Here is a 72089-nt window from a genome sequence, read left to right on the forward strand (position 1 = left end):
AAGCTGTACAATTTATCTTCTTGATAGGAAGTGACTAGTATTTTCTTTATTCACCAGGAGAAATTTGTGACTCATGAGCAAAGGAGAATTGTAGGATGCTTTGGTGTCTGAAGACTACAGACAGAAAATTTAGATCTTTCCTTTTATTTAATCAAACAACTGGATTGAATATTCCTATCAATCAACTGCATGGGTATGACCGTGCACTGGGTTTGACTGGAAAGTCCCTCTTCAGTATCCTGTTTATTGGAGTCCTACTCATCCTCCTGGGTCCATTCACATCTCACCCAACCCAGAGAGACCTCCCTGATTACCCTAGCCCACACTCATCTCATCCTTCTTAGCAGTGGCTACAGCGCTTTTCTGTAGGACATAATTCAACACCACTTACATACTGCTTAATGTATCACACACTAACTGCTTCATGAGTCTTGTTTCTCTAACCAGATAATAAGTTATTCAAAGGCAGGAATCATGTTTTCCCTGCTGCTTGATACTGGGCACAAGTATTCAAAACTTGTGTGTTGAGTAACAGATTAAAATGGGAAAAACAGTCACCCACCCACCTGAATCCAGCCCAGCAGCATTCAGCTCAGAACAGAGTTAAGCTTTCCTGCCTGATGAGCCTCTGATGATGCTTCAACATCTAGCTCTCAGCACCAACTCCTCTGCAACAATCCTAGGAACAGAAAAATGCTGAGAACTCCGGTTCAAACCAAATAGCATGGTACTTCTGTGGAGATGAGTAACTCTAGGAGACCTGGGAGGACAGTTACCCCTCCCACTAGCAGTATGGTTTTAACCCAAAAGTATATTTTGAATGATTATCAATATTATCTTCTATCTTTACTTGAGATCTAAGAAAGTCAGTGGAAATTTCTGGAGTTGCAGCCCCCCCTAGATGATGGACTACCATACAGCCACTCAAAATAATAAGACAGAAATAAATGGACTGATGTGGAATGATGTCTAAAAATCTAATTTTACATGGACAATAAAGCAAATTGTACATAAATATTGATTCCATTTTTGGAAAAATGTGTTTTCGAATGCACACATACTGCACCCATATGGGTCATAGATGCATAGAAAATCTACGGATGCATTCATAAAAAATATTGTCAATCATGGTTCTCTCTGGGAGTGGGATTTGGAGCCTGGCAGGGGAGGAAAAACAGAACTTTACCATTTCACTTCAGGCGATTTTGTAGTATTTTTTTAGATTTTGCAGTAAACAAGACTTTGATTACTTATGTCATTTTAGAGTCCTATTTCTTAACTTTCCAAAAAGTCACCTGTTGAGGTCTTCAACAGTGTGACCTTGAGACAGGCTGGGAACTGGGACCTGGGACCCTTTGCTGCACTGCTTGCACCTGGACAAATATTTCCTCGAGTAACAAAATACATAGAAACTATGGGGGGGGGGCTAAAAATAATTGCGTGCATGGGCATTTGGGGCAAATTATGGACAAGACAGAAAATTACCAAAAACTCAACTGCCACTTCTGAAGAGCCAGGAGCAAAAACAGGGTGTCAGGGGCAAAAGCAGGGTACTGCACATGCCCCCGGAACTCAACACCACCAAAGGGGTGGGCAAACCATCTAAGCCCCCCCTCAGCCCAACCCCTGGACACACCCCGACCCTCACCCTATATAAGGAAGCAGCTCACCCCACCCTCAGGGAGAGAGCAAGGGAACCTGTTACTTGTTTTCGCTCCCCCCTACTTCTGCACTGGGGGCCCAGTAAAGCTGTGCCTGAACTTCTTGTCTGGCCTCTTATCAATTCCTAAGAGGAAGGCCTTTCTTGGAGAAGGCCAAGAACCCTGGTCAGTAACAACCTCACCCTTCTCTCACCACTCCGCCATGTTCTCTGGGCTCTGATCACCCACATGGTGGATGTCTCCACTCCATGCTCCTTCAGCCAGTGCTCTTTTCTCTCTCAGGAATGACACCCCTCTCTAATTTCTCTGGTCAGCCCCCATTTGTCCTTCAAGAGCCACCCAAAGTCCCACCTTCTCTGTAATGCTCCGGGATGAATAATTGCTCATATTTCTGTGCCTCATAGCACTTTCCACACATCTCTGCTAGAACATGGATACAACTACATTTTTAAAGATTCATGTTTTTCTCCTCCATGAGAGTGAGCTGCTTCAAGCCAGAATATGACTGTATTTTGTTCATCTTTGGGTCCCTAGCACCTCACACATCACCTGGCACACAGTGAGTGCTTACAGAAGTATTTGATGAAAGCAAAAACTGCAAATCGGAATCCTGTCTAGATAGCCCTGGACACTCCAAATAGCCAAACAATTCTAGATAACAACCTTGTTGCAGGTATTTTCAATAAAATGTTTTTGCTTCTTAAGTCAAAAGACAAAACCCCATTTGTATTCTATGTATTAGCTCCAGACAATGATTTGATGTCACAATCTTCTATAGGTCAGCCCAAGGCAACCCCTTTGATTGAATTAAAGGAATATAATCAGAATACAATCTCTGATATAATGCATCACACAGACAATTCCAGACATACTCCCAGGAGCAGCTTCGTGGATCAGCTTGACGTAAATTAGGGCGTACTTTTCGTTAAGTCCATATGTAATGAATTTTCTTTCCATGTTGATATTCAATAACACCTGATTTGAGTAACCTCCCTCTTCTTGGTTACGTGTCACCTCTGAGAGCTTCATGACCACCAATCTTCACTGTTTATCAGACAGAAAACTAGATTTCAGGAGCCTCACCACTGAGCCTGTGAACCAACATAAAATAGTCTGAAATAAGAATAACTAAAATACACTAGAGTGGGCTTCCCTGGTGGCTCAGTGGCTGAGAATCTGCCTGCCAATGCAGGGGACACGGGTTCGAGCCCTGGTCTGGGAATATCCCACATGCCGCGGAGCAACTAGGCCCGTGAACCACAACTACTGAGCCTGCGCGTCTGGAGCCTGTGCTCCGCAACAAGAGAGCCCGCGACAGTGAGAGGGCCGCGCAACGCAATGAAGAGTGGCCCCCACTTGCCGCAACTAGAGAAAGCCCTCGCACAGAAACGAAGACCCAACACAGCCCTAAATAAATAAATAAATAACTACACTATAGTAAGTGATCTACACACCTGACCATATTCAGTTCCATGGTCAGCAGGCAGGCTTCAGCTAAAGTGTTGTCCTCTTTTCTGTAAAGTTCTGTAACAGTTCCTAAGTTTCTGCAGAGCATGGACATTGCGCTTGCTCTGAGGAATAAACCAATGGTATTTTAACAAATCTTTGAAATAAAGACTGTGCACATAAAACAAAAAACAAAGTGAGACAACAATAACAGCAATAAAATAACAGCTCCAAGAGGTGCAGAATGTTAACCTTATCTTACAAAGGAGAACACAGAGGACCAAAGCAGTTAGGTGACTTGCCTGAAGTCACACAGCTACTAAGTGGCACAGCCCAGTTTAGAGCCAAATCACTTGACTCCATCCCCTTGCCTCTTCCCGTTAAGCCACGTGGCCTCCCCCTAAAAGATGGGATATGTCCAATTTCAAACCAGAGAACCTCCATAGTCATTGAGACACCAAAAAGAAGGCACTATGTTTGTTGCAGCAGCTACAAATTTCTCCCCTTTTTTTTTTTTGTGGTACGTGGGCCTCTCACTGTTGTGGCCTCTCCCGTTGTGGAGCACAGGCTCCGGACGCGCAGGCTCAGTGGCCATGGCTCACGGGCCCAGCCGCTCCGTGGCATGTGGGATCCTCCCGGACCGGGGCACGAACCCGTGTCCCCTGCATCGGCAGGCGGACTCTCAACCACTGCGCCACCAGGGAAGCCCACTTCTCCCCTTTTTATGTCTACAACCGATCCATATTTTTATCTACTCATTAAACACGTAATGAGCACCTACTATTTACCAGACATTGTGGCAAACACTTGGAATGAACTCCAAATGATAAATAATGTGCGTTTCTGTGTCACCAAGGCAAACTTATTGATTATCTGGTGATTAGAGCTCATTGACCAGGAAGGCTATGTTTATCTCAACAGAGCAATTTTTCTATAAAAAGAATAATTGCTATGAAATGTGAATATTAGTAACAGCCAACGTTTACTGAGGGTTTACAATCCTCTAGGCATTGTTCTGAGAACTTTACATGTGTTAACGCATTTAATACAGTAACTTCGTAAGTTTAGAAGCTTTGATGAATCCCATTTTACAAATAAAGAAACTGAGATACAGATAAGTGTGTTATCAAAGTCAGACAGCTAAGAAATGGCAAAGCCAAGATGAAAACCCAGGTAGTCTGAATACAGAACTAAACCACTATTTTATATAATCTCTCAATATAATATATGAAATTAACATATTTAATTTCATATATTAAATCTAGGGTCACCAAGATGAATAAGGCAACATTCCTGTCCTAAAGGAATTAGTGGAAAAAGCAGACAAGTAAGCAGGTAGTACAATACAGAGTGACAGGACTGTGTACAGGGGCCTGGAGGAGCACAGGGAAGGGGTCCCAACATTTGCAATAACCCACATGCTTTCCTCATACAGACATAGACCAGGCGCCCTCTCCTAAGTCCTAGGATTCATTCAGTGCCCAGAGAACCTGGTAAGGAGAAAGATGGGAGAGGAAGTGACAAGAGAAAGGATGACAGAACGAGGAAAAGAAGGAGAAAGGGATTCATAAAGGAAATACATGAAAACATGCCTGCCTAACCATCAGCCTTTCTCCCTGTAAGACGTTTCTGTCCCTTGGAAATGCACAAAAGCTTAGAAGACAACCTGTAAATCTGGCCTTAATTGTTTCCCTACTCTCCAGGGCAGAACAAGAAGATGAAAAGTTCCCCTCTCTTTGGACCCCTCAGGTACCCTGATCAGTGATCAGATGACAATTAGGGACCCCAGGAAAGGAAATGGACAGGGCTCCATTACTCCAATATGTGAGTACACTCCATTAAGCCATTTACCAACTTTTTATAGTAGACGTTCAGATTGTTTTCAGTTTTACTGAAATTCTAAAGAATGTTGGAATGAACTTTTTTTTTTTTTTGGCCGCACCATGCGGCATGCAGAACTTCCCTGACCAGGGATTGAACCCATGCCTCCTGCAGTGGAAGTGCAGAATCTTAACCACTGCACCACCAGGGAAGTCCGGCATGAACATTTTTATAGTTGCACTTTTGTATACTTTTGACTATTTCCTATAAAAGATCCCAGAGTGGAATTACTAATTCTAAGAGTATATTTCCTTTTTAAACTCTTAAGCCATATGGCAAAAACACTTTCCAAAAAGTGGTAATAAATTATATCCCACTGGAAATATTTGGGAGTGATTATTCAATCACACTCTACCGAGCACTGTTATACTTTTTGAAACTTCATTATTTTGTTAGAAAAAACTGTAAGTTATTATTTTAATTGTCCTTTTTAAAATACTGGTGAGGTTGAATTTGTTCGGCAAGTTTATTAATCATCTATATTAATTGAGATTATGCATATAAAACTTGTAAGTCCTCAGAAGAGATTACTTTATCATTATTTTAGAAAAGAGTTGGAAAATTATTTCATGGTTACTGGCTATGTTACTGGCTTTTTAAATTTTTAAGTTCACTTATTTTTTTTCCCATTTCTCTATTGAAGTTTCAGTGGTTTCTTATTAGTGAGTTGCGTGAGCTTTTTATATATTAAGTATATGACCTCTTTGTTTTGGAGAAATGTTCCTGTTTTGAAGGATTGCTGTCCCTAACAGAACAATGCTATCTATAGGCATTATGCTTTACAAATATGGCTCCAGGTTTTGGTTTCATTGATGAAGAAAGAGAAGCTTAAAATTCAGTGTTTTCTCTCTTTTTTTTAAGGTCAAATTTTTTAGTTAATTAAATTTTTGGAAGTAACATTGGTTTATAAAATTATATAAGCATCTTGTGCACAACATTATATTTCTAATTCTGTATACACTATAGCATGCTTACCACCAAAAGTTTAGTTTCCATCCATCATCATATAGTTGGCTCCCTTTACATATTTCACCCTCCCTCCACCCCCAACCCCTCTGGTAACCACTACTCTGTTCTTTGTATCTACATGTTTGTTTTGGTTTGGTTTGTTCATTGACTTTGCTTGGTTTTTTTTTTAATATTCCACATGAGTGAAATCACACAGTATTTGTTTCTCCATCTTATTTCACTTAGCATAATACCCTCAAGGTCCATCCATGTTGTTACAAATGGCAAGATTTCTCTTTTTTTACTGCTGAGTAGTATTTTATTGTGTGTGTGTGTGTGTGTATGTGTGTGTATACATACACATCACATCTTCTTTATCCATTCATGCACTGATAGGCACTTAGATTATTTCTATATCTTGGCTATCGTAAATCATGCTGTGATGATTTGTCCAAACCCATGGTATGTAAAATACCAAGAGTGAACTCTAATGTATTAAACTATGGCCTTTGGGTGATAATGATGTGTCACTGTAGGCTCATGGACTGTAGCAAATGTACCACTCTGGTGAGGAATGTTGGTAATGCGGGAGGCTGGGCACATATGGGTAAATGGGAAATTTTGCACTTTCTCCTCAATTTTGCTGTTAATATAAAACTTCCATAAAAATAGAGTTTATTAATTTTTGAAAATGTTAAAAAAAATAATGTTGTGATGAACATAGGGGTGCATATATCTTTATGAATTCGTGTTTTTGGAAAAGAGAATGACAGTTCTCCAGAAACCAAACTTTCAGTTATGGCATATTGCTAAAACTTATAGAGCATTCAAAATAGCTGTCATGAAGAAACTCAACAAGCTACAAGAAACCTCAGAAAGATGGTACCATGAGCTCAGGGAGAAAATTAATTAACAGAAGGAATACTTTACCAAAGAGATTGAAACTCTGAAAAAGAACCAAACAGAAATTTTAGAGCTAAAGAACTCAATGAGATGAAGAATACATTAGAAAACATTGGAAATACGGTAAAATTTCTATACAGTGACATGTACGAATCTTAGGTGTATCATTTGATGAATTTTGACAAATATATACATCTATGTCATGAACCCACACACAATACTTGAGTTTGTTGTAGGTAGAAGGATTTCCCTTCTTCTGCCCTTATTTATTCTCCATGTTTGCAAAGCACTTTGTAATGTAATCTTTTTTTACACTGTATTCTAGAGCTTTTGCCTACTCCATAAGCATGTTACTCATGTTACTCTGAGGCAAGAACATAATAGGTGCCCAATATGTTTATGGAAAGACTGGGCACCTCGTGGAAAGTGTATTTCACATGGCCAGGTCTAAAACACAATCATATCATTAATACCTATAATGGGGGAAACTTAAGATGCACTGTAATGTTTGTGCAAAGCATGAAAAATCCCCAGTTACACATGGCATTGGAATGCAACTAACTCCCCACTGGAGGCACACAGGAGCCTATTTAAACTTGACGAACTATTTGGAAGCCATTCTCAATGTGATTCTTATCTTCAAACAGAAACTCAGATTACAAGGAGAAACTTTTCCCTCAACCAGCAGTATCAAAAAAATTTTAAGTAGAATATATAGCATTTATCAAATAAAAAAAAGGAAGTCCCACTTCTAGAATACTTATTTTATGTGTCACATCTTTACAAGGAAGTTTATACATAATATCTCATTGATTCTTCATCAAAACTCTGCAAAGTAGGTATCCATTTCACAAGTTGGAAGCTGTCACCTGGTATAGTCAATTTGCCCCAATCCATATACCTTGTAAGAAACAGAGTTAGGATCTGAGTTCAGGTCTAATGAAGTCAAATTTCACAAGACAGATGCAGCTCAGATGAGTTCTAATCGGTCCAATATTAGAAGCAAAGCACCCAAAAAGTTCAAGTTGCAGCCTGCAAAGGCAATATTCTTTGGGGATTACTTAGAAACATCAACTAATTACTAGACCACAGAGATGTTCGACCTGCATACCTGTCTCAATGGAAGTGTGAGCTCAAGCAACAAAACCATTTGTCTACCATCACAGTTGATACTTTTTATGAGGCTGCCCACGTGTAGGGTATCCAAGGAACACATGCAGAGATTCCAAGGTTTACTTTTAAATGGAACTCTGTAAATCGAAAATTTCCTAAAAAGAAATATTGTGGTAATAAGAATGTAGACTCTGGAGTCAGAATTCTAGCTTTGAAAAAAAAAGAAAAAAGAATTCTAGCTTTGCTTCTGATTAACAATACATCCTGATATATACAATGGAATACTATTCAGCTATAAAAAAGAATGAAATAATGCCATTTGCAGCAACATGAATGCAACTAGAGATTATCATACTAAGTGAAGTAAGTCAGAAGGGGAACGATAAATATCATATGATATCACTTATATGTGGAATCTAAAATATGACACAAGTGAACATATCTACAAAACAGAAACAGACTCACAGGCATTGAGAACAGACTTGCGGTTGCCAAGGGGAAAGGAGGGTGGGGGAGGGATGGACTGGGAGTTTGGGACTAGCAGATGCAAACTATTATACGTAGAATGGATAAACAACAAGGTCCTACTGTATAGCACAGCAAATGATATTCAATATCCTGTAATAAACCATAATGGGAAAGAATATTTAAAAAGAATATATGTATATATATAAAGCTGAGTCGCTTTGCTGTATACCAGAAACTAACACAACATTGTAAATCAGCTATAATTCAATAAAATAAAATTTTTTTGAAAAAACAGTATATCCTGGGACAAATTGTTTAACCTCCCTATGGCTTAGTTTCTTTATCTGTAGAAATGGAAATAATAATTGTAGCTACTTCATGTCATTGCTATGAAGATTAAGAGAGTAAATTCATGTCAATGAATGAATGCATGCTTAAAACCATAACCAGCACATGGTAAGCACTTTCAACCAAGCTAAGCTGCTGTTTTTATTATTACTTTTTCTCTAGTACCTGTGGTTCACATGTTCAGAACAGTGCGTTCATTCAGGCTAATTTTTAAAAAAATGCTTGAATTAGTGAAAAATCTATGTTACAATATTTTTTAATCCTTTATGTTACTTTCAAAAAGACATAGGCATTTAAACTAAAGTAACTAAAAAGTATTAACACAGAACGTTTCATAGGGAACCTACTTCAGAAGTGAATGTTAACAGTTTGCTTATAAATGAATTAAGTCCTTTGAAAAGTGTCTTCTATTAAATAGTATAAGTATTTTATCACATTATACTATTTGCTTGAATAACCATCACTTTCCCTACGAAAAGCAATTTCATAGATTAAAAAAGCATTGAAAAGCATCTTCAAGATAACTGATGCCAATCTTACTCTTACCAGGAAACCCAAGCTACCCAGCACTTAATGTCACATGGATTCCATGAAGAAAGCTTATACTCTCATTTCAGTCTAGTCCATCTTTAGAAAGTGATTCCTTAGATTGGGCTAAATTCTTTCTCCTTAAAATGTTCATTCTATGGCACTGCTGCCTGGAATCACACTGAAGGAGTATCATTCATTTTCTTGCTGATAGCATTTGAGAATTTGAAGTCAGCTGTTATATCCTTCCCTGAAATGTTTTCCCTGAAAGAACACCCTCAGTTCTTTGGACTATTTTTTACTGGCATGACTTTGGATGCATCATCTGCCTTGGTTGTTTCCTTCTGGACTTCCTCCTGCTTGACCTTTTTCCACCTATATTGGGATTACCAGGACTGAACATGATACTCTATAATCTGATCAGAGTAATAAGTAAGATATTGCCTTGCTTGTTCTAGACCAAAGATGTGCTCTAGTCATTGACTCTCTTGATTTATATGAAGTTTAGCATCCTCCACCTCTCCACCTGTCTTTTATGTGTGTGTGAAGGAGGGAGCTGTTATTAGTCAGGGTGGAGGGAGAGAGCTGATGGCATAGTTCTAGTGTAAATTCAAAGGCCTGAGAAACAGGCGAGCCATTGGTTTAAGTTCCAGTCTGAATCCGAGTCTGAAGGCAGAAGACTGATGTCCCAGCTCAAAGCCAGCCAAGCAGAGGGGGAGAATTCCTTCTTACTCAGCTTTTTATTCTATTCAGGCCTTTAAAGAATTGGATGCGGCCCACCCTCATTGGGGAAGGTAATCTGCTTTGCTCAGTCTACTGACTTAAATGTTCATCTCAACCAGAAGAAGCTCCTTCACAGACACACCTAGAAATAATGTTTAACTAAATATGTGGTCACCCCATTGCCCAGTTAAGTTGATAAAATGAGCCATCACACTGTGCTGTCTGCTATGTCAGCCATTTCTTTCCCACCTTCTACTTTCAATATTTTCGCCAGCACTTTACATCTATCCCTATTACATTTCTTTCAATATTTCCCCCATGGTTTCAGACTTGGGGAATCTCAGATACTGATTCCTTTATCACCTTATTGGATACCAACCCCAAACTGCCATGTGTAATACTGCTCAATAAATCTTCTAATATAAAATGTTAAACTGGAAACTACCAAGAAAAGCATCATATAGAGTGCCAGGTTCCCATCCATGCATTAATCAGTTCTGAGAGTGGTCATTGATGATCTATTGTCTAGTTTAATTGTAGCATCAGCTACCATCATATTCATAAGATCAGAAAAGTTTGGGATGACATTATGCCTATCATTCCTTCCGTCTGTAGGACTCTATAGTCTTCAGTGAAGTACAGACACATCGGAAAAACTGAAATGCAGACACATTATGTCTATAGCATTTCCCCTGTTAACCTGTTTTGAAAAAGAAGTTAGTCTAGCATGACCAGGTCTCAGTGGACCCATTCTGGCCCCTAAGCTTTACAATCTATCTCTTTCATGAACTGTCTGAGACTTTTGCCTAGGAAGAAACTTTTAAGCCTATAATTACTAAAATTTTCCCTCTTTTTCCATAAATATGTGTCCACTTCCTATTCAAGTCATAAGTGGATTAATTAGTGTATAATTTGACTTTCCACAGTAAAATCATGCAGTATATTAGAACCTTGATCATTGATCAAAGAACATACTGCTTTATGTCTTTGTGTTAGTTAACTTCTCTGTTCACAGCTTCAGACTTGAGACTTCTTGGATACTGAATCAATCATCTAATACATTCGATATCACTCCCAAATTAAAATATATATATATAGGGGAAGAGGTGAAAATGCCTTACTTACCTTAAGGCAATTAACTAAACTAAGTAATCCTGATTCCCTTCTTGTGCAAGGTCTATAGTTAAAGAGTCTTCATCTTGGGTGGACTTCAACACACTTGTCTAGGGTTGTTTAAAATTTGCTCCTCCTGCTGTGTGATTTTTTATCATGATAGACTTAAACATCACTAATAATCCTGTGTGTAAATCTAATTTTTCAGGCTAGTAAGATTTGAAAGATATACTGCATCGGTAAATTAGAAAACTGAGTTTCGCAAACACATAAAATTTCTTCCATCAAGAAGATTCTGAAACTATTAGAAACCAAAAATGAAGCGCATGAAAGAGCTTTAAAATATGGCTATCACCACAGGTTTATGTGCAGAAGCAACTTGCCTTTGGGGACCCTCTGGCCAACTCTTTTGCCTGCAACTCTCTTCTTGCTTTGGACTCAAGACTCCCCAACTTTCCAGCCCTTGCTCAATTAAAGATTCCAGGCACCCTGTGCCATTTCCTTTATTTCCTGGTTGGCTGGTTGCTTGGTTAGTTCTCTGGTTGGTGACATATGCTTTCCTAAATTGGATTCTGGTTAAATGAGCTTTTTTCCTCCAATCTTTGGAGGCCATATTCCACTATGAAGGAAAGCATTTCCCCTCAAGGCTCAGAACTCTCAATAATACTCCTTCCCAGCAAATGAATGTCAGCAATGACTGTCCTACTGGCCCCTGATGAAAGTTCCCATACTTTATTAATCCATCCCACCCTTTAAGCCCTCATTCGACAAATGAATTGACAAAAATCAAGTCAGTTTAAATAAAAATGAGAACTTTGGTAAAACTCAGCCTTACTCTGATCACAGCCCATTGAATCTATCTAGATGTGCTACAATAGAACTGACTGGGTAATGATTTAGAATAACCATGTTGACTAAATGTCAGGACTCTGGAATGAATCCCAGTTCTACTCTCTGCGTCCTTGGCAAGCCATTTCTTCTCTCCAAGCCTCAGCTTTATAATCTGTATAAAAAGATGGTTTGACTAGAAGGTCCCCAAGGTCCTCCTTTAGCTCTCAAGTTCTGTGGATCTGCAGATCTATTGTAAAGTTGCCCATTATTAACCCATAACATTTGTATGTCATAGCCTGACCCAGCTATAAGCAGCATAATCACAACTTTGGAGACAATGAAAGATTGTCAGTACTTAAAGAAATCAAACTTTCCCTTCTTCTCTCCCTACTTTTCCTGTTTATTCTTCAAGTTCCCCAAATTTTAATGTATTATGGTGAAGGAGATGCCCCTTTCCATCCTGAATGGCACTGTGGAGTATTGGAAATGTCATGACAACGCCTGTCCTCAGTTGATCCAGCCCAAATTTGCAGATGCAAGAGCTTCAGATAGTCATCCCAACTTCTGGGTGTTCATCCAAACCAAACCTCGGAGTCCTTGGACTCGGTCCCTTTTTTAAAGCAGGAATAAATTGAGAATTGCATTTTCTCTCTGCCTCAAAAGATCTTGGAAACTTTGGGGTAAAACTAACCCATACATGAAAAGAGCCATGCTTTCACGTATAATATACCCTTGTACAGATGTCCATACATGTCCCAGTGACTACTGGATCTGCATTGTAGGACCCTGCACTCTTCCAAAACATCAGGAGGAGGCCAGTTTTCTAGAATGTGAGGATGTCAATGTAAAAGCAGTGAAAAGGATAAGGTTCCAGGAGACTGCTGACTTGTTTCAGTGATGGCTTTGGCTAGAGTGACCCACTGCATGGTTTTGCCCATTATCTGATCACAAAGAGTCGTCTTTATTTACAGGCTGTGTTTGAATAGCTGAGACAGTTTGGCAGAGTTATGGAGAAGGGATTTAATCGCCACAAATCTTTAAATGCCAACAGCTTAAAATTTTTTTTTCTATATAGCACGTTGTATTTCTGAGATGGTGAAGGGGTAAGTGTCCAAGGAAATGAAAATGAGGAAGGAATAAGCAAGAGAACAGTAGGGAGCTCTGGCCTTGATGAGACTAGAAAGATCTAAAATTCTCAATTCTATTGCACACTGAAAATATCAATTCATTTTGCAAACGTTTCCATTCACTATATTTCAGGGTATGATGTAGTCCAAAGCCTAAACAATATGTTGATTCTGTCTCTATTTACACATTCATTCATTCATTCATTCAGTAAATATACCTATTGACAGTATATTCTGTATAAGTTATTATGTTTGTTTTGGTTTTGTTTGTTTGTTTTTGGCTGCGCCGCGGTGGCATGCAAGATCTTAGTTCCCCGACCAGGGATGGAACCCATGATAAGGCATTATGTTAAGCATTGTGGAGAGTGTAAAGATATATAAGGCATAGCTCTGTCCTTTATGATCTCATTGTCCAGTGGCGAGACAAAAAAGATATGCATATGACTATGATACATCATTCTGCGTTGACTTTTTTAAATTAATTAATTTATTTTTGGCTGTATTGGGTCTTCATTGCTGCTTGCGGGCTTTCTCTAGTTGCAGCAAGCGGGAGCTACTCTTTGTTTCGGTGCACGGGCTTCTCACTGTGGTGGCTTCTGTTGTTGCAGACCACGGGCTCTAGGCGTGCGGGCTTCAGTAGTTGTGGCTTGCAGGCTCTAGAGCTCAGGCTCAGTAGTTGTGGTGCATGGGCTTAGTTGCTCTGTGGCATGGGGGATCTTCCCGGACCAGGGCTCCACAACCCATGTCCCCTGCATTGGCAGGTGGATTTTTAACCACTGCGCCAACAGGGAAGTCCACTCTGCGTTGACTATTAAAGAATTAAAAAGAGGTACTCAAAAGTACACATTAGGACGTAAAGGTATGGAAGCCCAGAAGGAGGTAACAGAATGGGCATAGAGGTGGAGACAAAAAGTAGAAAGCTATTTTAAGGGATGACTGAATCAGTGCGGCTGGATGTTAGAGGGAATGGAGGGGGAAAGTCTTGGAAAGATCTGAGTAGGTTGGGGCAGGTTACAAATGACTTTAAACCTCACATGGCCTTTATTTACTAGAAATGAGCAGTCAGTGATGGTTTGGAGCAGGGAATGGTATATTGCTTTCAGAACACTGATCTCAAAATTGGATCCAGGACTGAGTGAAGTCAAGTGAGCTTGGGGCCATGGTGATCAGTTACAAGCCCTTTCACATGACTCAAAGCAAGATAATAGTGATCACACCTAGGTAGGTAGAAATTAGAAGGCAAAAATAATTAAGAACTACAAAAACACAGGTAGAAGAATTAGACACCCTATATGCAGAATGAGAAAGAAAGAGTTATAGAAATTTCTGGTATAGAAAATTCTGGAACTTTAAACTGGGCCGACAGAAACAATATGGCTCCCCTGAGGAACAAACAGTGTATGAGGGATAATATTAACTCAATTTTAAACATTTAAGGAGTTAAAAAATATTTCTCACTGTGCCTATGAGAAATCTCACGTTTCAAATTTAGATTTGAATTGGGAAGTGGTAAAGTCTAGTGACACCTTCTCATTGTTTGTTTATAAATCCATTCTGAATTCCAAACAAGGAAAATAGAAGCACTTCATGTTTTCTTTGTCTATTCATGAATAGGATTACCCAACACCCATTCACTTCTATTGCCTTATCCACCTTGCTGACAATAATCAAAACAGAGCACAGAATGGGTCCACGAAGCATATTCCACCCTTGCTTCTACAAGTCTGCGGTGATAGCTCGAGAATAACCAACAATTGGAGAAAATGCACCCAGTCTGGAGTGAGAAGTCATTAGCATCAAGCCCAGAAAAGGACTTTCTATTATCAGTGATCATGGGAATAAATGACTCCCCAAGGAAACAGTGTGTTCTCTTAATAGCTCACGCATCATCCAGGTTAGCTTGATCGAGTGGAGCAGAGCTAGCAGCTAGCAGGGATAAAAACTGCTGAGATGATAGCAAAGACAAAGCTTCTATGGAAAAGAAAATGCGAGGTACAAAGGAGATTAAAGGTTAACTTTTTAAATAGAAATAAGGAGGGGGCTTACATCTTGGAATATGTCTGCTTCCGTTCTTATTCCATTCTGATGTCCAATTTCCTAAAAATGAGGCATTGGGGGGCGCGGATTTGGTCAAACCCTGTCTCCACTTCCTAAACTTGTATTGTTGTAGTCTTTGCGGCAGAGTTCTTCACCCATATGTCTGCCAAGGGAAAGGGGTGTTAGAACAAACCCCAGGAGGATGACAGCTCCTCCTCACTTTCTGGCTACCCTTCAGCAAGTAGGGTTCTGTTAAGGGTCAGAAGCATCCATTTCATCTCCCATTTGGAGGTAACTGTAGAAAAGAATCTGAACACGCAGGCAAACTGCAACTCAGCACACAGCTCTGGTTTGGCTTCAGTGAAGTCAGTTGTCCTTTATCCTCTGATTGAACATATTGTGCAGGAGAATATCAAAGCTCTTCACTCAGATTCTTTCAGCCAGCGATGATTCCAAAATAACCATGGGGGCCCCAAAGTTCGAATGGAATCCACATGGCCTTCCAACAGCACTCAGGGAGGTTTTCCTCCAGTTTCGATGGGTGACATACCTAAGCAAGGACCCAAGCCACTTCAAATTAATTACTATTCATGATTATTAACACCATAATCAGAAAGCTGGCTGTTCGTTCCACTCTTTCAACATTGATGAGGACACAGGTGACTAATTACATGAATCACAACTCACACTTGCATCCCAGGTGATGGTGGACAGTGCATTTCCACAGTCATTGCCAGCATATACTCACCAACCAATACTTGAGTTCTCTGTTGATGTTATCTCCATTTACAGAGGAGGAAACTGGGGCTCCAAGAATTTAAATGATTGACCCAAGTAGGAGGCAGAACTAGGATTTAACCCAAATCTTCTGAGTCTATAACCCTTGGATTTTTTCTCACTATCCCACACAGTAATTAGAGGTCATGTGCATTAACTGGGCCATGTACCAAATCTAAAATCCCACATAATCTCTAATTGTCCCAGATACACGCTCAACACTGGGCCAGTTCCATTGGGGGAAAAAAAAATCAGTGAGGCTGTTTTTTTGGTATGATGTGAACAATATGCCTAGTTGAGCCACTGAGGTTTTCCACTTTGAGTAAATGTCTTGGCAGTAAGCCTTTTATTTATTCATCCCATATAAAACCAATATTTTCTAAGTACACTGTTCTAGGCATGATACTCATTACATGAACCACAGCTCACATTTGCATGCCAGTTGATGGTGGACAGGTTTTCTTTTATCTCTGTAACTTAGGTTAAATAATTCATCCAGGTTGTAGGTGTATTGAGAATCGTACTCCACAATGGAAAATGGAAACAGGCTAATCAATAACTGCCCTGAGGACTCTACTTTAAGGCTGCCCTTGAAGGTGGACTGTGGATTTCCAGCACATCTAATTAATGATTCTTCAGCCTACATGGAGCCTTGTGGAAAGAGGAGTAGTTATTGTCTTTAGACATGGCACAAGGACCCATAAACTCTGCCAGGAGCTCAATAGTGAGATTTCACTGAGGACTTGTTGGGTGGAGGAGAGAAGATGGGTGCAGGTGGGAATATGGAACTTTTCCAAGTTAAGAGTTGGAAGATCTGCATTCCGGCCCTGGTTTTGCCCCTTATCAGTAAAGTAACCTTGGACAAGTTACTTAACCTGTCTGAGCCTCAGTTTTCACCTCTATAAAATGGGGATAGTAATGGTACCCATGCAACATAGAGATTACATAAGATAGTCAAAAATTCTTTATAGGGCTTCCCTGGTGGCGCAGTGGTTGAGAGTCCGCCTGCCGATGCAGGGGACACGGGTTTGTGCCCCGGTCCGGGAAGATCCCACATGCCGCAGAGCGGCTGGGCCCGTGAGCCATGGCCGCTGAGCCTGCACATCCGGAGCCTGTGCTCCGCAACGGGAGAGGCCACAACAGTGAGAGGCCCGAGTACCGCAAAAAACAAAAAAAAAAGATAGTCAAAAATTCTTTATATTCTAGGAAGTGCTAAGGGAAAACCGTCTGGATAGGTGTAAATCATGCTCCAGCTTTTACTCCCAGTCTCCCCTTTGCATGTGGACCAGGAGTTTGGTGAGGGCAGGCCCACGTCATTTATAATGGTCTCTCTATCCCTTAGCACAGGGACTGGCACACTGCAAGTGATAAATAGTCTGCATCTTCCCTTCTCTTTCTTCTATTTGCTTGTCACTTTGCCTCCTCCTGATGATACCCAGAACTCACGGTTGCTTTATTAGGAAGAAGCAGGAAGGGCTGCTTGCGAAGGAATCATTATTATTCCCCCCTTTCTCTGCCTTGCCTGTTCTCTAGGCCGGGCAGCGGGCTATCTTGAGCTACTTGGATGAGATCACTGAGTACAGAGCATTGACTACCCACCAGGCAGCCAAATCTCAATCCCCTGGCTTAAGGGTAGTGATTTCAATTCCTTAAATAAGTGAAAAGCCTGACCAAAGGAGAGCAAAAAGTTTAGCCTGGCTGAATTTTGAACTCACTCTAAGCTAGAAAAAGAAGGAGCAGGAAGCCTCAGCACTAACCTGTATCAATAGCCCTAGTGTGAGGAGAGGCTCAAAGAGTCTGGCCTAAAGCTGAAGCTGCCGCAGCGGTGAAACTGCTTCTAATTTTAGAAATATTAAATAACTGATAATGACACGACCTTGTTAAAGAACGAAGTTGGGAAAAAAAAAAAAAGGGACACTGTTAAAAATAGCATACAATCTCCCGGCTGAAGATTCCAGGTAAAATATGGGTTCACATTCACAGTGTAGGCTCAGAATACAGAGACTCCCCACAGAGCTGCCAAATGTGTCAAGTCCAAGGCTCACACATGTTCTGGAAGACATCCATGTTAAGCACCCAGCAGGGTGCCTCTTAGCATCCCTTAAGGTGTGAGAGCATATATAAGCACTGGGAAAAAAAGAGAAAAAGGACAGTGTTCTTGTTCTCAAGGGGCTTAAAGTCTAGCCAGCAGCCTAGTGGTGACTCCAAAACATCATCATTTTAATATGTGAGACCGAACTGCAGCACACAAAACCTAGCTGGGGAAAAGCAGCCTCCCATATTGCCTGGGAAACGTCGCTGCTGGCATTATATCAAACAGAAATCTGAAAGGCAAAACCGAAATAAAGCCAGTGGGCCCCACTTGGGGAGGAATGGTAGATGTGGCAGCCCTCGAAGATGGACAGAACCCCAGACAGCGTCCCCATTCTGCTCATCCCGGCAGATATGCACCTCTATGGCTTGGCTACCTCTCTGATCATTAAATGCTTTTAGCAAAGCTGTCTCCTAGGAGTAACCAGCTTTGAAAGCCAAATTGAAAAAGGTCCATCTGATCATGTAATTGGAGAGAAAGTAGGATCTGTGCCACAATAACACATTAAAGGCATTTGGAGATGAAAGAAAGAGGTGGTCTAATAATTAGCAGGGGCCTGAGACTGGGGAGATGTGTTTCTGGAGACAATGCAGAATTCATTTAACATCAGATGCCACCAAGGTCTTTCCTGATGTGACTCTAAACATGGGAAGAATTTGCTGAGCATACCTTGGCTAAATCGCGTCTGAATTTCTACTAAACTATCTACAAAACTTCCAACTGTACAGTTTAGAAGAATGATTCTCAGCAGGGGGTGGTTTTGCCCCCCAGGGGACATTTGGCAATATCTAGAGACATTCTTTTTATTTTTTTAAAGTGTCCATCAATGGATAAATGGACAGCGAAAAAGTGGTACATGTACACGGTGAAATTTTTTTTAATTGAGGTAACACTGATTTATAATATTATATAAGTTATATGTGTACAACATTCTATTTCTACTTTGTATACCATACAGCATGCTCACTACCAAAAATTTAGTTTCCATCTGTCACCATACAGTTGATCCTCTGCACTCATTTCACCCTCCCACTCACCCCTCCCCCTCTGTTAACCACCGCTGTGTTCTCTGTATCTATGTGTTTGGTTTGGTTTCTTTATTTGTTTTATTTACTTTTGTTTGTTTATTAGTTTTTATATTCCACATATTAGCGAAACTATACAGTATTTGTTATTCTTCATCTGATTTATTTCACTTAGCATTTAATACCCTCAAGGTCCATCCACGTCACAAATGGCAAGTTTTCATCTTTTTTATGGCTGAGTAGTATTCCATTGTATATATATACACCACATCGTCTTTATCAATTCATCCATCAATGGGCACTTAGGTTGGTTCCATACCTTGGTTGTTGTAAACAGTGCTGCAATGAACATAGGGGTACATATATCTTTTTGAATTAGTGTTTTCATATTCTTTGGATAAATACCCAGAAGTGGGATTGCAGGATCATATGGTAATTCTATTCTTAATTTCTTGAGGAACATTCATACTGTTTTCTATAGTGGCTGCACCAATTTACATTTCCAACAACAGTGTATAAGATTTTTCTCCACATCCTGGCCAACACTTATTTCTTGTCTCTTTGATAATAGCCATTCTGACAGGTGTGAGGTAATATCTCATTGTGGTTTTGATTTGCATTTTCCTAATAATTAGTGATGTTGAACATCTTTCCATGTGTCTGTATGTCTTTTTTGGAAAAATATCTATTCAGCTCCTCTGCACATTTTTTAATATGGTTGTTTTCATTTTTGTTGTATGAGTTCTTTATATATTTTGGATATTAACCCCTTATTGGATATATCATTTGCAAATATCTTCTCCCATTTATAGGTTGTCTTTTTGTTTTATTGATGGTTTACTTTGCTGTGCAGAAGCTTTTTAGTTTGATGTAGTCCTATTTGTTTATTGTTGCTTTTGTTTCCCTAGCCTGAGGAGACATATCTAGAAAGATACTGCTAAGACCAATGTCAAATAGCATACCACCTATATTTTCTTCTAGAAGTTTTATGGTTTCAGGTCTTACATTCACATCTTTAATCCATTTTCAGTTAATTTTTGTGTATGGTGTGAGACAACAGTCATTCCATTTTTTTGCATGTGGCTGTCCAGTTTTCCCAACACCAATTATTGAAGAGACTGTCCTTTTTCCACTGTATGTTCTTTGCCCCTTTGTGGTAAATTAATTGTCCATATATGCACAGGTTTATTTCTGGGGTACTGATTTTGTTGTCTAGAGACATTTTTGCTTGTCAGGGCTACATCCAATGGGTAGAGAACACGGATGCTGCTCAACATCCCATAATGCAAGACACAAGAAAAAATTATTTAGCCCAAATGTCAAGTGATGAGGTTGAAAAACCCTGGTTTTGAATCCTGGATGTTTTCTGACCTTTATCCTTTATAGGTTTATTTTATTTTATTTCTTTTATGTTTATATTGATACCTTGAAAGGCAACACCCATTTAAAACAAAAGGAAATGGTTTACCTTATATCATAACAATAATGAAAAAGTCCCAGCAGTTAAGAAGATGTTCCAATAGTGTTTACTCATCTCCACTGGGGTGGGGTGGGTCATGTAGAATGGAGAGCTTGGAGATGGGGAAGGAGATACTGCAACACAGTCAAGAGTCTAATCATTTGAGATTTGAGATTTCATTTTGTTCCTGAATGTGAGGCTACCTAAGGATTTGCCAGACACTTCCAGGGTCTCACAGCCTGAAACAATGTTTTGGAAAAGCCAAATGTAAGGATGTGTGATATCCTGTTTGCTAGGAGTGAGCAGGACCACCCTAGAGCCTGAAAAGATCTTGGTGGACTGGATTATGTGATTCTCTTCTTGCAACCTTCAGCGACTCTCCACTGCACCCAGGACAAAATACTATGCCATTCTCCTCCACCTGGCTCCTACCCATCTCTCCAACCATCTCATCTCCTGGATTTTACCCCAGTCATACTGAACTTTTTGTCTTCCCCAGGATATAACACTCCTATCATGCTTCCTCTCTTGTTTTGTAAACACGGGAACTTTCTTCTACCTGCAAGGTCCTCCACTCTGCTTTTCATCTTACCCCTAGCATTCTCCAAGACTTATCTCAAGTATCAACCACTTTCTCACCCTTTGTCCAACCCCCCAGCTCGAGTCTGGTGCCCCTCTTGTGACCTCCCAGAAGCCCCTGTATTTACTGCCAATATAACACCTGCCCCTCGTCCTGAATTTCAACTAGTTGCCCATTGTCTCTGAGAACTTTTTTAAATAGTTATTTATTTGGCTGCACCGGGTCTTAGTTGCATCATGCAGGCTCTTAGTTGCATCATCGGATCTAGTTCCCTGACCAGGGCTGGAACCCAGGCCTCCTGCACTGGGAGCGTGAAGTCTTAACCACTGGACCACCAGAGAAGTCCCTGTCTCTGAACACTCTGAACAGTTCCCTGTTCAACCCCTCTACTGCCTACCAGACCCAGGGCAGGGCTTGGGTCCCTAACAAGCTTTCAAGGACGATTGGGGAAAAGAATAGAAGAAAAGTAGAGAAGAAAGGTGACAAAAAGAGAGCAAAGAAAAGAAAGAGAAAAGAAACAAAAAAGAATGGAAGGAAGGTAGCAGGGAGGGAGGGAAGGAGGGCAAGGGACAGAAGACAGAAAGAGAATGAAGGAGGGAAGAAAGCAGATTGGGAGGGGAAAAGGAGGAGATGGGAGAGGAGGGAGAGAGGAAGGAGAAAAGAAAGGAAAAGGAAGGGGAGAAGGAAGAGCTGTGCTCTTGTTCCCTGCTCAGAAAAGATCTCTCAGATCTTGCAGATTTAAGATCAAACCCTGCATTAACACTTTTTAAGAATCACATAACTCTTTCACAGCACTCACTACATTTGTAATTTTAGATGTATTTGCATGATTATTTACTACGATTTGCAAGCTCCATGAGGTCAGCATCTGTGTTTTCACACACTATTGTGGTTTCAGTACACAGTGTGTCCATAAAAATTATTTGCTAAACAAATGAAAAGGTGGGCAGACTAACTGAGCAGCACCAGCAGCTAATCTTATTAATAAAAAGGCAGCCTCTTTGTTTTTTAGAAATAGATCTGGGAGTTTGGATTTGGTTATTTTACCTCCACCTAAATTTGTCCATATTAAAGAAATTTCCTCTGGTTCTGGGTAGAACTCTTCTAAAGCATTCAAGACAGTGGCATATACATTCTCACTTTAAAAATTAATCCCAGGAGCAATTTATTACAGGGAAATTTCCTGGACTCCAAGAAGCACCTTGAAGTCAGGAGATGATTAATTTGATATAAACTAAAGTGCTGCAAACATCTGCTCCCTGCTGACATCTGCCTCTCATTAGATTACAGCCCCCACCCCCACCCCCACATCTGGGTGGTGGGAGGAGAGGGGGAGCTGGCTTCTGTGTTGATCTGGTAACTATAATTATATGGTAAGCTCGGTGCTCAAGGCCCTGGTGCCAGCCACCTGGTGGGGGATCAACATAAAACTTGCTCTATTGCCTTATGTTCCAGATCCACCCTGAGCACTCCGTAAGTCCTCCGTCATTCCTTACATAATAGAAATAAAAAGTAGAAATGAGCTTGGCGAGCACATTTTCATCTTGTAGCCCTGGTGAAGCCTGCGTGTGGATGAACCCAAACCCTCGGTTGATTCAAAGAAGCAAATCAATTCCATGAAAAATCTTCTGAATCTATTATTTTGGCATCGGGTTTTGTAAATGCTCTTTAATTGATATCTCTTACTCCATTATCCCTTTCCCACCAGTTCCACCTTCAGTGCAATTGTCCTAAAACCTGTCTCTGACACTGAGCCACCCTATTCAGAAACCTCAGAGGCTCTGCCTCATCCAGAAGCACATACCAACTTCCTAACCTTGACGTCTAAGCCCTCCACTGCTGCAATAACCTAACTTCCATCCCAGGGCTCTACTTCAAACAGCCTTGTCTTTTGTCATCCAGGGTGACTCTTGCTTCCCAATTCTGCTTGTGCTCTTTCACCTTTACACCTTAGCTTATTAATTCCATGTAAAGCCCAGATGCCATATAACACCATCTTAATACAGCGCTGTGTTGAAGCAACATCAACCCAGACCCAAAAATGTAAAATTAATTAAATCTCTGGAAATGTTTCATAAAAACACCAAAAGGGGGGCCTCCCTGGTGGCGCAGTGGTTGAGAGTCCGCCTGCCGATGCAGGGGATACGGGTTCGTGCCCCGGTCTGGGAGGATCCCATATGCCGCGGAGCGGCTGGGCCCGTGAGCCATGGCTGCTGAGCCTGCGCGTCCGGAGCCTGTGCTCCGCAACGGGAGAGGCCACAACAGTGAGAGGCCCGCGTACCACAAAAAAAAAAAAAAAAAAAAAAAAAAAACACCAAAAGGGAGAACATGCTCACAACACACAGAAAAACATCCTAAAACCTGTTTTTCCCCATTCTTTTCCCTTATTTTTTCCCATGCATCAAGGCTGACACAAAGTCTCTCTCCTCCCCAACTCTCAGCTCCTACTCCAAGGTTGCCTTCGAGCCCACATCAGGTTCTTTTGTCTCCTTGCTAGACTAAACTCTTCATATCTATAGCATGTCAGCCTCCCTGGCTTCTTTGAATTTTCCTGTGAAAGCCCCAGAGCTAATCCAACAAGCAAAAATTCTTCCTCATTAGAAGACACGGTAAGTGGAAAAGACTGAAAAAAAATGTTATACACTTTGTCTTATTTCTGTCACACTGACAATGCACACTCTGCCTGGAATGCCCTTTGCCCATTTCTAATCGTTACTACCCCACTCGACCACCACAGCCCAAAACAAAAGATCCTTCCTCCTTGAAGATTGCATGATGTCCCCTGAGAGAACTTTGCATATGATGTCTTGACTTTTAGCTTTTGGTGTAAATATCTTATTTCTACTTTTGAAAATTAGGACTCAAGATCATCTGGCAAACCCCTATTTGCCTTTCAATACTCACCTAAGTATCCCTTCCTTGGAAATGACTTCCTCACTTTCTTCCCATCCTTGGTTTGGCCATCTCTTTGATGCCATAGAAACCAGCAATAACCTGACATATCATAATGAACTTCAGTGGATATCTTCATCCATTCAGGCTGCTATAACACATTACCATGAACTAGCGAGCTTGTAAACAACAGAAATGTATTCTTCACAGTTCTGGAGTCTGAGAAGTCTAAGATCAAGGCTCTGGCAGCTTCAATCTCTGGTGGGAGCCTTCTTCCTGGTTCATAGGTAGTTATCTTCTCGTTGTGTCCTCACATGGTGGAAGGAGCAAGCGAGCTCTCTGGGGTCTCTGTTATAATGGCACTAACCTTGTTCAGGAGGGCTTCACCCTCACAATCTTATCACCTCCCAAAGGCCCCACCTCCAAATACCAACACACTGGGGATTAGGTTTCAACATGTGGATTTGAACGGGTCATAAATATTCAGTCTATAGCAGTGATTTTTTACTTATCTGTATTGTCTCACTCCAAACACATGTATACCTTGGAAACAGAGAAAGCTCTCATGCTTCTTATACCCCTAAACTTATCCAAGTACTTGGCCAAAGGTAGGTTCTCAGAAAATGTGTATCTGGTGACATGTTTGCTAGTTTGTGAGTTCCCCACAATATCTAGTGCTGTGCTTTACTCATAGTAGGGGCTCAAAAAGTATATCTGGAATTGAATTAAGTGTCTCTGGAACATTCAGCTTGATTGAATTTCATTTTTTTGACATAATTTTGTCTGCATGGTAGTCTAATGTTTTCAAAGACAAAAAATGGTGAAGGGAAAACAAAAGATTAAAAAAATAAACTGGTTTGACCAGTTTCTTTCCCTCTGGATACAAAGCCAAGCTTGGAGCTTTGTCTGAGGAAATCACAGTCTCAGGCAAAAGCTAATAGGCTGAGTGTGGGTCCTTCTTCTGTAACCTGCAAAGCTGCAAGACCTTTTATTTCTGTATTAGAATATTCTATTAGGCTCATGTGGCTCCTTTGGTTAATGGTGACAGAAAATGTGACTCCAGGGCCACATAACTGCAAATACTATTGGCCTAGAAGCTGGAACAGATTGATACAATTGGCAAACCCCACTTATGCTGCTCTTTGTAAGAGGGGGGAGAAAGTACAGTGATTAAACTTAATCACTCTTATGCATTGTGCAATTAATCTCCAGCACCCCTGGACTGCTCTCCAGACTCTGTAACTTACACCCAACCCAAAGAGATGGGCCCATTGACTATGCTTCCAGTGTATAATGGAGTCTACACACAAAAATTCATTAATTCTTTTGAAATTCAGTCCTTCTCCTACAGTGGAGTGGGAGCTTGGGGGAAAGAGGATACATTTTCTTTGGCAAAGCTTCTGAGTCAGAAGTTTAGGATAGAGTAAGCCTGAGGAAAACAGATACCATTGGTTGCCTATGCATTCCCTTAGTTCCAGCCCCAGGGATGGGTCATGAACCTATTCCCCTTGACAACAACTGGTTTAGATGATGGCATGGATGTAATTCAAGCCAATGAAGTGTGAAAGAAAATCTGCTGGAGAATTTTAGGAAAAGCTTTCCTTAAAAAAAAAAAAAAGAAAGAAAGATACATAGGAAAACCTGATCTCTCTTTTTCCGCTGGACCTTGTCATGCCTAGCTGTGATATCTACAACTGCAACAGCCACCTTGCAACCAAGAGAGAATTTAGCCTGAGGACAAGGACAAAGATGGCAGAGGCGAAAGAAACAAGGCCCCAAATTCTTGATATTGTGCTGCTGAGTAACCAACACTGGTCCCCGTTATCTCTAAATTTCTTATAATATGAAATAATATATTTCTTTATTGGGTAAGCCATTTGTTTCCATGGATGAACCTAGAGATTATCATACTAAGCAAAGTAAGTCAGAGAAAGACAAATATCATAGGATATCACTTATATGTGGAATTTTTAAAATGATACAAATGAACTTATTTACAAAACAGAAACAGACTTGTAGACATAGAAAACAAACTTGTTTCCAAGTTTGTTTGTAAAGGAATTCATTTCCTTTGCTACTTGAGGCCAAAGTAATCTTAATATATTTGGTTTATTAAATTGACTGAAATTTTTGAAGATTTTTTTTAAAGCATAGCCCTTCTACCTGCTACATCATAACCAACAGGTGAGACCCCATACCTGCTTTGGCCATTCCCCCTCATATCCCTGGTCCCATAGTCCTGCTGTGGGCAGTGTTGCTGGCCTTCATCCTCAGCTGGGTGACCCATTGATTAAATGGTCTACATTGAACTATCAAGTCTATATGGCCCCTGAATTGCATGCCCAAATCACACACCACCCTTTTCTCCTCCCTTACACTTACAGAACTCTCACTTGCTAAGCCAGCCCCCTGACATCTCTTACCAGAAAGAGAATCTAGACCATATGCAGGTAGAGGCAAACTTCATGATCATTACCATGTCCACCTATTCCATTTATTAAGTTCCTGAACACAACTAGCACTTAGTTAAGCTCTTAGTGAATTAAAGGGACAAGTTGCCGGACCTCCAAGTGACTTCAAGCTCCAAAGAGCCATCCTTCAGACAACTACCTAGGTATTCCTATAGAATGCATCCATTTATCTATTTCATTTATTCATCATTTAGTGAACAGTTAATCTATTCCATGCATCCTGCTTGGCCTTGGGGATACAGCAATGAATGAGCCTTTTACTCATTCAACAAATGAGTGTCTACTTTGTGCCAGTCAAACACTAGGAATAAAATTGTGATGGAAAAAATATGTGAAATTTGCCCAAAAGGATCACCTATGGTAGAGATAGACATTTATCATATATTCACCAAAACACTGGGTGAAGGGGAGAAATATGGCAAGAGAGAACATTCTAGGCAAAGGGAACTGCAAGTTCAAAGGCACTGATGCTGAAGGGGGAATGGTGCAATTCAGAATATCAAAGCCACTGTGACTGGAGCACAGTGAGCAAGGGGGAAACTGTTTCAAGGTGTGGCTGGACACAACTGACAACAGTCAAGACATGGAAGCAACCTAAATGTCCACTGACAGAGGAATGGATAAAGAAGATGTGGTGTATATATATACAATGGAATACTACTCAGCCATAAAAAAGAGTTAAATAATGCCATTGGCACCTACATGGATGGACCTAGAGATTATCATACTAAGCAAAGTAAGTCAGAGAAAGACAAATATCATAGGATATCACTTATATGTGGAATTTTAAAAATGATACAAATGAACTTATTTACAAAACAGAAACAGACTTGTAGACATAGAAAACAAACTTGTTTCCAAAGGGGAAAGGTGAGGGGGAGGGATAAATTAGGAGGTTGGGATTAACATATACACACTACTATATATAAAATACATAAACAACAAGGACCTACTGTATAGTACAGGGAACTCTACTCAATACTCTGTAATAACCTATATGGGAAAAGAATCTGAAAAAGGATAGGTACATGTATATATATAACTGAATCACTTTGCTCTACACCTGAAACTAACACAACATTGTAAATCAACTATACTCCAATATAAAATAAAAATTCAATTAAAAAATTAAAACCAAAAAAAGATGTGACTGGAGAGTAAGGAGGTAAGGACTATGTCACAAACTGCTCTTTATACCATATTAAGGAGTTTGGACTTTTTCCTAAAGGTCCTGATGTGACACTGGAAATTTTTAAGCAGGATAGTAAACTGATCAGACTTTTGCTGGAAGGGCCAAGCCTGGAATCATGAAGACTAGTAGAAAAATAAACATAAAGTGAGGAATGACTTAACAAAGGTCATGGCAAGGGGAATGGAGAAGAGAGGATGGGTAAGAGACATCAGGTAGGTGGGATCAGCAGAAGATAACAGCTAAGATGCTACTGGAGGAAGAGGTGAGGAAGAAGGATGAGGAGGCAGAGGTGATTCCCAGGTTTCAGTGGAGTCAATTTGAGTAGGAGCGGAAATTAGAGTGCATTTAGTTAGTGATATATTGTGTCCAAGGTGGAGGATCCAAGGTAGATGTTAAGATATACACGTCTGTGGCATTTTTCACAGAACTAGAACAAAAAATTTCACAATTTGTATGGAAACACAAAAGACCCAGAATAGCCAAAACAATCTTGAGAAAGAAAAAGGAGCTGGAGGAATCAGGCTCCCTGACTTCAGACTATACTACAAAGCTACAGTAATCAAGACAGTATGGTACTGGCACAAAAACAGAAATATAGATCAACGAAACAGGATAGAAAGCCCAAAGATAAACCCATGCACATGTGGTCACCTTATCTTTGATAAAGGAGGCAAGAATATACAATGGAGAAAAGACAACCTCTTCAATAAGTGATACTGGGAAAACTGGACAGCTACATGTAAAAGAATGAAATTAGAACACTTCCTAACACCACACATAAAAATAAACTCAAAGTGGATTCAAGACCTAAATGTAAGGCCGGACATTATAAAACTCTTAGAGGAAAACACAGGAAGAACACTCTTTGACATAAATCACAGCAAGATCCTTTTTGACCCACCTCCTAGAGAAATGGAAATAAAAACAAAAGCAAACAAATGGGACCTAATGAAACTTAAAAGCTTTTGCACAGCAAAGGAAACCATAAACAAGACCAAAAGATAACCCTCAGAATGGGAGAAAATATTTGCAAACGAAGCAACTGACAAAGGATTAATCTCCAAAATATACAAGCAACTCCTGCAGCTCAATATCAAAAACACAAACAACCCAATCCAAAAATGGGCAGAATACCTAAATAGACATAATAGGTATTCAATAGAAACTAAAAAAGGATGTTCAACATCACTAATCATTAGAGAAATGCAAGTCAAAACTGCAGTGAGGTTATCACCTGACACCAGTCAGAATGGCCATCATCAAAAAATCTACAAATAATAAATGCTGGAGAGGGTGTGGAGAAAAGGGAACCCTATTTCACTGTTGGTGGGAATGTAAATTGATACAGCCACTATGGAGAACAGTATGGACGTTCCTCAAAAAACTAAAAATAGAACTACCATATGACCCAGCAATCCCACTCCTGGGCATATACCCTGAGAAAACCATAATTCAAAAAGAGTCATGTACCACAATGTTCATTGCAGCATTATTTACAATAGCCAGGACATGGAAGCAACCTAAGTATCCATCGACAGATGAATGGATAAAGAAGATGTGGCATATATACACAATGGAATATTACTCAGCCATAAAAAGAAATGAAATTGAGTTATTTGTAGTGAGGTGGATGGACCTAGAGTCTGTCATACAGATGAAGTAAGTCAGAAAGAGAAAAACAAATACCGTATGTTAACACATGTATATGGAATCTAAAAAAAAAAAAAAAAAACGGTTTTGATGAACCTAGGGGCAGGACAGGAATAGAGATGCAGACATAGAGAATGGACTTGAGGACATGGGGAGGGGAAAGGGTAAGCTGGGACGAAGTGACAGAGTAGCACTGACATATATATACTACCAAATGTAAAATAGATAGCTAGTGAGAAGCAGCTGCATCACACGGGGAGATCAGCTCGGTGCTTTGTGACCACCTAGAGGGGTGGGATAGGGAGGGTGGGAGGGAGACACAAGAGGGAGGGGATATGGGGATATATGTATACATATAGCTGATTCACTTTGTTATACAGCAGAAACTAAAACAACATAGTAAAACAGTTATATTCCAATAAAGATGTTAAAAAAAAAGATATACACATCTGAAGCTCAAGAGAAAAATCTCGATAGGAAAAAGAAAATTGAGTTCCACAGCAAATAGGTGGTACAAAGAGGTAGAAATGGATATCACCCAGAGAAAGGATATAAAGTGACAAAAGAGGCATCCTCATGAACATCCCTGAGGACAGTCTACATTTATGGGGTCTTGGGCAAGAGTACCAATGGAAGTCCCATGCGTATGGTTAAATACTTGAAAGTGAAACATCAAATTAACAGGCTGTGAAAATGTTTTATCCAGGGCTTCCTTGGTGGCGCAGTGGTTAAGAATCCGCCTGCCAATGCAGGGGACACGGGTTGGAGCCCTGGTCCGGGAAGATCCCACATGCTGCGAAGCAACTACACCCATGCACCACAACTACTGAGCCTGTGCTCTAGAGCCCGTGAGCCACAACTACTGAGCCCGCGTGCTGCAACTACTGAAGACCGTGCGTCTAGACCCCATGCTCTGCAACAAGAGAAGCCACTTCAATGAGAAGCCCACGCACTGCAACGAAGAGCAGCCCCCGCTCCCCGCAACTAGAGAAAGCCCTCGCACAGGAACGAAGACCCAAGGCAGCCAAAAATAAATAAATAAATAAATATATTTTTAAAATAAATAAAATAAGATTATATCTTTGTAATAATACAGTTTTAAATGTGTAAAATAATGGTTTCAGATGATTAAAATTTGGCAAAGTATTAATAAGATGACTGAGTTCAATTATTATTTTAAAGATCTGCATGTTCTGTTGGTAGGCCAACAGTGTGCAAATGAGGGATAAAAAAAATTCATACAAACTTCATGAGTTATTATCAATTTGTTCCCTGAAATTTATTTTCTTGTCTTCATTTCAAAAAAATCACAAATTATGTTGTTATAATCAAGATTCTAATATAATTCATGTTCTTTTCGCAGTAGTGCCAAAATAGAAAACTGAGGCAGTAGCAATTGGAAATGTCCAAAAAATTGTTAAAGTAATGCTTCAATTCAGAAACGAATTGTTAATTTTACATGTTATGTTCAAACATTGTAATATACAGAATATATAAACAATATTCCAGAATATTTAAACTTCATTATCCCTTAGAGTAGTATCTAGATCTATACAGCAATATAAAAATTCAGTGTCATACTTCACACTTATTACACCTAAACCTTCATATATACAAATTTAAGAGAAATATGAGTTAACAGTACAAAATGTTTCCCTGCTTCTATGTGATGCTACTGTAAATTTCACATTAATTCAAGAATATTTCTAGAACTCTGAATCAGAAAGTGAAGAAAAGCAAGAAAATGGACACTTGGTACTTTGTAGAAATGATACTTCATTATATAAGAATGTATTGCATTCATGTTATCTGAGAGGAAAGGTTTGACACATTAATTTGTCTTTCCTCTTATCTAAGCACTTTTGCCACTCAGATCCTCGCCATACTCCAAAGCAGTGCCCATCTCTGGCTTCCTCAGCAGTATAACCCACACACCATTATGGGATTTGAACTTAGAGGTCTTTTGCTTAAAAGTCATGGTTGAAAGATGTAGGGAAGGATTTCCCTGGGGCTTGAACAGTGTTAGTCATGAGAGTAATTGGTTAAGGTTATGACACATGGTACGCCCCTGCTGAGCACTGGATACCAAATGGTAGAGGTGTCCTTGTGTCCTTCAATAAATATATTGGGAGGGTATGATACATGGGACTTTCTAAAGGATGTTGTTCAGGCCAGGGTTCCTTGTTGCTGAGTCTGAAGAGTGGACCTGTCCAAGGAGAATCAATGGCTAAAAAGTGAGTGGAAAGGGCTTCCCTGGTGGCGCAGTGATTGAGAGTCCGCCTGCCGATGCAGGGGACACGGGTTCGTGCCCCGGTCCGGGAAGATCCTATGTGCCACTGAGCGGCTGGGCCCGTGAGCCATGGCCGCTGAGCCTGCGCGTCTGGAGCCTGTGCTCCGCAACGGGAGAGGCCACAACAGTGAGAGGCCTGCGTACAGCAAAAAAATAAAAATAAAAAATAATAGTGGAAAGAGGGAATCCCATGAAGGAGTTTGAGGTGAAAGGGCCAGAGGAATAGGAGGAAAATCAAAAGTGGTATTGCAGAAATCAAGAGAAGAAGGATTTCCAAGGAATCACCAACAGAGGCAAGGGTTGCAAAGAGGTAATAAATAAATAAATAAATAAATAAATGTAGGACTTTACAGAAAAAGGTAAATATCATATGTCACTTATATGTGGAATCTTAAAAAATGATACAAATGAACTTATTTACAAAACAGAATAGACTCACAGACAGAAAACAATCTTATGGTTACCCAAGGAGAAAGAGGGGGAAGGGATAAATTAGAAGTTTGGGACTAACAGATGCAAACTACTGTATACAAAATGGATAAGCAACAAGGACCTACTGTATAGTGCAGGGAACTATATTCAGTATCTTGTAATAACCTGTAATGGAATAGAATCTGAAATTCTGAAATATTTTTTCTGAATACATATTCAGAAAGTATATTTCTGAAAATATTCTGAATATATATTATGAAAGAATATATACAACTGAATCACTTTGTTGTACACCTGAAACTAACACAACACTATAAATCAACTATACCTCAATTTTTTAAAAAGTAGGACTTTGGATAAACAAAATGTGGCATATCCATACAATCAAATATTATTCAGCAATGGAAGGGAATAAAGTACTGATACATGTTTCAACACAGATGAACCTCAAAAAACATGCTAAGTAAAAGAAGTCAATCACAAAAGACCATGTATGTTGTATGATACACTTTATATGTATTGTCCACTATAGACAAATCTATAGAGACAGAAAGTTTAGTAGTTGAAAGGGGCTGGCAGAGTTGGAGGGAATGTGAGTGACTACTAATGGGATTTCTTTTTGAGGTGATGAAAATGTCCTAAATTTAGACTATGACAATGGCTGCATGACTCTGTAAATATACTAAAGGCCACTGAATTATACTTTCAATGTTGAACTTTGTATATATAAGTTATATCTCAACAAAGCTGTTTTTTAAAAAGGGAAAAAAATAGAGATATCTACTACATTTAAGATCACATTATCCTGTGTCCAAGCCACCAAACATTGTCCACCTGTGAAAAATCAAATCTTGGAAGCTGCCAGATGTTTAAGACTAAACAGTCTACCATGGTGATTTGTCCATTGTCTCTGACAAAAAAATAAATCGATCTTCTATTCTTTGGAAAACAAGAGATGAACTAGAGGGACCGCTTCACAATAAAGATCTTTCACACTAAGGTAAACTTGAAAACAGAGAACATTTATGCAAAAATCCATTTACTGTGTCAGTAATTTTCAGCATTTCCCCCGCTGCTTTGTAGATAATTGAGTAAAAGCTTTTCCTTCCCTACATCAAGCATCAGTTTCCAACTGATCCTCTTAGAAACTCAGTTTTGAGATTTCACTTCAAGATCATGACTACAGAATTTATGGGAAATGCATATGTTTTTGGCTAAATGGAACTATTTCCTTTCCTTGAGCCAAACACTTAAAACGATTGGAAGAAAACAGAAGAGCGGAGAAAAAAGTAAAATCTCCCACCAACTGTATCAATAAAGGGTCATAGCTATATTTTTTTGGTAATCTTCCAATTGACTCTATGTCTAGGTATAAATCCCTATCTTTCCCACCCAATCAATTATTCAGCATTTTTGTGAATTCAAGGTACTAAATGCTAATATATTTCTATTGTTCATGTATTTCATGAACAAATTAGTTGCAAAGTCCTTAAGCTGCCTAATGTCCACAGTCTGCCTAATGTGTAGGTTTGAATATACACCCTCTAAGAATTTATTTCTTAAAACCACAAATTGGGGCTTCCCTGGTGGCGCAGTGGTTGAGAATCTGCCTGCTAATGCAGGGGACACGGATTTGAGCCCTGGTCTGGGAGGATCCCGCATGCCGCGGAGCAACTAGGCCCGTGAGCCACAACTACTGAGCCTGCGCGTCTGGAGCCTGTGCTCCGCAACAAGAGGCCGTGATAGTGAGAGGCCCGCGCACCGCGATGAAGAGTGGCCCCCGCTTGCCACGACTAGAGGAAGCCCTCGCACAGAAACGAAGACCCAACACAGCAAAAATAAATTAATTAATTAATAAACTCCTACCCCCAACATCTTCTAAAAAAAAACCACATACCACAAATTGGGGGTATGATGACTACAGACAAGTAATATGGAATGGGAAGATTAATAACTGACGGGGACCTTATCAATCTCACGATAACAATTCCAGATAATAGGACAGTTCACATTTACATTTTTACATTTTACATGATACAATCATACACAATACTTTGGTTTTTATGAAATGAGGAAAGCAGTACCATCTCCATTCTTTAGTTAGGTAAACTAAGGTTGGTCAAACCATTCAGTGACTAGAGGAGATCTCCTTGCTGGATGTTTCCAGAGTACCTATCTTTAACACCCGCTCATATCTGATTACTCAACACCTGTCTTCCTTCTAAGCTTCATGGAAGCAGGGACCTAATTCCGCCTCTGGCGCACAGTGTGTGTTCAATAACCATCACTTGAACTAAACTGATCAAGTTCCCATAGTTATTAAGACACAGAGACTAGATGTCAGACTGTATTACATGTCCTTTTAAAGCCCTAATAGTGTTTTTTTACCTAGTGTTACTGACAGCTCATGGAAGGAAGGAAGGAAGGAAGGAAGGAAAAGATGCAAAGTGAAACAGATCAGGAATATGTTTACTCCTGTACCTCAAACCACCTGTGTGGAGCAGCATTTTGGCATATAGCTCAGGGGTCATATAGCTCAGTGGTCAGATACCTCAGTGGCTATACAGCTTAGTGGGTCAGAGGGCTGTGGAGTCAGATCTTTACGCAAAACTTTGCTCTACTCTCTCTAGCTCTGTATTCTGTAATATATCATTGAACTTTCCCAAGCCTCGGTTTCCTCATTTACAAAATGGAGATAAAAATTTCTAAATCTCTCAGAATTGTTGTGATGATTAAATGAAATCAAATCTGTAAACCATGCAGCACAAGGCCTTAGCATTCAATATCCATCATCATCATCATCATCATCTTGATCATACTATTAATATTATTATGTGTCCCTAACAAGAAAAGCAAAAGCCTCTTGGGCTAAACACAGAATTGTCAACAGCAGAAAAGGCAATTTGCTGATAACTCACGCATGATTTGGAAATGGAAAAGCTTTTACTCAATTTTCTACAATAATAGGTGAGTAAATGTTAGCTCTGTCATGTCTTTTATAGGACATTGAAGCCACGAGGGGCAAGTATGGCATCTCCAGCATTCTGAGAAGTTGATTGACTTGCAAGTTGATGAATCTGGGGAAGGGACTTCCCTGGTGGCGCAGCGCAGTGGATAAGAATCCGCCTGCCAATGTAGAGGACATAGGTTCAAGCCCTGGTCCGGGAAGATCCCACATGCCGCGGAGCAACTAAGCCCGTGCACCACAACTACTGAAGCCCACTTGCCTAGAGCCCATGCTCCTCAACAAGAGAAGCCACTGCAATGAGAAGCCCGTGCACCACAACGAAGAGTAGCCCCCGCTCACCAAACTAGAGAAAGTCCACGCACAGCAGTGAAGACCCAAACGCAGCCAAAAAAAAATTTTTTTTTAAAGAATCTGGGGAGACCTGGAATATTCTCCTCTAATTCTATTTTACCAGCCTTCGGGCATTTAATCTCCTCATCCCACTTCCACTGTTGTGTGCAATATTTTATCCAGACACCTACAACCCTACTTGATCATTTTAGGAAAGGGAATTCTTAAATCTTGTTGCAGCTCAGAGCCCACGAGCCACAACTATTGAAGCCTGCGTGACACAACTACTGAAGCCCGCATGCCTAGAGCCCGTGCTCCACAACAAGAGAAGCCACCACAATGAGAAGCCTGCGCACCGCAGTGAAGAGTAGCCCCCGCTCGCCGCAACTAGAGAAAGCCCACACGCAGCAACAAAGACCCAGTGCAGCCAAAAAATAAATAAACAAAATTTTTTTAAAAAAAGAAAGAAAAACAGAGCATTAGGAGACAGACAGTTGGATGTGAATCCTGATTTAATCATAAATTAGGTGGCTGAGTTTCTGGCAAGCTATTTCATATCTCCATACCTTGGCTTACACATTTATGAAATGGTAATAATAATACCTACCTCAGTAACTTGTGATAAGATCACATAAAAATGCTTTGCAAAATATGACATTCTTCAAAAAATACTTTCATTACCCGGGATGACATCAGAGAAAAAGAAAGAGGATGGAAAATCAATATGAATTTAGGGTCCACTGGAGGATGGGTGCTTTGTAACTTTTAAAATGCTACTTTGTTAATTTCTGGGTTAATGCATTATTCCAGGCTGCTTCTCTATTTCTTTTTGTTCAGGAATGCTTCTTCTGTTCCACCAGAGTAAATGCGATGGTCACTGCTCTGTCTCTCTTCCTCTTCTCCCTTTACACTCTTTCTCTTGTCAAGCTCAGCTCCGCCATTATTTCAACTATCAACTGTAGACAAATGTTTCACAAATCTACCCTGCAGGCTAGGGAGTCATGAGACCATTAAAATCCCTTCATTTTTACCCCAAAATGTAACCTAATCATAGAAGTGACATCCATCATATTAATAGTTCCCACACATACTCAAGTGGAGGAAATTATATAGGCATGGACACCAGGGGGCAGGATTCTTGGGGACCATCTTAGAATTCTGCCTACCGCAAGCATCCATCATTTGCCAAGCAAGTGCTTGGCAAAAGGGATACAAGAGAATGTGACATGTTCTTTACCTTCAAAGAGTTGTAAATTGGATGATAATCATCCCTACCTCCTAGGGCTAGGTGGAAAGGATTATATGGAAAAGATATATGTAAAGTGTTTATCATCGTGCCTGACACATGAAAATTAAGTGTTCAGAAATGTTAGTTGTTATTATCAGATAATTGGAACATAATCTGTTCAGAGATGGGTGGAAGTTCTGGAGAAGGCAGAGGCTGAGAGGAGGAATGCTTGGGTGTTGAGGAGATCAGAAAGGGCTTCCAAGAATAGAAACCAATTGACCTCAACCTTCTCAAAAATCTCATCACACTGGCTGCATTAAGACCATTTTTTAACATATTTGAAAACCAAGTCTCAGTTAAGGAACTCACACAAGGCCATTCAGCTAGTAAGAGATGAAAGCAAATTTCACAGCCAGGTCTTCTGACTGGAACACCAGAGGTTCACTGTGTGTGTGTACATGTATCCAGTAACCAAAATTCCATTTTAGCCGTCATGAGGCATGTGCAGGGACTAGTGGAAAATAAGCTTATGCAGATGCCATGGGTTTCCACCACTGAAACTCAGGGAAAGGGTCTAAAATGAAGCAAAACAAAAAAGCAGGTGCCTTTGACAGTAGAATTACCTAATATCTAATCAGAAGTTTATTTTAGGAAGACTGTCCTGGTCTTCATGGGCAAGATGCTTCATAAGAGAAAAATGAAATACATGATGGGGATAAGCCACAGAAGTTGCACTGGTGCTTTAGATGGGAAGCAACTGCAACTAGAAAGTGAGCAGTGGAGAGCAGAGTGAGGAGAAATGCTGGAATTGGAAATGAGCAGTTAACAGGAGTTGGAAGAAAGGCCTGATGAATCTGAACCCCTCAGCTGTTGGGTGGCCAACATCTCATCTTGGATTGTCACCAGAAGAATATTCTTTCCACAGCTGAGAGAAAGAAGGTTTCTTTTCATTTGAGAAGAAACAACTTTTTGCCCTGACTCTGCAAGGGCCATGCAAGTCCTGAGGAAGGGATTCATTATTTCCAACTGCAATCTTCCACATTCCCAACACAAGCGCCATTCCACACCCAGACACATTCAGACCAACTTCAGAGCAGTTGAGCACATACATGTTCTTAGGCTGCAACTATTCATCACCGTCGACTTTAAGAAAAATAAAGTCTGCTGGGAAAAGAAGGAAAATGAAGCAGGCCAAATAAGGAGTTTAGCAGGCTTGAGATGTGAATTTTCAGAAACTCCCTTTTCCCCCATTAATCCTTCTTTTTTGTCCTTTATCCATTATGTGGGATTAGTTCTTTGTAAATTTGGATTTGTACTGATGAATTAAATTCTTGGCAACCGCTGTTCCTGCCGACTGGGTGCTTCTTTGTGTCCTTTGTAAGATCTATAACTCACTGCACCTGTTGCATCTGAATAGTCCTCTGCAGTCAGGAGAGTGTGTGTGTGTGTGTGTCTGTGTGTGTGTGTGGTGGTGGTGGGGGGGTTCTTTAAAGCATTCTACAACGTTCAGTGTAAAAGGAAGAACTCCAGTAGATGGGAGGGGGTGCTAAACAGTGGACTGAGTTACGAAGGCAACTTGCAGAATCTCTTTCCTTGGCGATGTTTTAAGAAAAGCACCAGAAAAGGCTCTAAGCAGCGCAGTGGGCATTCGGTGCTCATTTGGGGCAACAGGTCATAAAAAATGAATTCTGAAGAGCTTCCAGCCCTTGGGGACTACTGTATGTTTTCACCAGAGACCAAGAAGGGAATCTGATGATCCTCTAAGTCAAGCACAGTTTTCAGATGGGGTCAGTCTAGGTCAGAGGAGTTTAGTAGTAACTTACCCAAGGTAACACAGCCAGTTAGTGACAGGGAACTAGAATCCACACCTCCTGACTCCAGCCCACCCCAAATATACACAATCTCACTTTACATCCTCTTTTGTTCTTTCAGATAAATATTAACCAGCTGGTTTACAAGGCCTTGGTGGAGAAGTTCTCTATTTTCATCGTTTCACATTTCTGAAAAATTACATCAGAACTTATGTCAGAAGGATGTTGTATCTTTTCAATGAAATAGATTTTTTAATGGGAAAAAGAGAAAGTGGCCCAGGATATAGATCTTAGCAGCTGAATAAACAGATCTAGAAAACAAGCATTTTTGCCTTTATATGTTATATATTATTTATAAGGCAATCATTCACTTTATTAAAGATTGGACCATTAATTGCATGATCTCTGAAACAGAAGTCAGCCAAATGGAGTACAAGCATCTTTCTTGGAGATTCTGCTAGGTTTCCTCTCTTATTTTTCCCTATTTCCCACTGCTATCCACTACCACCACCATCATGTGTGAGCCTTTTCCCACACATACTTGAACTTATTCATTGTTTATCTGGGCATCCAGAAACGTGGAATGGGTCTAGTCCTAGGGGTGAGGATATTCTCACATATTCCTGAAACAGGTGGTCATTTATGGGATGTGGTATAGCTGCAAATGGACCAATCTCTATGTCATCAGAACATCAACATAGGGTTGGACACTGACATCCCCAGCAACAACCTTCAGCTGAGAGGCTACGTGTATAAATGTTTCATGGTCCCCACTAGTCTGCTATGTCTTGCTGAAGGGTTACTGTCACCCGGGAAGACTCTGAGATGGTAACTAGAACATATTCCCCTGAAAAACCATTTACCACAAACTATCACACCATTGCAGAAATTAAGCAGGATCTTGAAAGACTGAGGACACAGACAGTCAGCTTTGATTGAGACAAGTAAGGAGGGTCAAGCATCATCTGAAGCTAGAACTCTGAGATCTTTAGGTGAGCAAAGGGCAAGAGAAAGTGTTTGCAAAGACAAACTTCGACCTCTCCACTATTGGACCCAGTGCTGTCTCTGTCTGGATGCTACTCCCACGTGTCATCAGCATCGCCCAGCTTGACTGCATTCATCAATAGTACCCAGAGGAAATGGAGCCCATGTACCATTCCAAGGTTCTGTTTCAGCTTCCACTCACCTGTCTAGATGGGATTCCTTTTTTGTAGACTGGAGAAATAGGTATTTTCCCTGCTCAACACAGAAATTTATGGTAAACTTAACCTCTGACTTCATAGATTGCTCTATCCCAAATCCTGTTGCATCTCCATGACTAACAGTAAATCCAAAGGAGAAGAAAATCATTGAACATTTTATGGCTTCCAATTCATAGGCTGCAATCAAGATGCTAACAACACCAACTTTGATGTTTGATGAGGACTCTCTGTGTGTCAAGCCCTTTTATTATCACTATATATGCTACACACTATATCTATATATATCTATACAAATGTATATATATACTATATATTAGCCACTTATATACATCATATATACCACTCTATGATGCTGCTAGATAATATCAGTATTAAACAGAAATATGTACATACACATAATCAATCAATCCTAGAAGGCTGGTACACTTTACCAATGAGGAAACCAAGGCACAGTAAGGTTGCGTTGACCTGCACAGCTAGTGAGGGGCAAAGCTCGAGGTGGAACTCAGGCAGCCTGACCCCAGGGCCCATGTGGCTCATGGCACATCTGCTGCATCCACATTGGGCTGAGCACTGTGCTGCATGTTAAAGCCTGTGAGCTGAATAAGCCACTGAACGAGGCCACTGTTCTTGAGTTCACAGTCTGATGGCTGGGGCTGATGCACAATTACAGTAAGGCAGGACAGTGCTGGCTGAGCTGAGTTTCGATAATGATGAGCATTGCATCCCTTGGTTGGATACCAGAATAAAGTATTGCACCTCCAGGAGTGTTGTGTACAAAGGCAAGAAGCAGCAGTGACCATCATGGGGTTTCCATCAGGATGAGCCACTGCTGGGGGAGGGGAGCAACACAAAGCCAGAATGGGTGGCAAAGGGTGAAGAGCCTTGAATGCCAGCATACACGGCTTGTACTTTCATCCTGTGAGATATGCAGAGCTAGTGATGGCTTGTAGGCAGGCGACTGAGATGCCAGAATGTGGTGCAGAAATATCACTGTGAGGTGGACTGGAGAGGGAAATTATGTAGGGAGGAGACCAGTTAAGACACTCCTGTAGGATCCCATGCCAGAGAGACCCTGCTAGAAAAGACACATCTTTCCATTTTCTTTTCGTAATAAACATTTAGTTATTTATTTTGGCTGCGTTGGGTCTTAGTTGCGGCATGCAGGATCTTTGTTGCCACATGCAGATCTTTAGCTGTGGCATGCGGGATCTAGTTCCCTGACCAGGGGTCGAACCCTGACCCCCCTGCATTGGGAGGGCGGAGTCTTAACCGCTGGACCACCAGGGAAGTCCCCCACCTCTCCATTTTCTTAAAGCATCTTAAAATCTTCAATGGTCTCCAGTGCCCTTGGGATTAAACGCAAATTCCATGAGATCTTGAATAAACTGGCATGCACCTTCTAAAGTAGGTCCTCAAGTCCCAGCACTCCAGCTCCCCACCCTACATTCCAGCCACATAAAGGGAATCAGTTGCATTTATTTACATTTGCTACTTTTACTTCCTCACATTCTGTGTTTCCTGAAGTTAAGAGCATCCAGAGAGAGAGGTACCGTAATGCCCATCTTACTGATAAAGAAATTGAAGCTCAGAGAACAGCAACTTACTCCAAATCATATTTGTAAGTAGAGGTGGAGACAAGATGGAAATCCAGGAGCTATGAACCACCCAAGAGCATTACAATGGAAGTCACAAAATCTAAGTTTAAGTTTCTTCTGTGCCACTTGCTTCTTTTAGAAAACTACTATATAGCTGATTTACTTCGTTGTACAGCAGAAACTAACACAACATTGTAAAGCAACTATACTCCAATTAAAAAAAGAAAAAAGAAAGAAAGAAAACTACTGAACATCTCTGCACTTCAGAGTCCTCATCTGTAAAATGGGTCTATTAAGTCCCCCATCCCAGGCTGCTGGGAACACACAGGAAGATGGCAAATGTAGAAGTATCCTGCTACTATGAGGAAGTATCTTTCAACACAACCTGCTTTTGCCTGTGCAGGCAGATGAAAAATAAGATTAACTGGACAGATAAAGATCATGACTAATACAAATCTTTTTAGCAAAGGGTGTCAACCTTAACACAGTAGCATAATTTTTTTTAATTAGGGACTTTTAAATTCAATGGAGTCATTTCTCATCTATGTCTTCTAAACCCATTTCCACATCTCTTACAGCCAAATATAAAATATTAGTGGATGAAAAGGATAAGAACTTGAAAGACTTCATTACCAATTAAGTCACCTGTGGGTCAGTTGAGGTCTAAGAAAATGCTTGTTGAAAGTTTCTAGCTTTTCATTTCTTCTCTGAACATAGTTTGACTCAAGAACTTCAAATCGCTCTAAAAGGTACTGTCTTCAACATAAAAGTTCAAAACACAGGAGGTCAGATCCACCACACGTAAGTCAGAAGATTACATCTGAAGCCATGAGGGATTAAAATAGTAGGTCCGTGTCTGGTGGTGGTGGTGATGGTGGTGAAGGGGAGTCTTTCCCAAGGCTTATCTCCTCCAAGAAGCTGTCCTTGATACAGGACGAACTCTCCCATAGGGACTGCCTAAAGCACATGATGTTGCAACCAACACTTTGGTATTCATCGGACTTAATCACTTTATTGCATTCCAGTTGGCCTCCATGGTACTGCATTTGGAAATCATCACGTCTTCATTATCTATGTAAACATGTGTCACTCCCCCTGTGTATGCAGTGCAGAGTTGCCCACATGAGAAGCAGTTCTGTTTCTTTTCTGCACCTGCATTTCGAAGGATCTTCCCTTATGATTTTTATCTGGGGTGTATATTTAAAATCACTGGTATTTTCTCTATCTCAGCAAATTTCTCTGTCCTACATAGGCTATAATTTAATTCAAACCAACTCAAATTGACCCTCAAGTTTGGTGACCATCTATCTACATATTTTGCCTCACAAGACAACAGATAAACAATAAACAATTTTTATTTAAGTGAATTCAATAATTTATTCATTAAATCAGAAAACACTATTGAACACATTCTGTGCTAGGCCCGATGCTAGAACCTGGAAGCAGGTGAGATGGAGTGAAAATGCTCAGTCACAGCCTCCTTGAAGAGTCAGGCAAATAATTAACCCCCCTCAATACAATACAAGAGCTGTAATGCAAGTGTGTGCAGAGCCTTGGAGAAACAGAGCAGAGGGGATGATGGGTTTTGCCTGGAGAAGTATGATGCAGGGCTTCATGAAGAAGCTGTGCTAAAAGGATGAGCAAAAGCTTTCTGAGCTGGCACACAGAAGATGGGCCTTCCAGGCAGGGGAACACTGTAGGAAAAAGGCAGGGAGACATGGAGCAGCTACTGTGAATTGTTCAATGTGACAGGAGTACATCATGCCTGGGTGGGCAGCACTGTTAGACAAGAACCTGATGAGGGGGACTTCCCTGGTGGCACAGTGGTTAAGAATCTGCCTGCCAATGCAGGGGACATGGGTTCGAGCCCTGGTCCGGGAAGATCCCACATGCTGTGGAGCAACTAAGCCTGTGTGCCACAACTACTGAGCCTGCGCTCTAAAGCCCACAAGCTACAACTACTGAGCCCACGTGCCACAACTACTGAAGCCCATGCGCCTAGAGCCTGTGCTCCGCAACAAGAGAAGCCACCGCGATGAGAAGCCTGCACACCGCAACGAAGAGTAGCTCCCACTCGCTGCGACTAGAGAAAGCCCGCGCACAGCAACGAAGACCCAATGCAGCCAAAAATAAATACATAAATAATTTTTTTAAAAAAAAGAACCTGACAAGGGAGGTTGGGCTCAGATTATAAAAGGCCTTGAATGTGTCCTCCCAAAATGTTTGAGTTTGTCCGGTTAGCAACGGAACCATGGAAAGATTTCCTTGAAAATTGATGCTGGTTGGCAGGGTTGATCAAAAAAGGTTCAAGGAGAGAAGCAGTTAATAAAATGCGACAACCAGTTAGATACTTACAAAGATCCAGAAAAGATGTCCGCACTAGAGAGAGGGAAATAGATTCAACAGATATTTGGGGATTAAAATTGCCAGCACTTATGGACAGGATATATACTTCTTTAGTTCACCATACACATTTTGAGTTTACAAAAGTCCGTAAGTTCCTTAAATGCTTGAGTAAAGATCCATAATTCGATAAATAGACCCTCCAAGATGACAAATAAACAACATTAATGTACTAGGGGAAAACAGCTCTTCTGAACTCTGAGTCAGCAGTGCTTGGGATGGCGTTCTGGCCCTGTCCCTTAGGAGCTGGCCAGACGGTAAAGTCCTTTCGTCTCTTCGAGCCTCTCTCGTGTCCCAAAAGGAGAAGCTTACTGGGATGATTTCTCTCCAAGGCCTCCTCTTGCTGTCACACTCAGTGAGTCAAACCCTTGTGATAAGGACCACCAGTCCCGGCCTTTCCAAGATGAATCACCTCTGAAACAAAGATTATTCTGGGCTTGACCAGGAAATGAGAGTTCAGTCACTGCAGTAATATCCCAAGGTCAATTCTTAGGACCAGCAGGTCTGGTCCGAGGCTGGGCCAGATGTCAGAGGGAGCTCCTCGATCACACAAGCCTCTCCAAGCTTCTCCCCTTCCAAGGTACAACTGAACTAAGTCCAAGAGACCTGCTGGGACTTCCACAGAAGAAAGAGTCCTCTATTTCAGGTCTCTGGATTTCTCCGAGTCGGTTTTTCCTGCCTGTGTCAATTCCCACAGCCAATTATCCTGTTCACATTGTTCTAAAGGTGCTCACAGGACTTCGCCACAAGAATGCAGGGTTCTCAGGTGCCCTTCCCTGACTACCTCATCCTTAGCACAGCTGGGAATCCACTTCCCTAGGACAACAGCAAGCCCTGCTTCTCAAAGCCCTAACCAGTAGAGGGCTCCACCTCTGCCTATTTGCAGAAGTCTGACTCAGTGAGCACCTACTGTGCACCCCAAGCACTTCTGCAAGTCAGCGATTCCATACAGCAACCCCATAAGGTGGATGTGACGACCCTATTTTAATGTGAGGTTTGGTAAAGAAAAGGTGACTCATCAGAGACTGAGCTTCCAGGACGTGCCAAACCCAGATTCAACCTGAGGTCAGTCTGATTTCCAGTTGGCTGCATTTTCCTTCCTGTGACCAGAGTTAAGCTCTAAATAACATTACACCCAAGTGCTAACTATCTGCAAAGTCACTAAGCACGTCTACATCTGTGTCTTTGTTACCCAAGGAAGGCACAGTTAAGAGAACTTCAGGCCAAGGTACAAAAAGAGGTAAACAGGTCATAATTCACCTAAACAGGAGCACTCATGTTAGACGTTCAGGTTCCTTCCAATTTTTCCCAATAAAGTTGTGATTTACTGCTATCAGTCAGTATTGCAGCGTCATGAAAATGAAGAAACCCTGTGAATCAGGCTGCCCGGCTTTGAATACCTTTTATCACATCATAGCCAAGTAACCCTGGCCAAATGATTGAGGCGCTCTAAGCCTCAGCTTCCCGTGTTTAAATGGAGAGGAGAATATTACTCACCTCACAACATTGTTATAAGGAGTAAATAAGATGATGCATGTAAAGCACTTAACACAGAGTCTGGCATATGGCGTGAGCTGGATAAATCCCAGCCATTATTATTATCATAATATCTTTGTGCATAAATCTATCTGCACTCTGATTGTTTTCTTAGGACCGGTTCCAATGGGTAAAATCCCTGTATCAAAGGGTGGCTCTTCATACATAGTACTTAATTATCTTCCAGAAATTTTAGAGTAATTTATACACCCAACAGAAGTAAATGCAGCACCCATAGCAGTGGACTCAAAAGATATATCAAATGCAGATGACTATGATACAATAAAAGATGTCTGAACATCCTTCAGTTCTCACATATAAGGACAGAAACTTTCTTTTTTTTTTTTTCATGCCTCTACAGTCATGAGAATAACCAAGGCCCAGGCTGATCACCCCAAAGGCCTTTGATTTAAGAGTTAGAGAAAATGGGCTTAATTCCAAGCTCTGCCACTTACTGGCTGTGAGATTTTAAGCTAGTTTATTTCCTTCTTGGTCCCTCAGCTTCTTCAACAGTTTATTTGTTTGTTTTTTAATAGAAATTATATCCAGGCAGTATCTTTCACTCATATTTGTTGTAACTTCAAATGCAGAGTAAATGTGACTATGCCTGGTGATAATAGCTGTTAATATTTTTTGTACATTTTTCTATAAGTCCATCGCATTTACAAACAAATTTTCACTTTAATATTATATAGATATCTGGTGTGCCAGTATCACATGGAATGTAGATCCAGCTCTACCAAAATTTTGCTGTGCAATCAAGCCTAAGTGACTTCACCGTTCTGGGCCTCTTTTTCCTGTCTGTAACAATGAGGACCTTGGTCTAGATTATCTCCAATAGCTATGTTTCTATCATCTTGCCTTCCCAAATATCAGGATCTCTCAACCTTGGCACTACTGACACTGTGAGCCAGATCATTTTTTGTTGTGCTGAGGAGGGGTGACTGGCCTGAACACTGAAGAATGTTTAGGGGCATCCTTGGCCTCTACTACCCATAGGCACCCCCAGCCCAGTTGGGAGCACGAAAAATATCTCTAGACATTGCCAAACATCCCCTGAGGGTCCAAATCATCATCCCCGATTGAGAACTACTTCTATATACTTAAGGATTTCAGGCATGGATGTTAAAGAGCTGGATTCAATGCCTTTTAATACTCTTCCAAATCATAAAAATCCAAAGGCCAAAGATGCTGTGACTGATTTGAACTTAAACCAACCCATAAGCCACATATTTGAGAGAGGACCTAGTCACCTATCATGTCTCTTCTACCTGCTGGATTCCATGGAGGAGACTCACTCAGTCCTCAGCATTTTGCTGGAAGTGACAGCTAAAATATCCCAACCACAGACAGGCTTGGGGTCCATCTGACCCAATCACCAGTCAGGTATCCCTGGGCAAATTCTTTAGGTTTTCTGTGTTTTCCCACATGTCAAATGTGGATGACGTCTCAGAGCAATTTGGAGCAAATATACCTGGTACCAAGAAAGAGAAGGAGGAACTCCAAACGGGAAGCTTTTGCTTTCATTTTTCCCTACGGAAACTGATCACCACGTGATCATTTCCCAGCCGTAGCCTTAGGGTTTTTTGTTTTGTTTTGTTTTTGTTCTTTCGGTACACGGGCCTCTTACTGCTGTGGCCTCTCCCGTTGCGGAGCATAGGCTCCGGACGCGCAGGCTCAACGGCCATGGCTCACGGGCCCAGCCGCTCCGCGGCATGTGGGATCCTCCCGGACCGGGGCACGAACCCGTGTCCGCTGCATCGGCAGGTGGACTCTCCACCACTGCGCCACCAGGGAAGCCCAGCCTTGGGGTTTGAACCAGGTTTCCTTTTTAAAAAATAAATTTATTTATTTATTTATTTTTGGCTGCGTTGGGTCTTCGTTGCTGCGCGCGGGCTTCCTCTAGTTGCAGCGCGCGGGGGCTACTCTTCATTGCAGTGCGCGGGCTTCTCATTGCGGTGGCTTCTCTTGTCCCGGGACACAGGCTCTAGGTGCACGGGCTTCAGCAGTTGTGGCTCACGGGCTCTAGAGCGCAGGCTCAGTAGTTGCAGCTTGCGGGCTCTAGAGTGCAGGCTCAGTAGTTGTGGTGCACCGGCTTAGTTGCTCCGTGGCATGTGAGATCTTCCCGGACCAGGGCTCCCCTGCATTGGCAGGTGGATTCTTAACCACTGCGCCACCAGGGAAGTCCCAGAACCAGGATTCCTTTTGATTTAGGTGTTTCCAGCCAGAATCAAGGAGCAGCTCCTGAGAAAAGGAGTGGACAGATGATCCAGTTAGCAGTCAGGGGAATGCTGTGGACCAAGAGAGGGACTTTGGTTCCAGCTGAAAATGTCAGCAGAGTGCTGGGAGAAAGGAATCTGTTTAGCAGGTGTGTTTGAAATCTGGCAGAGAGCTCTGGGCCAGGGCCAGGACCACTGAGCTGCTCTGAATGCCTTCTATGTTGACTCCCTGGGACTCAGACCCAGGATTTAAAGGGGAGAACGTCTAGGGTAAACACACAACGGCCAGACAGCGGCTAGAATTTTTCCTCAGGCCTTCCGCGTCTCTTGCAGAGCATCAAGAGGCCAGCAACAGGCATGTGGCCTGAGTCGGCGGCCTTTGCCCACCCTCTTCTACATCACCTGATCCAAAAGGAGCTCCGAAAATAGCTCAGAATCTGGGCCTGCCTGGGAGAGACAGAAAGATCCATTTACATGGGAAGGTGACTGCTCTGAATACCCACAGCAGACCAATCTATGCTAATGGCTCAGTCTCCCTCCAATCTGGGATTTATATAACTGGCTCCTACACGCTGTCGCTGCCAGCAGAAATGCCTGAATTATCTTAATTCCAGAATGTAAATTATTCCAATTTTGAGGCCATCATTTTAAAGCTGTCAAAGTCAATATTTTTAACAGCCTAGAAAAAAATTACAACTGGAAAATGTCTAAACAAGTTGTGCTTGAGGTCTCAAGACAACTTCTGGCAAAATCTGTGCTGAGATGGAGAAATATCCCACACTGATTCCACAACAAGGGAAAAGCATCAATTCGTCCCATCACCAATTTGTCTGCAGGAGAAACAATGAGACAGTCTCCTCGCACTGTTCACTTTCAATCTGCTACCTTCCACTTATGGATTAATCCTTTATATTTTGGTCCTACGTTTTGTGGGGTTTTGTTTTTTGTTTTGTTTTTAAGAAATTAATTCCTAAAAGAATAACGTTCAATACTTGGTCATGAGGGGAAGGAAAAAAATCCTGCCCTAACCTCCCCTCTTTCAAAGGTTTCACTTCATTTTTGTTTTAATTCACTTCATGCATTATTCTCTAAGAGCTACTCTATGCTGGGCACAGCTCTGGGGATGCTGGGATGAGTGAGAACTTCCTCGAGGTGAGAGAAGAAGCTTTTAATCGAGCCACCTTGCACTTGGTCAGGAAAGAAAAGGCAACTCCTTTTCATATTTGTGTGTCTTTTTCCATCCAGGTAAATCATCATCTCTACCTTACTAACCCTCCCAGACAGAAACTGGGAATTGAAGGAAGTGAGCGGGTGAGGAAAGGAGTGTGCTAAAGCAGAATCATAGTCACGGTTCATCTTTGGGGCAGAGGTGATTCATGAGTACCTGGGGAGCCAGCCATGATGCAGGAACATGGCATCGCCCAATTGGGCACCTCCGCTCACCACTGCCCCAGACACCAGACTCAGGATGGTCCTCGCGGGTAGCGCTAGGAGATCTCTGTTATGGGCCCATCTTTTATTCAGGGGCTGGAAAACACCCCATTCCTGCAGCTCTGAAGCAGGATTAATTGATTGGTCTCGTATGAACCTAAAAGCTGTTAAGAGCAAGGGGGATGAAAAGCAATTTAAATTGCTTTATTACCATTTTCTAGTAAAGTACCAGTTTAGTTCTCAGCCCTACTGTGAAGCAGCGGGTTTCCAGATATTGACTGTGCTGGCATGTGCTCCTAGAAGAGAGGAAATGCCTGGGTCTGAAAAGCAGAAACATCTGCTCCGATCTCCAGCGGGCCTGTTGCTAGAGCCAAGGTGGGGAGGGAGGCGTGTGCCCTCCAGGTGGTGTCACCACAGGCAGGAGATGGGGAAGTACTCCCAACAGGGGAATTTCAGTTCGTGGGTGGAGGCTCTTTTTTTTTTTTTTTAAGACCTCATTCATTTAATGTGGGGGAGGATGGGGAGAGAGATTATAAATGGTTTTATAAGGCATTCTACAGACTCTGACAGAGGGCAGCCAAGATGATTATCGTAGTTATAATGATCATAACAATGGCCATCGTGTAGTGCTTCTCTATGCCAGGCCCTGAGCCCTTAAATCATGTAATCCTCAGACAACACTACAAGGTAGGCACTATTATAATCTCCTTTTTACAGATGAGGAAACTGAAGTGCATGGGGTTAAGTAACTTGCCCAAGTTCACCAGTGGGTAAGTGCAAGAGCCAAGCTTTAAGCCTGGCAAGTCCAGCTGCAGAGTCCCTGGTCTTCATCACTACATGTGCTAATAAGTACCTCCCTGTGCTGGATTCGGTCATGTGAACTTTTTCCTTTGATCCGTACAGAAATACTATGAGTTGGACATTACTGTCCCCAATTTTCAAATGGGCAAACTGCAGCTGAGAGTTACGAAGTGGTTTATTCAAGGTCACGAGGATAAGAAATGTCAGACCCTGGATTAACCCACTTTTTGAGAAGCCCTCCCCTAGACATGAGCTCAATCCTCACAAATCCCTGCAAGTCAGGTTTTTCTTTATTTTCCCCATGAATCAAAAAGGGAAACTGGGGCTCAGAGAAATGAAGTGACTTGACCAGGGTCAACTACACTTAAATGTGAGCATAAGTTGTCCTGGTTCCTAAGTACAAGTGCTTACTGATTGTCCTTTTTTCTTAAAAGCAAAAGAAAAGAAAAGCAAAAGAAACTGAAGTGTTAATATTTGGGGGGACTGATGTATATACACTACTATGTATAGAATAGATAACTAATGAGAACCTACTGTATAGCACAGGGAACTCTACTCAATGCTCTGTGGTAACCTAAATGGGAAGGAAATCTAAAACAGAGTGGATATATGTATACATATGACTGATTCACTTTGCTGTACAGCAAGAAACTAACACAACATTGTAAAGCAACTATACTCCAATAAAAATTAATTTAAAAAAGAAATGTTAATATTTGAAATCCTTTCAGTGCCCTAGAGAAAGTCATATGTAACAAAATCTTTGCCACATATCTGTAGAACATAAAGCCCACGTGAATAGGGATTTTTGGCTTTTTCATCCTCTCCTGTCTCCCCAGCACCTCTAACAATACTGGTAGATACTTGCTGAATGAATGAATGGCTGAATTTACTTTAGGTTGTAAAAGAAACATCTTAGGAAGCTTGAGCAGTTTGCAGGAGGAGTCTCATGACACTTCTAAGAACAAATCCAATAGTGGGGCCACAACTAATCCAAAGTAATGAGGTAGCTTTCCCAGTAATGAGTACCACAAAGATGTCCATCTGACCTAAATATTTATTTACAAGAACAGAACTCAATGGGCCACCATCTCTCCAGTTGCTCAAACCAAAACCAGAAACCCTATCCCCACACCTTGACCAAGCTACCGGCATCTCTCCCCTGAACTAACACAGGTTCTTTCCATCTTAACTCCTTGCTTCTACTTTTCACTTCTACAATACATCCTCCAACCAACAGTGAAGGCATGCCTCCTGAAATATAAATCAGATCATGTCATACACCCTACTTCCCTGGCTCCCCATTGAACTTTGAGTGAAATCCAAACTTCTCCCATTGGCCTCTGCCTTCCACTACTACCATTTTGAACCACCTCCCCATATATGGACCTTGTACATATGATTTTCTCTGGCTGGCTTCTCCTTCTCCCACTCCTCCCATTCCTGGCTCCTTCTTCCTTTTTTGGCCTCAGCTTTATGTCACCTCTGACCAAGGTTTTTCTCTGATCTTCCAGTCAATTTGTCTGTTTTTATTACTCACCCTCTCATAGCATTCTATTAGTTCCATAGCACTTACCAGGCACAATTCAAAATTATGTATTTCCTTTTCTATTCTCTATACCCCCCACTAGGTTGTAAGCTCATGAAGGCAAAAGACTGTGTCTGTTTTGTGTGTGCTTGTTGGGGAAAAGGGAGGGAGTCACCACTGACTATTAGCACCTAACTTTGTGCTTAGCTCTGCGTCTGGTCTATAGTAGACATACAAAGTATTTATTGTTAGTGAATGAGAAAAGGTTATTGGAACAGGAAAAGAGCACAGAGACCCATAAACTGTAAGCATATTGAGAGCAAGTTCTATGTGTTGGTCAGCTCTATATTCCCAACAACTTGTCCAGAGGTAGGGGTTAGATGAATTCTTGTTGAATGACAAAATGGGGTGGACAAGTGAATTAACATTTATTAAACTGCTATGTGTTCTGTGCAATTGACATATTTCATTTCATGTAATCTTTCCAATAACCATGTATAGTGGACACTATTATCTCCATTTTACAAATGAGAAATCAAGACTCAAAAAGTTTAAGTATCAAAGGCCACCTAATGATACACTTCCATGTTTATCATGCTGAATGAGTCACCTCATTCAACCTGCTATTTTTGCAGATAAAAAACTGAAGCCAATAAAAACACTCAAGAGGGCTTCCCTGGTGGCGCAGTGGTTGAGGGTCCGCCTGCCAATGCAGGGGACGCGGGTTCGTGCCCCGGTCCAGAAGGATCCCACATGCCGCGGAGCGGCTGGGCCCGTGAGCCGTGGCCACTGAGCCTGGGCGTCCAGAGCCTGTGCTCCATGGCAGAAGGGGCCACAACAGTGAGAGGCCCACGTACCGCAAAAAAAAAAAAAAAAACAACAAAAAAGAGAACACTCAAGAAACTAGGCATAAAAAGCAACTACCTCAACATAATAAAGGCCGTATATGAAAACCCCACAGCTAACTTTATCCTCAACGGTGAAAGACTGTAGATCGGTACAGCAGCAACAGAAAACAATATGGCAATGAGTCAAAAACTCAACATATAATTACCATCTGATCCAGCAATTCCACTTCTGTATATATACCCAAAAGAATTGAAGGCAAGGACCCAAACAGATACTTGTACAGCCATGTTCATAGCAACATTATTCACAATAGTCAAAAGATGGAAACAACCCTAAAGTCCATCAACAGATGAACAAAATGTGGTATACCTACAATGAAAGTTTATTCAGACATAAAATAGAATGGATTTTTGATACATACTACAACATGGATGAACCTTGAAGACATTATACTAAGTGAAATAAGCCAGAACAAAAGGATAAATATTGTATGATTCTACTTATATGAGATACCTAGTATAGTCAAATTCATAAAGACAGAAAGTATAATGGTGTTGTCACGGGTTAAGGGGAGAGGGGAACGGGAAGTTGTTGCTTAATGGGCACAGAGTTTCAGTTTGGGATGATGAAAAAGTTGTGGAGATGGATAATGGTGATGGTGGCACAACACTGTGAATGTACTTAGAGCCACTGAACTGTACACTTAAAATGGGCCAAAATGGTAAGTTTTATGTTATATATATTTTACCACACACAAAAAAGCTCGAAACCAAGATGAGAAGACTTGCCCAAGATCATACAGTGAGCACAGCCTACACTAGAATTCCCAGCTTCCTGAAGCCCAGGCTTGGGCTATTCTTATCTTTGCTTTAAACTAAAATAGGACTTACAGTTACAGAGCATTTGCAAACACAGGTAAACATCAAGTAGCTTGAACAAAATAAACCAAACTTCTCACTTATTGTTTTCCCCAGACTCTCCAAATAAAAGAAGAAACTGACAACCAGAATATGTAATTGGTGGTGATGGTGGTGATAACAAACCCTCCACGCCCTGAGGCCTGGGCCAATGTGCATTTAACTCAACTCCCTGAACCCTATACTCTAACTGTAAAAACATCCCAAGCCCCTTCCTCAACAAACTTAGACTTCGTTTTTATTTTTACCTTGATAAGATGGGACTAAGCAGAAACTCAATGAATCAGAAACTCACTAATCTCCCAGTTAATTGTGGTTTTACTCTTAAGGTCCCTTTATGGAGGGAACTCACTGGCAGTCCAGTGGTTAGGACTCTGCACTCTCACCGCCGAGGACCCAGGTTCGATATCTGGTCGGGGAACTAAAATCCCATAAGCTGAGTGCCGTGGCCAAAACAAACAAACAAACCAGAGCTTCCCTGGTAGCACAGTGGTTAAGAATCTGCCTGCCAATGCAGGGGACACGGGTTCGAGCCCTTGTCCGGGAAGATCCCACATGCCGCGGAGCAGCTAAGCCCGTGTGCCACAACTACTGAGCCTGCACTTTAGAGCCCACGAGCCACAACTACTGAGCCCACACAACACAACTACTGAAGCCCACACGTCTAGAGCTCGCCCACTGCCACAAAGAGTAGCTCCCGCTCACCGCAACTAGAGAAAGCCCACACACAGCAATGAAGACCCAACGCAGCCAAAAATTAATAAAATAAAAAAAATTTTTTAAAGAAAGAAAATGAAACAAAAAGCAAACAAATGAAAAAAAAAACCTTTATGGAAATGTCTTTCTAACACAGGAAAATAAAAAAAACTGCCTGAAAACATTTAAAATTTTCGAACTGAAGCTGGGTTGGCCTCCTTTTTCTTCTCTCCTTTTTTTCTTCCCACTGTCAGGTTGCCCCTTGTTAGGCAACTGAAGAAACTGTTGGCGTCACACTACAACCTGTCTTCCCAAGGCCAGTGAGACTCTTCTGGATGTCATTTGTCACAGCTCTGTGACTACTCAACCAGTGTCTATTTCTCTTATTCAAGGGTTAAGAAAGAGAAAAGAGCAAGAAAAACTGAAGATTTGTCGAATAAGATTACAGTGAAAACTAGATCACTAAATCCAATCAGATAATTTTAAATGAACATGTATTCTTCTGTCCCATGCCATCAAGTAGCACTTTCAACAACACCCTTGCTGTTATAACTGATCTGCCTCCTTATTAATGTCCAAAGTTATCAGAAATCCCAGCGGTGACAGACTTGCTTTCAATAAATTTAAATATTAAATTCCCAACTACATTTCCCTTTCAACCTCAAAAAAAAAAAAAAAACACAAATGTAGCCTCATGAGTAAAGTGAATTTTAATTGTGCCATTTTTCCACAACAACCTGAATATGGTTATTGATTTTTCTTCAACTGGGTTTAAGTGTTCCGAGTGATAGAATTGTTTCTCCCCTCCCCTTCCCACTAAGTCTCTTCACCCTTCTTGTCCCTTAAGAATCCATGTTAACTATGAAGAACATTTATGCTATCAAAGTTCAAACTTTTAAAAAGAAAAAAAACCTTGATTTCATTTTTTTAAGTTCAAGGCTTTTTGATTGGAATTGAAAAGAAAAAGAAACCTTTATATGTCACATAATTCCAACCAGCTATTAATCACCTTCATCCTAAAGATGTGTGCTTTTCTGCCCTTTTAAAACATTGAAGTTCAAGGACTTGAAAATCCCTCATTGGACCTAGAGATTATCATACTAAGTATAAAGTAAGTCAGACAGAAAAAGACAAATATCATATGATATCACTCATATGCGGAATCTAATTTTTTTAAAATGACACAAATGAACTTACTTACAAAACAGAAACTGACTTACAGGTAGCGAAAACAAATTTATGGTTACCAAAGGGCAAACATCAGGGGTGGGGAGGGGAGATAAATCAGGAGCTTGGGATTAACATATACGCACTACTATATATAAGATAGATAACCAACAGGACCTACTGTATAGCACAGGGAACTCTACTCAATACTCTGTAATAACCTATACGAGAAAAGAATCTGAAAAAGAATGAATATATGATAGCTAGTGGGAAGCAGCCACATAGCACAGGGAGATCAGCTCCATGCTTTGTGACCACCTAGAGGGGTGGGATAAGGAGGGTGGGAGGGAAACGCAAGAGGGAGGAGATATGGGTATATATGTATATGTATAGCTGATTCACTTTGCTATACAGCAGAAACTAACACAACATTGTAAAGCAATTATACTCCAATAAAGATGTTAAAAAAAAAAGGATGAATATATGTATATACATATCCCTGAATCACTTTGCTGTACACCTGAAACTAACACAACATTGTAAATCAACTATACTCCAATTTAATTTTTTTTAAGAAAGGAAGAAAATCCCTCCTGACTTTAGGGACATTTCAACCCCCTGCTCTGTTTATATCCAAGAGAAACATCGGCTCTTAACTTAAGCTCTCCTCATTCAGATCTGTATGCTGTTGTTGCTTCTATTGCTGTTGAACAACTAGGTTGCCTGGATTTGTGCTGCTCACAGATGGGAGAAACACCATCTGAACAAGGTACCTTATTGATTCTACCATCTATATTCCTTGAGAGCACAGTCCTTCTTTTCGGCTCCAAAGATGAAGCAGCTCACGAACATTTAACTGGCCGCTCACCTCACAGAGTGTTACGATAATTTTTCTCCAGTTCCCAGTTTCTCCAAAGGAAAACAAGTGGTAAATTTCTACTTGGGATTCCAGCTGGTCCGACTGTCACTCTCAGCCCCTTCTCCCGGCCAAGCTTTGAACCACCCTCCCCTAGCAAAATCCCTCTCCTCCTGTCAATTTCCAGTAAGGTGCATGTTGATTTAAAAAATATATTAAGTAATGTTTGGCAAGCACTTTACAGTTTACAGTACACTTTCTTAAGTTAGATGTATGTTTTATGTTTTTCTAAAATATATTAGTTTTTTCAATACAAAGTCAATTTTGAAAAATTCTTCACACTCTCACAAACCACATAACCCCTCTTATCATTTCTGAAACAAAAATAATACATTTATAATCCATAGTGACAGAAAGCAGACCAGCAGTTGTCCAGGGCTAGGAGTAGGGGGACTGACTATAAGGGGCAAGAAGGAATTTTCTGGGGTAATAACAGCATATTTTTTCCAGCTTTATTGAGATATAAGTGGCATATAACATTGTGTGAGTTTAATGTGTACAGTGTGATGATTTGATATGTGTGTATATTGTGAAATGACTACCACAAGTTTAGCTGACACATCTATCACTAACACAGTTACCATTTTGTGTGTGGGGTAAGAACTTTTAAGTATACAATACAATGTTGTTAACTTAGTCATCATGCTGTACATTAGATCCCCAGAATTTATTCATCTTATAACTTGTACCCTTTGACCACTTTCACCCATTTCTCCCACCCTCCCAGCCCCTGGAAACCACTGATCTACTCTCTGTTTCTATGAATTCGAAGATTTTTTTTAGATTCTACATATAAATAAGATTATACAGTATTTATGTTTCTCTGTCTGACTTATTTCACTTAGCATAACGCCCTCAAGTTTCACCCATATTTTCGCAAAAGGCAGTATTTCTTTCAACAAAAGTATATATTGATTGGGGTGGTTACATGGCTATATTTATTTGTCCAAAGTCATTACCCTGTACACTTAAGCTGGGTACATTTTATTGTATGTAAATTACATCTCAATAAAGTTTAAATAATGATATATTCATTATGAAATTCAAGTAAGTCTCCCAGTTAAAGACACTGGATTTATTATACTTTTCCCTGTCTCATAACCTCACTAAAATGGTAGTAAAGGAAGGGATATAAGACATCCAAGGACAAGGAGAACAGGAAAAAAAAAGTCTTCAGAAGATGAAAATTCAACAGCTTTCAGAACTTAGCTGAGCAGAGTAAGTTACAAACTCAGTGCCTACAGAGGGATGAATAAAATCATGAGAAGTTACTGGGCAATTTTCTCTGTAGGATCCCTGGAGGGAAAGAGAGGGAAGCTTAGAACTTGAGGGAGGGGGTTGAAATATAAAAATAAAAGAGGGGTTAGCTGAAGGTCTGTATGGAGAGGTATGGGACACCCCCCAACCTGTCCTTCACTATAGGCAGCCAGATCATTACCCCTTCCTCAGCCTCCATGTGGTAGGACAGAGGTGTATTTCAGACAGACCCCAGACTCAGAAGCACCAAGCACAATGGAAAGCAGGGGTTGGGGGACGAGACTGAAACAAGCCATTTACAAGTAAGTTGACCTATGAACTGCAGTCTCCACAGGTCAGTAATCTAAACAGTTCAAAGCAGACATTTTGAAGTTCTATCTCTGGAAAAATTAAACAGTTCTAGAGAAAAGACCATGCACAAACCTTCCAGGGTTTTACCCATGGTGAGACAGTTTCCATCCTTGATCTGCCGAGACTGAAGCCTACCAATTCATAAACATTCAATCAACACAGACCCATACATACACACACACACACACACAGCTTCCAGATAATGGCTCAGTTTTAAATAAGAACACAGTGGAGAGCATAATTAGACATTTAAGAAATGCCATCAACGTGATTCTTTTTTAAGAGTTGAAATAAGTATTTTTTTAAAAAAAGAAACTTGGAGGGCTTCCCTGGTGGCGCAGTGGTTGAGAGTCCGCCTGCTGATGCAGGGGACACGGGTTCGTGCCCCGGTCCGGGAAGATCCCGCATGCCGCGGAGCAGGTGGGTCTGTGAGCCGTGGCCGCTGAGCCTGCGCGTCCGGAGCTTGTGCTCCGCAACGGGAGAGGCCACAACAGTGAGAGGCCCACATACCGCAAAAAACAAAAAAAAAGAAACTTGGAGGGAACAGAGACAACATAGGGAGCTTAAGAGAGCTTTTGAAAAAGAAACATATCTTTAAAGTGATGAGACACTGTTGCATCCATAAAACAAGACATGGGTGCTATAAAAAGGAAATAATCAGAAGAGAGAGCTCTCAGATATTTAAAATATGTTAATCTAAGTAAAAGTTCATGAGAAGTATTGAAGTAGAGAAAATCTTACGTAAAACAGAACAAAAAGACACAGAGATGAGGAAGGGGACCAACCAGGAGGAACTACATCCAAATAATGAAAATTAAAGAAAAATAGAACCCAGAAAAAGGAGAAGAAATCATCAAAGAAATAAAGGATACAAATCTTTAATTGAAGGGGCCTGTGTGTACGTACACAAAAACAAACATACATAAATGCAAATCATGAAATTTTAAGATGTCAGAGATAAATAGAAAATGCAAAAAGCTTCCAGAAACAACATATAGGTCACAGACAAGGAATACATAAAAGAGGGCATTAGAAAAAAAAAAAAAAAAGGGCATTAGACTTCTCAGCATCAACATTGATTTTTAGTTAGTGAAGTATGGCCTTTAAGTTTGTGAGACATTTCTTAACTTAGAATTTTATATCAAGCTAAACTATCATTCAGGTTAGAAAGAAAAATAGGGCAATGTTTATATATGCCAAGCCTCAAGAATGTTTACCTCTTAGACCTTTCCTCAGAAACTACTAAAGGATGTACTTCAGCAGAAGAAGGACTGGGTTGAGAAAATGGAAGTTCAAAGATTAAGGAATAAAGGAGAGTGGCAAACAGAATTTTATGATGTGCACCAAACCTAGAGAAAAACCCATCCAGTTTAGATGAGGGGTATTGAGAACTATAGGAAAGAACTTCCCAGGAAAAAAATATAGAATTGATAGTTTTACTTTATGTATTTAAGCATTTGGAAAAATTACTGCTGGGTGTTTGACATGTCTGTTGCTGTGCTTAGGAAAAACACATTAGTGTGATAAGTAAACAGAAAATTAAATAAATAGAAAAAATTCAGGTATTTATTAAATACACAAAACCCAAAAATTATATGATAAAGAATCCATACTACTTAGCTAGGTAGTGAACTATTTAAGTAGTTGTAACAGTATTGCCCTATCTATAAATTAGGTCAAAAATATTATATAATTATATTGGGAAGCTGGAGAATTGGAAAGGAAAGAAATGGGTTTATAAGGGAGATAAATCCTCAAGGAACATAATAGGAATCTAATACATATCAAAAATAAAACAATTTTAAGTATATTATTCATATATTTGAAGATAAATATCAAAAGAAACAGTTAAAAGAGTTTAAAGTGGCTCCCTCTGAAATACAGACCAGAGATAGAAAAAGTTGGGGCAAGGAATTATTATATTTTATGTAAGATTTTAGTACTACTTCATGTTCAAGCTACATGTATCACACATGTGATTTTTAATAGAAAAGAAAAGCAGTCTCATGTTTTTACTATTACAAGTAATATTACAAAGTACTTTTGCATCCACTGTCTCATTTGGTTTTCACAAGAGTCCACTGGGATAGAATTTACTGTTCGCCCTATTTTATAGATGAGGAAGTTGAGAATCAGACAAATGAAGTGAGTTGTGACAAGTCTACTGATTCTAAGTCCTTATCTTTTCCTCCATCCAAAAGTTAAAGAACAATATTGTAATATGAGTGTATTTATTGTTCTGCCTGACTCCAAAAAAGGTACTTAAGGTAACTTATAAAGACGCATATAGCACTGTCAGATAAATTGAACTAAAAATAAATCATTTGAGAAGCACATAAAAGAAATAAGGATAGTAGTCTCAAGGGTAAAACTAGCATATCGAATGCAAACCAGTAAATCCTATACATCACCATGGAAATAAAGCCAAAATTTGGCTCTGAGCTTCCTAGCAACCAACGCTAAAAAGGAAACAAGATTAACAAGTTAGAAGATTCACTTTGTCCACAAAGCAGAATCAAAGCAGATATACCCCAAAATAAATAAATAAGGAAACTCATCTATTCTTGCTGCTGAAACCAGGGAGAACTTTCACCCACTAGTCTTCCTAAAGAAGAAACTACATAATGTAATGAGAAATATCCTCAAGAATATTCCTAAAATAGGTCAGTTACAAGTAGAATCTGTGTCCTTCAATGTGGACCAATTTCATCACACCACTACCAATTTGAATCAAAATAACTTAACAGGGACAGGAGGAGAGGCCTCAAAATAATGAGACCTAAGTATAAGAAAAAATTCAAAGCAGATGTAATGCTCCAATTAGCCATGTATACACATATGCATATACAAGACACACATACACACAGGTATATATGAAATCTATAGAGTTTTTAAACAACTCAATTTCCTGGCACATTCACCAAGAGAAACTAACTGCAAAATGTACACAACCTAATGATTGATGCCACTTTTTAAATAGGATTATTCACTATAAATGAGTTTAAAATTGATTTATCTATCTAAAACGGTGACATTGGTTTTGGAAGGATTGATCGGCAGCTATTCTTTCCCTAAGAGGCAACTGACTCTTAAATCCACTCTTGATCCACGAGAACAAAACCATCTCAACTGTTAAATGTTTTGTTTTGTTTTGTTTAAGATTTTTTTGATGCAGACCATTTTTTTTAAGTCTTTATTGAATTTGTTACAATATTGCTTCTGTATTATGTTTTGGTGTTTTGGCCACGAGACCTGTGGGATCTTAGCTCCCCGACCAGGGATCGAACCTGCACCCCTGCATTGGAAGGTGAAGTCTTAACCACTGGACCGCCAGGAAAGTCCTTCACCTGTTAAATGTTGACTCTAGATGAGAGATGTTGAAATTGCCTTTCCCTGTATCCACTTCCATTTTTGTCTCAAGAAGAGTTGTCCAAATTCTATGACATTTCACTGGGCCACAGCACCAGGGATGCTGATTTGACTGAGCCACGCTGGAGGGTGTGTAAAAGATGGAAACTCTGGAGCTGTCCCTGGGCATCAGGTCCCTCCAGTACTTTCCTACTGTTCTCTGGGTGAATAATGGGCATTCCAACATGCTGACACCAAAGGATGACACCCAAAGCTGTCTTCCTCAGAGGTGCCAAAAATTCTCCTTTAGTCTTTAATGCATTAAGACCCTGCTGAGTTCTATGCACAAATGGAAACAACAGACCCCTCTTATGGAGTCCAGACCTGGTGCACATGGACCTACTGATAACAAGACCCAATGCTGTCTCTCTTATTTTGAACCGTCTACTCAAAACTTCCTCCTCACGTGTATCCTTTTCTTTACGCCACTCACTCCTGCAAATAAATTCAGGCTCAATGGGATTGTCAGGCTCCTAGTATCAATGTAGCCTGTGTGATTCCAGGACAAACCAGCCTGTGGGATAGAAATGGATTCTCATTAAAACAGTATTTCAGGGCTTCCCTGGTGGCGCAGTGGTTGAGAGTCCGCCTGCCGATGCAGGGGACACGGGTTCATGCCCCGGTCTGGGAAGATCCCACATGCCGCAGAGCGGCTGGGCCCGTGAGCCATGGCCGCTGAGCCTGCGCGTCCAGAGCCTGTGATCCGCAACGGGAGAGGCCACAACAGTGAGAGGCCTGCGTACCGCAAAAAAAAAAAAAGTATTTCAGTAGGTCTGACTCTATTCACTCCTCTGACTCTCGGAGGACTCGGGCATCATCCTCATCATTTTGCCCATTGATTCCCAGGAGGCCTTTAAGGGCTGTCTCACACATGCTCACTTCCTCACTCTGTCTGCTCTCACCATATACCATGTCTTCCCTTCCTGGTCCAGAACACCTCCCTGACGTCCATCACCTTCACAGCTGTGTAAAGGCACCCCAACAATGTTGCTAGGGCACACCATCAAAACACCTCCCATGTACCCACCAAAAATGCAGCTAATGTGCGGTAGTTCTGAAGATGCCAAAGCAGCACTTTGTTTCCATCAGTCTTTAAGGTACTTAAGTCAACTTATCTTTGTGCAGAAGTGGAGGGAAAGTCTTATAAGCTCCATTGTAAGTGGAAGTATTATGACAACGGTAGTGATGTATTTATGCTTATTTGAAGCTCGCTCTTTCTCTGGAGTCCATATAGGAATCTACAGAGGGCTGGACCAGGGGAGAATTCTGAATGGCAGACACCATGGCTGAAGGTGGGTGACCCATCCTTACTTATAAATGCTAAAGTTTTGATACGGGAATAATCATGTCTAACTTTAGAATGAAGTCTCTTCTGCTGGCACATAAAACAGAGATGAGCCCATCCCATCAGACTTCTGAACAAACCCAGCCATGTCTTGATCTTAGGGGAAACCAGATTTGACTCAAACTGTTGTAACAATATTCACCACTTAACAAGCACCTCCATGCACTTGTGCTGGTTCCCTCATTTAATACAAGAATCCTGGGAGTGCAATATTATTTTGTCCACTTTGAAGGTAATAACTGAAGTTTGTCCATTCACGATCTTCTCCAGAGCTCCTCTCTGAGGCTATGGAGGCCTGGACTATGCAGGGTCTACCCCAGCCCAGTACTGGACACTATGTTAGGCCATATGGCAGGATCCAACTGTACCCTTTTAGAAACTGCAACCGTAGAAAGAGAAATGAAACCTAGACATGAATCAAACTATTAAAAGGTCACATAATAGATACAGAGTGCTGTAGATATGCTGGGGGTGGGGAGGACTGGAAATTATGTCACATCAAGTGGTCATGCTTTAAACGGCCAAGTGATATTCATTCATTCACTCAACAAGCAAAAACTGAATGTCTACTCTGGGCTAGGAACTGTACTGGGCACTGAAATCACAACCATATAAGGAAACTCATAGTCTAATAGAGAAAGAATTAAATATTCCCACTGTGCTATTAATTTCTTAGAGCTGCCATAACAAATTACCACAAACTGGACAGCTTAAGACAAGAGAAATGTATTCTCTCTTAGTTCTGGGGTCTAGACATCCACAATCAGGTGTTGGTGGGGTCATGCTCTCTCTGAAGGCTCTAAAGAAAGAATCCTTCCTTGCTTTTTCCTAGCTTCCAGTGGCTGCCAGCAATCCTTGGCATTCCTTGTAGCTGCATCACTTCCATCTCTGCCTCTGTTGTCTCCTGGCCTTCTTCCCTGTGCATCTTTACATCATCTTCTTCTCTCTCTGTGTTCCTCTGGCTTTCATATAAGGACACCAGTCTTTGGATTTAGGGCCCATCCTAATCCAGTATGACCTTAATTACATCTGCAAAACCCTATTTCCACATAAAGTCATATTCTGAGGATCCAAGTGGACATGAATTTTGAAGGAACATTATTCGATCCACAATCAATAAAACTCAACAAGTGCCAGATAGGGAAGTACAGGGGGCTATGGGAGCACATAGACTGGAACCGAATTCAGACTCGAGAGAGTCAAGAGAAGATGAGAATCCAGGAAGACAGTGAGTTGGCGAATGTGCAAACCCAGAGTTCACTTGTATGGAGACAACTTGACTGCTTCTCCCCAAATGCACCCACCATATCTCTAACTCCTCATCTGTCAAAGTCAAGGCCCAAACCTACCTCCTCCATGACATCTTTTCTGATTTTGCTCTCTTGGAATTAATCACTCCTTTCTCTGCACTTCCATAGCTTGACCTTGTTTATAGGAATGAATACTGGCATACACCGAGGGTCTTCTATGAACCAGGAATGTGCTACTCACTTTCATGTACCCAGCAATTCTCCTAAAGTGGAATCCCAATTTTAGAGGTAGAAAAACCAAGACTCAGAACACACAGTGTCTTGTCAGTATGGCCCCAAAGGTCATGCATGATGTTTTCACGCACCTGCTTCCTATATTCAGGGGCTCGGTACAGTCCTAGGCCCCTTCTGCTTCCCCAGGACAAAGTGAGCCAGCTCAGAACGTAGACTGTATCTTATGCCTGTGGCGTGGAGGAAACACCCCTAGGACACAGCTGAATGTCCCGCCACGTTGAATGCCCACAGAGGTCATGAAGGTCCCTGAGCTACTCATCGCTCTCAGCATCCTCACTGCACTCTGTCCAATCCTCCTTTCCTCCCAGGGGAAAATCAGACCAGTTGGGAGTGTTTGCACCAAGAAAAACCCATCTCATAGCAAACATTCCTCCAGTCCCCAAGGATTCCTCCTAAGAGGTCTCCACAGCACCCGCTCCCAGGTCAGACAATGTGCTAAAGCAGCTGTTTAACACAAGAGGCTCCAGGTCCCTGGAGACCTGAGACAAGCTCCTGAGACATGTAATATGTCTCCATTAGCCAAGCAACTGGCTTGGGGTATGTTTTCTAATTCCATATTCCTGAGTTCATTAGCTGCAAGCAAGCCTGCCAGGAACTCAGGGCTCACCGGCTTCTCCAAACAGAGGAGAGAGAAATGTATCACATGGATTGCCCTACAGATCTGTTTTCCCTGGAACCCAATGCCAGAGAGGCTTGTTACCACCACAGCCTGGTCAGGCTGAGCTGCAGGGCATGCTGGGATGTCCATGCTGAGTCAGCAGGGCCAGGTGAGTAAGCAGGAACAGTCATGGAGGAGAGAGTAAACTCGGCTCTGAGAGAGAGGGCAGCCTTCCAAGTCCCAATGTCCAAGAGAGCGAGAGGAAAGGGGATACAGCACAGCAGGTAACAGCTCAAACTCCAGAGTTCGACAGTATTGGTTTTGAATCCTGGCACTGCCACTCAGCAACTCTTTGACCTTAGGCAACTTACATAACCTCTTATGCGCCAGAGGTAATAAAAGAACCTCCAGATTTTCCTGAGGATAGAATGAGATAATGCTTGCAAAGCTCTTAGCACATGGCTTGGGCCAGAGTAAACTATAATTAATGTCCTTTGCAGGTTGATTTCAGTCTCCAGGGAAAGCTGGGGGCTGAGCTGGTGGACAGCGACCTCCCATCAGAAATGCCCTCACAGAGGGACGTCCCTGGCGGTCCAGTGGTTAAGACTCCACGCTCCCAATGCAGACGGCACGAGTTTTACCCCCGGTCGGGGAACCAAGATCCCACATCCCGCATGACATGGCCAAAAAAAAAAGAAAAAAGAAATGCCCTCACAGAGGATAGCAGCTCACCACCTCTAGGTTCTCCTTCCAGGCTGCAACAATGTCTGAATTAACCAGTGTGGGATTGGGGCATGTATCCTCCAACAAGATAGTCACAGCTACATGTAGCTATTGAGCACGTGAAGTGTGGCTAATCCATCAAGATGTGCCATAAGTGTAAAATTCACGTTGGACTTGAAAGGCTTAGTATGAAAAAAATTAGAAAAATAGCTCATTAATACTCTTTCTTATATTGCCTTCATGTTGACATAATATTTTGGTAATGTTGGGTTAAATAAAATATACCATTAAGATTACTTTCACCGGGCTTCCCTGGTGGCGCAGTGGTTGAGAGTCTGCCTGCCGATGCAGGGGACATGGGTTCGTGCCCCGGTCCAGGAAGATCCCACATGCCGCGGAGCGGCTGGGCCCGTGAGCCATGGCTGCTGAGCCTGCGTGTCCGGAGCCTGTGCTCCGCAGAGGGAGAGGCCACAACAGTGAGAGGCCCGCGTACCAAAATAAATAAATAAATAAATAAATAAATAAATAAATATTACTTTCACCTATTTCTTTTTACCTTTTTCTTTTTGTTGTTTCAGTGTTGTTTTGGTTTTTATTTATTTATTGGCCACGCCACACAGCATGCGGGATCGAAGTTGCCAGCCAAGGGATCGAACCCGTGCACCCTACAGTGGAAGCTCGGAGTCCTAACCACTGGACCGCCAGGGGATTCCCATCTTTTTACCTTTTTCAATGTGGCTATAAGAAAATGTTAAATTATACATGTAGCTTGCATGCATGGCTCACATTAGCTTTCCATTGGACAAGTGTTCCAGCCAATGCGTTGGACTCAGGGCTTCAATTCCGGTGTCAAGAAAAGTGGAGCATAGCCAGGAAACCAAGGCAGGCAAGGTTCTGAGCTAATACGCGGGCCAGGCCCAGCTCCCCTGGAAATAGAGATGATGATGGCAGCAAGACACATATCAGACCCACCTCCTGGTGGGAAGAAGCCCCTGTCAAAGGGCCAAGCCTATACAGGGCTGGCTCTGTGACTGGGTAGGGCCAAGCTGTCAGCTTTAGGACCTGCACTGGGCATGGCTGAGGGCTCCAGGGACAGACAGTTACCGTATCTGGGATTGTTGATAAACCTGGTAACAGGTAGGCACCTCATAACACCATGCGTTCCTCCCTCACATGTCATTGGCAGAGATAAGGCATCATGACACCTCCCTCAGATGAATTCACACCCAGCTCAGAATTCCGGGCTGGAGGAGAAAGCCAGACAGAGCAGGGAGGAGAAGCAGGGAGGCTTTGGAGGAAAACTTTCAAAGTATTGAGTGTGTCCTCAAGCCAAGCTAGCCACAGCCAATTCCCAGTCCGGACATAAGAAGAATTCTTGGAGAGCTCTATCTCCTAGGCCCTTGAGAACATGATTATAGTTAGAACCATATGTAGGGCCTAACACGTTTAAGGAAACTCTCTCAGTCCCAAACAGCCTCTGACATGAGATGAGGTACAATCTAAACCCAAGACTCCTCTCAGGCGTGACATCAAAACCTATTTATTAACTCCTGAAGTTAAAGTTTCCCAAGAATATGTGCTGTCCTTACATGAATGAAGGTGAGCAGTTTTGTCAAGGAATTTCTCCAGTTTAAAAACTGAGAAATGTAGCCTCTGACCTTGCCTCCAAGAAGTACAAACCAACAAGCTCATATAAAGGAGGCGTATGGAAAGCACTGGAGAGCGAAGGAAAATAAGACAGTTTTGCAGCTGAGGAGACCTCTGTGATGTGCTGTGCTCTGGGCTTAGATTATTTTTAGGCTTTGGCATGAAAATCAGGGTTAGTATTTCACTCCTTGGCCTTCTGAAGACACTCACATGACTTGGTCTTTCTGGACAAAGCATGTGTTCTGGTACAGGTTAGGTGAAGACCACCGCCAGACTCAGTGAGGCAGCCCCATTCTTGAATATAATGTGCAAAAGGCAAGTCTGATCCCCATGTCCAATGTGGGTTTTAAAGGGCTATGTGGCCATGAAAAAAAGAAAACAACTTCTGTTACTTCTCCAAGACAGGAAGAAACCTTGAATAACCTCTGGAAACTACTGGAAGCCACTCCAGTGGTATACCTCCAACATGTCTTATGAAAAATCCATTACATTTAACTGCCTTCAGCATTTTGGGGTTGCCTGTTTATCGCAGCAGCATGGATGACTCACCTCTATCACCACATGTCACGTGATAAGCCCAGTTCTAACCAACAGATGGGGACTCAGGTGAGGTGGGGACGTTTCCACTGTACCCCCTGAGACCCCTGAACTCACCCCTCGTACTGTGTCACACACCATGTGTTGAGAATGTCCGCTAACTCAACCCACTAGGGCCACTCTTGTTTGTACCTGCTCCATTTAACAGATCCTGGTCTGCGCTGAGCACTTCATAAATGTGTGTTAAATAAGAATGAATTACTGCCTAAAACTCTGAGCTTCATCTTTCTCAGTGCACCCCCTGCACTCTGTTTACAACAAGGGGTACTAAGTCACCGAGCAGTTCACTGGGTTGTAAAGTTAACTCCTACCGGAGAAGGACTAGTGGGAGGCCATGGAGAAATGGGACAAGGCCAAGGTCTTCCATGGGGGCGGTGTTGGTTAGGTAAACCAGAGATGACCAAGCTCAGGGTGAGCTTCAAAGAGGTGGACATAATCCAACCTTCCCCAGAAAGACTTTCCTTATCATAGTACTGATGATGCTAAAACTAAGAACAATAAGACTATTCACTTAACTTTTTTCATGCTCGTGTCTTGAATCTCTACAATGTTCCAGACAGTGTTCTGAGTGTTAAGGACACAGCAGGAAATAGAATAGTCCAAGTCCTCACCCTCGTGGATGCAGGGAGACAACATAAGGAAGTAAATGTCATAGCACACAAGAGAGTGAGTGTCAGGAGAGGAAGGGGTGAGATTTTATTCAAGGTGGCCAGGAAGACCTCAGTGACACATGGATACCTGCAAGGAATGTTGCAGAGGAAGCGAATACAACAATGGTCAGCGCGGTCAGGGAGGTGCAAGGCAGCCAGAGGACTGGTGCTCAAGAAGGTTTTTCACCGCAGGACGTACCAGTGCGTTGCTTCCCACGTGAAATTGGATAATATAGAGTCCAATGGTTGTGTCATAAAATTCAAAAACAACCACCAGCACAATGAGAAAACTTCTCACCAAAACCAAGACCAATAGATGTCTCCCCCACCAAGCCCCAGACGAGGGGACAAGTGATAATGTGTATTTTTGACTCTTGGTAATAAATGGACAACTGCCAGAAATGTCTCTCTGAAAAACAAGACACCACCTTCTACCGCCCAGTCCATGTAAGGCTCCACGAAGCTTTACCACGGGGCCCGGGTTTTGTTGGACAGTCCTGGACTTTCAGGCTTTTAATTCCACTTTCCCTATCTGCCTGCAAAGAAAAGAACAGCAGAAGGTTCCCTGTACCCATCTGGATGGGACTGTGTTCCTTTGGTTATCCCCAAACCTCTACTAAAGTCTTATTTGTGAATCATCCTCTTCGCAGCTGGCTGAATCACTGTTACAACAAATATAAGTTACATTTATTGAGCCCCCACCTGTTTCCCACAAGAGCTTTACGAGATACTATTTGTATTAGTCTGCTCAGGCTACCATAACAAAATACCACAGACTGGGTGGCTTCAACAACAGGCACTTATTTTTCCACACTTCTGGAGACCAGAAGTCCATGATCAAGGGTTGGGCAAATTCGGTTTCTGGTGAAGGTTCTCTTCCTGGCTTATAGACAGCTGCCTTCTCATGTGTCCGCATGTGGCCCTTCCTCTGTTCTTGCGCAGAGGGAGGGAGAGGGAGAGAGAGAGAGAGAGAAGACTGGTGTCTCTTCCTCTTCTTATAAGGACACCAATCCTCTCAAATTAAGGCCCCGAACTTATGACCTCATTTAACCTTAATTACACCCCTAAAGGTGCTATCTCCAGATACAGTTAAGGTTAGGGATTTAGGGGAGACACAATTCAATCCGTAACACTATTATTCTCCCCATTTTGCCCTTAAGAAAACTGAGGCTTAGAGACGGGAAGTAGCTTTGTCATAGCCAAAAAGCCAAGTCTTGGATGCCCAATGGAAGAAACACACCTTTATCCACTTCACTGTACCACTGTAGTGAATTAATGTGTGTGGACACTTTGGCCAACATATTCCTGGGGGAGCAGGCTGGGTGGTGGCAGAGAAATCTACAGGAGAAGGGAAATCTTAGCAAGGATGGAGTCACGGCAACCAGGGTCAGCCAGCTGAACCCACCAGGGCTTTACCCTGTCGCCAAACTTGGAGGTTCTAGGTCTGAGGTTTATTAAGAGAGATGACAATTTCACTTACAGGATTCTGATAAAGAAAAAACGCTATAGTCCAGACACTGGAGTCCCCAAGAGCTTGGCATGTCTGGTGGCAAAGCAGGGAGCCTGTGGCTCAAAATCACCCTGTTTCTTTCAACACAGAGAAATAGCAGGTAAGCCGTGGGGATCACAGTGTTCCTTTTTATTACCACAAACAGACTTGCCCATCCTGGATGACCCCATGCTCCCAGTCTTTCCTCTTTGCCCCTAACATCTCAATGTATTTGTCCAGCATCCTATTCCCTCTACCTGGTATGCTAAGGGAAAATAATGATCTTTTTTTTTTTTTCTTTTGTGTTACGCGGGCCTCTCACTGTTGTGGCCTCTCCCGTTGCGGAGCACAGGCTCCGGACGCACAGGCTCAGCGGCCATGGCTCACGGGCCCAGCCACTCCGTGGCATGTGGGATTTTCCCGGACCGGGGCACGAACCCGCGTCCCCTGCATCGACAGGCAGACTCTCAACCACTGCGCCACCAGGGAAAATAATGATTTTTTAAATGCCCAGTGGTCATAATGGCTAAAATGTCTTTTATTGGTATTTCACTGATTCATTCAACAAATATTTGTTGTCTCCCTATTATAGATCAGATAATATTCTAGGCACCAGAATTATAAGATTGAATAAGTCAAAAAAGATCCTTGTCCTCAAAGCACACATGTTCTAGTAAGGAACTTATATGTTTATGAGGTTCTTAACCTTTATCTTAAGGAGAACATCTCTACTGCTAAGCCAGTCACGAGCAGTGTGAAAAAATCAAACATGATTTGCAGTCATGATTATAAGACCCGATTTCAAGCTCTAGCTTCATGTCTTTTATTTATTCATGTAACATCCACTGTGTACCAGGAATTGTGCTTGCTGTTAGTGATATAGAAATGACTACGGGGGGAGAGACAGACCATCAGAATGCAATATGCTAAGTTTTATAAAAGAATCACGGTCATAGTGCTTTGGAATTAGAGAGGCGGGAGCAGTTTGATCTCTTTCAGTAAAATATAGACCACTTCACAGAAGAAATTAAATATCTGAGCTAAGTAATTAAGGAGCAAGAATCTTCTAGGTAAAGAAAGTGAGGTTGGTCTATGCCTCAATATGCACAAAAGTAGACAGCACTTGGGGAAAATGGAGGGGGAGGATCAGCACAGCTGATGATGATTTTAGGCAGGTGGGAGAAAGTATAAAGAACTCAAACTGGCCAGAGATTTGTCTCCATTTCTATGATTATTTCAGAAACCCAACTCAAACAGTTTCCACACTCTCATATTTTAATGGCACAATTGGAGAACCATAAATAAAATCTACCTCTACAAATATGCTTCTATTCTCAGAGTGTACATGCAGGCAGACATGTATACAGATATATACTTTAGCCTGTAAACATATAATGAGATATAATAGAACTGAGATGCTTCATACTCAACACTTGGATGATCTGACTTTACCAACAGTTATTCAAATTCGACTTGGAATATAAAGTATCTTTATCTCTTATGGAGACAGAAGAATTAGCCTCAAATGCCATAAAATTGAGCACATCAGAACTTGCATCAGGAAATCCTGCACTTGCACTGTCTAAATCTTTGACTCAATTAAATGATGTTTAAAATCTACTGCTTCAAAATCATTATGATACATTGAAAGCAATCCTCTGTTGTTAACCAGAGGGTAATTGATCCTGAGAGGGTGCAATACGCCAAGGAAACTTCCTGCCACTCCCAGAAAGTAGCTGCCCAACAGCCCCATGCCTCAGCCTTCAGGAAGAGACTGGAGGAACAGTAAAGCATAACATATTGTTGTGTCAGCCTTGGTGCTATTTGCTACATAATTGCAGCTTTCTACTTTGCAGGCACATGGGAATGTTACATTCTCTTCAAAACTTTATTGTATTCCTTAAAAAAAAAAAGAAAACTAAAAATAGAGCTACCATATGCTGTGGTTTTTGTTTTGTTTTGTTTTTTCGGTACGCAGGCCTCTCACTGTTGTGGCCTCTCCCGTTGTGGAGCCTTGCGGAGCCCAGGCTCCGGACGTGCAGGCTCAGCGGCCATGGCTCACGGGCTTAGCCGCTCCGCGGCATGTGGGATCTTCCCAGACCTGGGGCACGAACCCGTGTCCCCTGCATCGGCAGGCGGACTCTCAACCACTGTGCCACCAGGGAAGCCCTAGAGCTACCATATGATCCAGCAATCCCACTCCCAGGCATGTATCCAGAGAAAACCGTACTTCAAAAAGATACATGCACCCCTATGTTCACTGCAGCACTATTTACAATAGCCCACACAGGGAAGCAATCTAAATGTCCATCAGCAGAGGAGTGGATAAAGAGGTGGTACATTATATACAATGGAATATTACTCAGCCATAAAAAGAACGAAACAATGCCATTTGCAGCAACATGGATGGACCTAGAGATTATCATACTAAGTAGGTCAGAAAGACAAATATCATGTGATATTGCTTATATGTGGAATCTAAAAAAATGATACAAATGAACTTATTTACAAAACAGAAACAGACTCACAGACTTCGCAAACAAATTTATGATTATCAAAGGAGAAAGTTTGGGGGGAAGGGATAAATTAGGAGGTTGGGATTAACATATACACACTACTATATGTAAAAGAGATAATCAACAAGGACCTACTGTATAGCACAAGGAACTCTACTCAATATTCTGTAATAACCTAAATGTGAAAAGAATCTGAAGAATATATATATATATATATATATATATATATATATATATATATATATATATAACTGAATTGCTTTGCTGTACACCTGAAACTAATACAACATTGTAAATCAACTATACTCCAATATAAAATTTTTAAGTTTTTAAAGAGTTTATTGTAGATTTTCCAAGCTTTTTTCCTCTCTCTCATG

The sequence above is a fragment of the Hyperoodon ampullatus genome, assembly GCF_949752795.1.
Source record: "Hyperoodon ampullatus genome assembly, chromosome: 6".
Taxonomy (NCBI): Eukaryota; Metazoa; Chordata; class Mammalia; order Artiodactyla; family Ziphiidae; genus Hyperoodon; species Hyperoodon ampullatus.